This window comes from Pseudopipra pipra, chromosome 1 (genome assembly GCF_036250125.1).
Source record: "Pseudopipra pipra isolate bDixPip1 chromosome 1, bDixPip1.hap1, whole genome shotgun sequence".
NCBI classification, from domain to species: Eukaryota; Metazoa; Chordata; class Aves; order Passeriformes; family Pipridae; genus Pseudopipra; species Pseudopipra pipra.
The window spans coordinates 140,572,029-140,644,117 of record NC_087549.1 but is presented as its reverse complement, the minus strand read 5'-3'; the positions used below and the strand labels follow the sequence as shown (position 1 = coordinate 140,644,117).

General features: G+C 38.1%; 1 protein-coding gene across 18 annotated transcripts; it reads left to right on the top strand.

Moving 5' to 3' along the window:
- The first annotated feature begins 23,393 nt into the window (after nucleotides 1-23,393).
- ZNF438 (zinc finger protein 438) lies at nucleotides 23,394-71,877 on the top strand. 18 transcript variants are annotated; one of them, XM_064636669.1, is made up of 10 exons: nucleotides 23,394-23,476; nucleotides 25,753-25,835; nucleotides 26,327-26,384; nucleotides 27,182-27,232; nucleotides 32,891-32,988; nucleotides 34,694-34,892; nucleotides 53,418-53,474; nucleotides 62,830-62,934; nucleotides 67,186-69,034; nucleotides 70,610-71,877. In XM_064636669.1, exons 7-10 carry the CDS (start codon nucleotides 53,447-53,449, stop codon nucleotides 71,220-71,222), a joined length of 2,595 nt encoding a protein of 864 aa, XP_064492739.1. In that variant the 5' UTR covers nucleotides 23,394-23,476; nucleotides 25,753-25,835; nucleotides 26,327-26,384; nucleotides 27,182-27,232; nucleotides 32,891-32,988; nucleotides 34,694-34,892; nucleotides 53,418-53,446; the 3' UTR covers nucleotides 71,223-71,877. The 18 variants fall into 18 exon arrangements, with proteins under 18 accessions (XP_064492739.1, XP_064492777.1, XP_064492769.1 ...); XM_064636707.1 differs by lacking the exons at nucleotides 32,891-32,988; nucleotides 34,694-34,892 and adding an exon at nucleotides 57,452-57,609 and having other exon boundaries at nucleotides 27,196-27,232; XM_064636699.1 differs by lacking the exons at nucleotides 32,891-32,988; nucleotides 34,694-34,892 and adding an exon at nucleotides 57,452-57,609.
- Nucleotides 71,878-72,089: the final 212 nt, after the last annotated feature.

Below are 72,089 nucleotides of genomic sequence, written 5' to 3'. Positions count from 1 at the left end.
TGAGGTATGAAAACAACAGCCACGGAAACACAGTGACCTGAATAAAACGAGTCCTAGGGAGAGGTGAAGTAGATGTATTACCGCATTGCAATGGATGATAAAGGAGGTGATTAGAAATTAACTGTCAAATTCAATTTTTTATACTCTCCTGGTCTGACAAACACTTGAAACGTAACAATACATATTTACATGAAAAAAATCTCAGTCTGTGGCATTCTCAGATTTTCCATTTGAAAGTATAAAGGATGGAAAGTGAAATTTTTTTTATGCTATAAATACTGTTTGCTTTCTGTGTATCTCCAAGTCAGAACAATAGAAAAATGTAACCAGCATGATTAAATGGAGAAAAGAAGATCCTTTGCATTTTTCTCCACATGGACTCAGTCTACTGAGCTCTTGAGTAACTTAATGTAAAAGTTTATTATTTTATGTTCGCATTGTTCATTTCCAAGGTGTGACCTGAATAAAATCTTTGGGGGAAAAAAACACAAAGCAAAAGGTCTTATTGACTGAATGTTGGTACACAGTATTTTATGGAATAAAAATTAAATGTATGTATTGTTTATTATGGTATTGAAATAACAAATTTCCTCAGTCTTTCACAGTAGTTCCAGAAATTAAGCATCTCTTTCATGGTTCCTGCCAGCTATGCCCCAGTAGAGTAATTTTCTTTAGTATCACACACCACATAAATATCACAGTTTTATCTGATGGCAATGAATCTCAGAGGCAAACAGTTGTTTTTCCAGCCCTTTCATATTATATTCATAAAGGCATGAGGGCAGCTTGAATCATTAAACATTAAACTGAAAGGCAGCATTTGGAAGAGACCTGAATGGGGACCTCCCTGCTGGATTAAATGTAATGTTCTCCTTGCAGAAAATGGCTCACTCAGCTGCACGCAGGAGGTTAGCTCAACTGCTCTCTTAGTTCCCAGAGAGGAGAAACTGTGGTTTGTGCAATTTTGCTTTATGTAAGAAGCAGATTCCCAGCCACTGTTCAGTTGCAGTTGCATTAGGCAAAGTCTTTGTACCTCTTCTGCCCTTTGTGGCTCTCTAGACATGGGAGCGTTGTCTTTCTGCATGCAAATCTCTGTGGTTTTGAAGATATTTTTCTTCTGTGACCTGCCTATTGGACTGGTAGAGGCTCAGATTACAGTGGTGTTCAATGGACATTAAGCACATGCTGATACTTTTTCAGGCGGGAATGACCTCTTGAATTTGGAGCTGTAAAATGCAGCTACTGTGTTTACTCAGTTGAGGGACAAATCATGCTCCCTAGGTCTCATATTCTCAGGTTGGTTGTAAACGTTTTTGTTTAGTTTATATTATATTTTGGGACTCAGATTTCACACCCCCATGGGGTCTCTGCCTGTTTGAGACTCTCTCAAAAATATGACTTGACTCAGTCCTAGTTCTGCATCAGTCATCCCTCCAAATCTAATGTCAGCTTGAGCATAATGTCTGATAATGGAGAAAACTCAGCTGCACTGAAGCAGTTACTATACAAGATAGCCATTTTTATTCTAATATCTTCAAATGAGGCTATTTCAGGAATTAAGAATAATTCTCTTGGAGCAATGAAGTTTATATAGCCAACATAAACAAACCTATTACTGCTTCATGCCAGGAGAGGAGAGAGGGGAGATATTTCTTTTGCTACCAACATAGGCTCTTTTGCTTGAATAGTATTTTTGGCAGATGCTACCATATTTAACTTCCCACAATGGCACTGTTTATTTAAGGCCAATATAAAACATCCCTGGCCCTTCTCTTAGATTTTTCAGTCCCTTGGTTGACTTTCACGTATCCTTTTAAGCACATTTTTTGTGGTGCTGTTGGAATCACTGCTCGGTGCCTTTAAATTAAATACTTCCAAAGAACAAGAACTCCATCTTAGCAGGGTGAGGAAATAAGCTGTACATGCCACAACATTTCTCATGGATTTCACTACTTTCTGTACACCCTGTTCTCATCACTAGTTCAGAGGAACAAATAACTGCCAGATCAGAGGTCTACCTAGCCAAGTACCTTTTCACCAACAGAGATCAGTTCTGATTATGTACAGAATAGTGCAAAAAATTGTAGTGGTGCTCTGCCTAATATACACTTGAGCTTCTGGCAATCATTTTGTCCAAGGATGCACTGTTTTGTTTTATCAGACTGACCTAGGAGCAATTTACTTCTGGTTTTTGCACTCTTATTTTTCATGCTATAGAAAATATATTTGCAGCTATAAATCTTTCCGAGATTTGCATTTGATTCTAAATCAGGTATCTGTAGCTGTAAAAATAAGTTTCAAATCCTTATAGAAAGTTTACTAGGTTCTTCGAGATAGTGGCTTATGATCAGCCAAACAACCTCCAGTTTCTACAGAATGTGGTTACTTTTAACCCCTGATTTCAGGCTGAAGTCTCCTTCACATGAGTGCAGTGACACTTTGTACCTATTATATCTAAGTTACTGGTCTCTGGCTTTGCATGTGCTGGACCAGAACTATGCTCCAGCCAAAGCTACTGCCTAATAATATCCATCGGCTAACCAAGCTGCCACAGGTCCTGGTAAGCCACCATGGGCTGCCTGCCACAAGTCACTGTGGCCACAGGCATAGGATGCCTCTGTCCAGGAGCAACCTGGGGGTTTGGAGTTGGACAGCTTGAGCAGTCAACACTTCCCAGCCTGGCAGGGACAGCTGGGGAATGCAGTCTTCAACTTTCTTCCCTATTGAAGCAAATGTAGTAGAAATGGCCTTATAATGGCCTACCCTTATCCTAATGTTTCTCCCAGATGTGTTATTTCTGCTAAACAGTATTTACTGTTGGCATTTTGGTAAACCTCTGACTGCTCAGAGCTTTTGGTCATGCTCTTCTACTGTCTTCCCCAGGTAAGAATATTACCTAATACTTTATTACCCTCGCCACCACCACTGTTTTTTTTCCTGTGTTTTACTGTGAAATACTGTACATGCCAAACACAACCCCAATAGCCATCTGCAGAAACAGTGTCTCCCAGAGGAGGTGCAGTAGGTGCACAAACGTGCTCTGTTTTCCTAAGGACACCTGCCAGAATCCTGCTGATGCATCAGGCATAGGAAAATATTTGGCAAAAGCCATGTCTCCAAAGATTTCTCTCCTTGTAGGTAGTGGAAAATATTCCTTTCTTAACATACTTATTTCATTTTTTGGGTTCTCTTTATATAAGCGAATGCTTCTGTTGTTCCCTGCTGTGGTGTCCAATAAGCACAGCCACTCGTGGTTTCTCAGATCCCTCAGAACACTTATCCAGTCTCATTTTATCTCCTGCCTCAAGGTGAGTGGTGTGAACTGTTGTCATGCTGCACTCTCTCTGCTCAGTCCTGTGCTTCTGAGAGTCTCCTTTTTCCTCAGAAGACTTCCCCTAATTATTTTTCAGTTTTTTAAGTCCTCGGGCTTTCCAACAAATGCATCTTCTTAATGGCAGTAAGACATTTTTAACTCATTAATGGGTACTGCCTTCCCAAGTATACTCACAAACTGTGCTGAGGTGGTGGCATGACTGGAATATTAATAAACAAAACATTAGCTTGCTCAGGAAGGTCAGGAAAGATTGGACAAAATGAGATACACTGCTCTGCATTCAAGGGTACATAGGTGTGTTGAGAATGTGGAGGAAGTTACAATCTCTGAGAAAGTAAAAGGGGAAAAGAACATAAAGGCTTTGATTGCGGGGATTGCAAAATATTAAACAAGGAAGACTTCAGGCTTTTTGTGTCCAAAAAGCAGAATCAGCCAAAGAACAGGATATTACATTAATGAGGGATTTTAACAGTCCAGGTATTCCCTGGTGAAAGAATGCAACAGGACGCCAATGTCCAGTGAGTTCCTGGAATTACTGGCAATTCTTGTTTAAAAAAGTGGAGTAAGGAGTTAGAAAGAAGACTTTTGCAGATGTGATGCTAAGCAGTAAAGAATGATGTGAGAGTGTGAAAGATTACATATGTAAGAGTAACCTTGGAGTCACAGGGTATATGATCCTTGGGAAGGAAATGAAGAAGAGTAAAAAAAGATGATGGACTAGAAGTGTGGAGGTTTCAATAAACTATTTGAAAACAGGTAGCTAAGTGAACATAGGAATAAAAACCAGCTGTAAACTCATCAAAGGAATGTTTCTAAGGACAGTAGTATATATTATTCCACATCAGAGAAACTATAGACACTGTAAAAAGAGACCAAACTGGTTAAACTATTGGTAATAGATGACCAAAGAAAGTAAAATGAAACCAAGTTAGATTGTTTAGGGCACTGAAAAAAATTAGCCTGATTATGAAAGATCAAAATTTGTGTTTTGTCTTTTCTCATTCTGTTTTTTCCTGATCCAAAATTAGATGCAAAGAGCAAGAGACATGACGTCAACAAGTTCAGTAGTAATGAAGGTGATCCAGAAAAAGTGATTAAAAATGGAGGAAAGCTATAAAGCCAAGAAAGCCGAAGTAGATAATTTTGTATCAGTTTTTACTCAAATTATAAGCTCTAACCAGGTGTCTAGCTCAATTAAGACTAACTATCTTAGGGCTTAGAACAGAGAATAGATTAAGGAATTCTTAGATGAGGTAAGGTGCTTTCAGACCAGTTGCACCTGCTTGCTAAGCTCCATTTGTGGACGGCATAAAACCTTGTTTAGAAAACTTTATCCAGAAAAAAAATATCTCAGGAGTTCTCTGTTGCAGTACAGGTATATTTCTGGAAGACTTCCACAGGAATCTGTTCTGGAGCATTTTCTACTTGATGTCCTTCTTGAGGACCTGAATGATGCAATATATTTAATAATTTTCCAGATGAAATGAAGCTGGAGTGATGGCAGATGGAATGCACAATGGAATTGCAATTTAAAATTATCCTGAAGAATTACTGAAGAAATGACCAGCAAAAACCAGAATGAAAACAAATAGGGACAAATTTAAAAAGCTGCACTTGTTCAAGAGTGATCACCTGAACAAATAAGGGTTGTGCAGGCACCTGACTACCTGTTAGCTTTTCAAAGAAATCTGGAATTGTAGTGGGCCATGGGCTGAGCAGGACTCCACACAGTCAGGCTGTTTTAAAAAGGCAAACTCCCAATAGCAGACTATGTAAACATGAGGCACAGAAAGGTTTTCACCTGCTCTAGTGAGCACCATACCCAGTTTTAACCAATGCCCTTCAAAAAGCATAGGAACTAAATCAGAACAATCCAACAAAACCAACAGGAATGATTAATGATAGGAAAGAAAACCTGGGGAGGAGAGCCTGGGAGAATCACATTTGCACAGCCTAAACAACACAGTGAAAAAATAGAGGGAAAAGGAGCTACAATGGAACATGATGACTATTCTCAAATAGATAAAAAATTGCATAAAAAATAACAGTGGTCTGTGTTTTGAGTGTTTTTTGCTTGTTTGTTTTTCTTTTTTTTGTTTGTTTGGGTGTTTGGATTTTTTTTTTTCTAAACCACCACAGGACTAGCTTATAACAAAAATTTTGATTTCAGCATTAGTTAAAACTTTCTAATGGGAAAGTAGTAGATAGATTATACTGTTCGTGAGTAGGGACATCACAGAGTTTACATCAATGGAGGTTTTTAGAAAAGATAGACAACCTTCAAAATTCACATATAAATAGTTCCCATTAGTGGATAAAGCAGTGGGCTACATGACCTCTTGACTATCTTTCCAGCCATAAACCTAGTTTTTATGGAACTGTGCTCCATTTATCAATCAACTTTGCCATTTGTTTACATGCTGTGTTTGTGTGTTTGTATGCTCATACATACATAGAGGCCTAAATCTTACTTCTTTGTCCCTTTCTTTCTGTGAATTTTTAGTGTTAAAATTCATGATGGTTCTGTTTTGGCTAGTATACCTCTATCCTCCTTAAAATTTGGAACTGTCCCACTTGCTTTCCCTGATTTTTGATCACATTTTCCAGTGATCCTACAAAAAAGTCTTCTGAACTGGAAGTTCTGTTAATTGCTCTTTTTGCTCCTGCTGGGCACATTTTCCTGCCACTTGGAAACTCTTACACAGTGATGCTGTCCTTTACTCTTTCATCTTATGCCATGGACCAGCATTATTTGAAGATGATGGGTGTTCGATCTTCAAAATATAATGATGAGAATGATTAGAAGAGGGAAGGAGGAGCACACAGATTGAATACATATTCTTGTTACAGGAGCAGATTTTGTTAATCTTTGAGATTTTCACTGGAGTATGCTGCAAGGTAAGAAGGAGCATCAGGGGGACCTGATGACTGAGGCCAGCTCCCTGTCTTTTCTTTAGCCACACTGTTCTTAGTAGTTCATTCTTAGAGATTTTTTACTTGTGCTCAATTTCCCTAGCAGCAGAGTTCATATGTACTTGATTACTTACACAGGAGACAATTTAACCATGAAAACCTCATATGTGAGGGATTAGCTGAGGGCAAAGTAGGGCTCTTAAACTCTTAATGTAAGTATGGTCATGACAGCACAGTTTGATTAAATTGTAACATTTCACTTAGCAAAGTATAGATTTAATTCTAATAATTTTAAAGGTGCCAAAGAGTAAGGGGTACTCATTTCACTCAGCACATACTGTCTGCACATCTGTCTCCCTGAGGAGAACAATGAACAAACCCTGCACAGAAAAAATAAACAATTACCTTTTCTGTACATCATTTATCTTCTGGTACTTGGAATTGTTGTGGACACATCTGCGTGATTTCTACAAATCCTATTACACCTCATATAGAGAAATGAGGTTAGTGATACAAAGTTTTATTTGAGAGGCAAGACATGCTGTTGCTCTGTATTAGAGATAAAATATAAGTGTTAGAAATTCTCTTTTATTTCCCGAAGATATAAAAACTAACTTACTTGTAATGCAAATGCTCTGCAGGATACTACTGCCATATTTTTCCCATTGCGACAGTTTTGTCTCTGACCATGGTTTCATGCTTAATTTTTATGTTTACCATCAGTCATGCAATTGCAATTGACATATGATTTGATTTTTCTGCTACATAAACCAATTTTACCTCAGTGTAGTTCCAGTAACTGGGGCTACTCACGCCATAAGAAAAGGACCAAGCCCTTTTTGTTTTCTTTAGTTTCTTTTTCCTTATTCTCTTGGGCCAGATTCTTAGCTGATTTAATTTTAGTCTCATCTTCAGTACAGCTCTACTGACTTACTGTATTGGCAAAATTTGCACTTCATTTTTACAGTTAACTTTGAAATAAGTCAGTTAAAATTTCTGCCTTTCTGTTCTTCTTTCCTCTGGGCTGAACATTTTGAGGCCCAACTTGCAAGATAGCTCCCTAAAAATAATCACATTGAAGTCAATGGTTTCTCTTAAGAAATCTTGTTTATACATTTTATGTGATGTGACAAATTACTGCTGCACTGTATTAAGAGTTTATACTGAGGGTGACTAAGGTGTATGGTATGAACTGCTTTATCCAGCAGCTGAAAATTTGTTCTCTTCTGCCTCACTTCTGCCTCACAGAGAAGGGGAAAAGCAAAGTGGATTCCTGGCTGGTTCTGACTTCAATAACAGAGTAAACAGCCCCCCAGGTGTGTGTGGAGACCAGAAAGTGTGTAACCGTCACCCTCTTACAATGGCTCACAATTTAAAAGCCAGCCAGCAGCAGGAACAGGAAGAGAAAAGGTCACAAGAGGACAGCATCCATGGCCAGCATCAGGTTTCAGAGCAGGGACCATAAGGGAGAAAATGAAAAACATTTGGACTTAATTAAGGCCCTAATCTGGAAAAATGAGGAACAGTTGAACGCTGCAGAGTTGGGGCATTATACAAACTTCTTTTCTTGATCACAAAGTAACCTCGCAGTAGCTTCTGCTACTGAGAAAAAGGAAGGAAGAGGTTGGTAGGAACTGGGGCTCTGAGGTCTACCCTAGAGCACTGTTTTTTTAAAACACAGTAGCATCAATAAAGGCAAAGGAGGGAGTACAAAAGGAAAGCAGTCTGGGACAAAATGACATACATTGCTTAGAGCTTTGCTCCTTAACGGATAGTGCTTTCACATCTTTGAAAATATGTATTTCTCCTAGAAGTAGCTTTTCAGTTGTCATCTTAAATTTTCTACTAGAGAATTCTCTGTGCGCTTATATAAATAGCAGGTAAATCTTGAGTTATATAAAATAACATTGTAGATAATATGCACATATATTTGCGTGTATTTATCTCAAAAAAAAAAAGGTGACAAGGACAGCTGCACAATATGAGACGAAAGACGACAGGATGCTGGAGTTCTTTCCACCCTTTGCAAGGTCTATCTGCACTACAACTAAGATTAACCAAAGGGAGAGGTATCTGACTTAGTTCCAGTTCTCTGTGTTTTATCACTGGTTTGGACACAACTGTGCTGAAGACCAAAATCAGGGGACTTTCTTACACTCAGTGGCCTGCCCATACTTCAACATGAAAAGCACATTAGAAAACCTGTGTTTCTGGGCATCCCAGACAGGCAGATGCTGAAAATGCTTGACCTCAAAGTCTGTCCTTCCAACTGCTGCAAATTGGCATAGCTATTCACCCGGGCAACGCAGCGTTGCTCAGATTGGCACTGGTATAAATTTACCCATCTATATGCACACGTCTCAGGGTATTGAATGAGCAGGGATTCCAGTTAGATGAGGGTCAAAAATGATGTTGTATGTCTAAATGAATAATTCCTTTTTTTCTTTATGGCCAAAACAAAGACTAAGAAGAGTATATTTTGTTCAAGTGTAGAGACTAAGGCAGGTTTGCCACCAGAGTTGGTAAGCATGTCTCATGCAAAACTTTCTATGGAAAGATAGTTTTCTATCCCAGGATTCAGAAGAAGGGATGCTCATGAGTAGGAAACGAGGCACAGTAATTATTTTTTTTTAAATCAGCTGTTTTATGCCTATAATTAATTAAATTTACATTTAATGGAGACAATGAATTTTCAGTATAATCAAATAAAAAGTTGGATATTAGACTATTTTCCCCATTCTAGTTTCCACATGAAATTTCTTTTTACCAGTTTGAGCACCCCTAGGGCCACATCCTTATCTACAGAAAATTTACTCCATTAAGAACAGAGTAGTGTTGACTTATGTCATATGGGAGTATGGCCCAGAGTCCACTAATGTCTTCAGTTGAGTGTGGGGCCCTGATTCTCCCACACATTGTTTCATATGCAGCTGTCTGTGCAAACCAGTTTTAAACTGTGTGTAGAAAGCTGCTCAAGTACCTGATAGTAGCCTGCATCTATTTTGCATGATAAGTATAATACATAAAGACAAGGTAGTGCAGAATCAAAGCAAACTCTTGTTCCTTCCCTTTAACATACAGGAAAAGAATGGAGCACTGATATCTACTGAGGTAAAGAATTATGTAACAACTTGATGTTATTATTTGAGAAAAATTAAATAGAGCTTATTTTTTGATAGAAATATGTACTATTTGGTAAGGAGACTTAGAAGTTTGTGGATTTTACATGAAAGTACTTTTAAAACTATATTTTGTGGCAATTATTTCTAAAAATAGCTGTGGCATGCAGTAAATAGTACAGTTGTTGCTTTGAAAAAAATCTGTGTCTGCAGTGGTCTGAAAATAAAATCCCACATCAAAGAGTACAGTACCAGTTAGCCCTGATCCACAGACAAAGGATATTTACGCAAGGCTGTGTTTCTAAGCAATGCTTTTCCATTTAGTTCTTTTGGAATTGCAAATATTTTTCTCTTCTCTTGTTTTCCCATCACTGGTGAAATGTGTTCCCTTTCAGCCTTAGCAGAGTACTGGACAGGTGTACTGACAGCCCCAAACTTGCAGTTGAAGGGATGCTCGCATGGTTCACTAAGCTGGTAGAGCTTATTCTGGTATCATTTAGGCCAAAATTATGCTGATGGAACACCCCTGGGTGAAATCCAGGTCTTTTTGAACTCAGAGCAAAGACTGACTCCAAGGACAGCCAAATGAAATCACCTTACAGAGAAAGCACTGGAAATACCTTTGTTATTTATACATTTGACCTAAGCCAAGTGATCTAATTGTTGATGAATTTCAGCAAAGTATGCCCCAGCTGCTGCCATTAAAGTCAACCAAGTTAATCTTGTTTTACATATATGGGATTGGAATCAGATTTTGTCTTAAGATTTTTTTTCATTCAAGTGGAAGAAGTGTAACTAAATGTTTTTATTTACAGATGAATAAGGAGAAAGAAAGACTACAGTGACGTTCTCTGAAGTGTCCAGTCTACTAGGGAGCAGCTTCTGTTGCCACTGCCTCTGCCAGCCTGTATATTTACATGCCATCTTTATACTTTATTTCCAAAATCCTCACCAAGGAACTTCCTGCCTTTTCTTGTGTTACCTTTCTCACAGAGAATATCACCAAGCAGGTTTCCTACTCCTTTTTAGCTCTTGAAAGGGTTGGCAGTAATGTTTTTAAGTAGCATCTCTGCCAGCTACATAGGAATACCTTTTTTTTTTTTTTTAACCTCTATTGCTGTCTGAGGCAAATTTAGGCATAGAGGCAAGGCAGCAATCATTAATGCCCTTTCATCCATGTGCACGGACTACTGCAGAGGTCCATCCTGCCCTTCCCAAGTGGTATATTTAGTTCCATCTAGGAGTCACTGAACACAAACACTGAGAAGGCAAATGAAGCAGAAAAGGTGCTCCCAAAAATCAGTGGACACAAATACCTCTCCTCTGCTTTCTGAAGATATGCCAGTTCCTCCTGTGTATACACCTGGTAGAGCAGCACTGCTCAAAGAAACATCTCAATCTTCCATGGCAACAAGCCCAGAAGCTGATCTGCCAGCCCCAACCTGGTTAACTACTAGCAGGCAGTAAGTGGGGGCAGCCAGCTTCCCAAAGAGCAAGAGCAACCTATATCTTCTGCACTGGGGACAACTTTCACACTGCTGCTCCAGTGCTGCAATTCTTAGGCGACTTTGAGGATACAGATTTCTAGGAAGTGTCCTTTGCTTTTCTGACAATCTGCTAGGAGGCCCAGATATCTGAGTTTTGCTTCACCACCTATCCCAGGAGCCCTGCTAGCTGGCTGAGTCTACAAGCATGTCTCATATTGTGTGCAGTGATTCCAGAAAAACAGCTTTTTGGTCTTCAACCTTTCTTCTCTTTCTCTGTTAAGAATATTCCCATGTCCCCAGAAGCCCTATGAAACTGCATTGCCAAATAAATCTGCCTGCCCACCTGCCAATGTGTGTATACTCTGACAGACACGCTCAGGGCACTCAGCAGCAACCCTACGCTGCCTGTCAGCAGGTCAAAAGTGGTGCTGGCAAAATCAGTAGAGGCCAGCACAAGAATCATGGGAGTTGTTACTTTCAAGTCCAGTTTCCGAATTCCTCGAAGCTTCTGGTAGGCATCCTATAATTCACCATTAAAAAAAACCAATTCTGGAATAGCTTCATGGCATATTCAAGAATTTACTAATATATAGATGTAGAGCTGTAGAGACTATATGATTAACAAGAAGAGCACCTTGCCTGTGGAAAGAAAAGGTGGTATGGATACATTTCTGTTTAACTGCTTTAATTATTGCAATTTCAACGAGTGAATAAACTAATCCAATGGAATAACCCCAAGCAGCCACATCCATGAATTTCTCACTGATGTCCTACAAGGCACATCCCTACCTTTTGCATCTTTCCTCTCTATTGCTTTGTAAAAAAGACTTCTAATTCTATAAACTTTACTATTCAGCCTATTCCAATTAAGAGTACCTCCAAAAAACTTCATTTTATTCTCTCTTCTGTAGAAGAAAAAGCTTTTGTGTTGAAAATGAAAGCAACCCTTCTCCCATATTCTGTTCCTGTACTCTGCATATTCTGGTATCCTGAATGTTACCAATGCAAATTCAGAGACATGATCTCTCTGCATGGGGAAAGATGTAGTTATTTATACATAACTTAGAACATGCTTTGGTATCTGTTCCTAGCTAAATATATTAAAAAAAGACAACTACCAACTCAACAACATCTCCTGAAAAATTAACATTCTCAATTCAGTGACATTTTTCATTATGCACCTTCATTTGGCCTAGGAGGCTATGCATGAAAGCATCCCATCTGGAATCATTAGTGACAGCTACTAAACTTCAGCTTTTGCCTCCTGATCCTAGAGTTGGTTTGTTGGGTTTTTTTAAAAATTTTATTGCAACATAATTCTGATGATGTTTTCAAGCCTAAAGGATATAAATCACAAAAATATTAAACAGAGATTCATACACATCAGAGCCTCTGGTTTCTTCTCAGATTTACCTGTATCATCTCTACAGGACTACAGTAAAAGGCTTGTTATCAATTAATTAGTGATGCTTTAAATGACCTTTTTGTGTGGCATTTGGGATACCTGGTAATAGCAAAACATATGCTTTCTCCTTCCAAGTGTAAATCAAACTTTGACAACTTCACACTCAGCCTGTCTTTCAGATATGTAACTATAAACCTATTTCATTTTATCTCTAGATATGATGCTCCGACTCCCAGTTTTAGGTAACTTAAATTATGTAATATGCACACTCATGAATTAAAATATAGTTGTTGCTTTTTATAAAGAAAATAAACAGCATGGTATACATTACCATTGCTACCACAGAGGGCCTTACTGAATTATTCCTTTGACTATAGTATGAAACATCTAACTTAAATATTAGTAACTGAAGTATGAACAAATGGACTAATAAAATGTTTTCCTGACCAAAGTTTCATCTATTTCGGTATCCAGTATCTCCTAGCAGATATGCAGGGAACAGTATTACAAGAAAAGCATATTTCAGGACTTCTTCAGAATACTCTCCTGCCTTCCACAATTTGTGACCCTGGGACTACCTTTTTTTAAAAACTTTTATTCCTTATATCAATATGATATTTTTAATAAATATAATAATAAAGTATGTACTACGAATATTAATTTTTTATGTTGTATACTTGCATAAGACTAACACCTTTCTTTAGCTTTACTTCACAAGCTGGAAAATACTTGCTAGATTTCTTGTGCCAAACAAAAGAGGTCTCCTCACTTTTTATACGGACAGGCCCTGCTGCTCTGGAACCTGGTGTGGGGGAAAGAAGTCATAGAAGACTTCATGTTCCAAAAAGCCTTTGGCATGGAAAACATCCCTGTAGCTTTCAAACTGAATGGATCCTTCTTAGACCTTGGGTACATCTATCCCATAATGACCAGGGTCTGTGTAACTCCTCTGCTGTCCTCTGTACCAGAGATATCACGAGGTTTCTGACATCAGGCATCTCCTTTTTTCTCTCTTACATCTGCTAAGTAATTCAACGAATATACTAAATCCACCTTCATTCGTGTTATCATTACTATGTGGACTATAATTAGTAAAAATTTCCTAGGATATCCTGCATCCTTTCTGTGACACATTTTACCCTTAACCCAGGAGACAAATTACCAAAATGGTTCCATTTCTTTCTGTTCAGGACACAGATGTTTTGGCACAGGATTTGCACTGAAGAATCACAGCTCAGTATTACTGGTCTTTTCCTTCCTCTCACTGCTACACTGCTTATGGCCAAGAGCTGGATTGACACAGGCCTTATAACCTTTTTTCCTTAACCTGGCTGCCTGCAGAAATGAGATATTTGCAACACTGCTTTTCATCTGGTTTGGTCTGTTGTTTTTTTTTCCCCTGTCTGCCAGTGCCCTGGTAGTAACAGAGGAATCCACTGAGAAACTTAATCTACACCTGAAAGAAGAGACCCAAAGAAAATGATGTTCTTACTGGTTTTGTAGCCATAAGAAGGTAGGGGAGAACAGTGAGATAAAATCATGCCATTGTGGGGGATTATTGGGCATAAACTGTGCCATATTTTAGGTGGCAGTAGCTGGCTGATGAGCTGGATTTGCTAATTTAAAGTACAGTTATAGCTTTTCCTTGGTGGGCCTTATTCACTAACACATTTTCAATATATCTATGTACAAATAATACATATGAAAAATAAAATAAAAGTAAATGTATCGACTATGTAAAATACTCAGATAACAAGCTATGAAAATTTTTAGGCTTCTTTACCACTGATTAAAAACCATAATAATTTTAAATTATTTTATTTATATAATATGTCTGATACAAATCCTGAAAATAGCAAGTATAAAGAATAATAATAAATATTTAATGCTTTTAAACATACTGATTTTCTGGGGGCTTTAGAGGACAGACTTTTATTTAATTGTATTTCTGGGCTGTTGCCAGGCTGTCACTATTCCCTAGAGCTGAATCTCTGGACATCAGAGGTTCTCCCCTGGAGCTGCGTCTATAGACATTAAAGATTCAGAGTCGTTACATACCTTAAGCTAGAAGAGACAGGGGACTAGGTCTTAATTACAGCTTATGCCCATTTAAGATTCTTTAAGCTTAATGCAGAAGCCTTGATGCAAATGAAAATCAGGTCCTCAGTTACTTCAAAAGTACTCACAAAAAAGGTTAAAATTCTGTTTAACTTCCTCTTCTTATCAAAGTCTTGGAAAAAGAGAGCCTTTTCACAACCACTGAGCACTGCGTGTTAAATCTGAAGTCTGCTGTTTAAAGAGAGTGATTGATTTTTCCACATTAAGGGCAAAATAGCAGGAGATCTGTGCCTCACTAACTCTTACACACATACCTGCTAGCAACAGAGAAGCTCACTATTCAAATCAAAATGGGATTTCTGGGTTTCAACTGCAGGAATTGCAGGGCTCAATTCCTTTGGCCTTGTCTTAAATTAAGAGCCAGAAATTATTTCCCCATGAGACTTCAAGTTAGATCTTTGCCAAGGCCATGGGTCACTTGATTGCATCCAGAAGTTTACTCTAAACTTAGCTGGTGATGTGTCGATGTGATGAGGTTTCAGCACATGATACTTCATAGTGACCAAAGGTGGTTCCCATGATTTTTTAAATTCATTTGGGGAATAGGAGTACATAAAATCTGACTGTAATTTTCAGGTTTTTATTCCATGTTATATTTTTCCAGAAACGCAAGTGTTTACAAGGACCTTTAATTTCTCACATCCATCTGTACACTGTAGAGTTATTCATGGAAATGAAAAATAAAACTGCCATGTAGATGCACTGCTGTGAAAAAAAAATACTACTAATTAAATGTGGAGTAAGTGACTATGATAAAACCTCTTGGTAATATGCCTGGCCACTGTGGGACAAGAGGTCATGCTTCACGTGCCAAGAATGACAGCAAGATGCTAGAGGGGTTTGAGAACCAGTCGGAGAGTCAGTTCTCTAGTTCAGTGACCTCACTTCAGTGGGAACTGTATAAACACAGAAGTCAACCAAATAAATTTAGATATATTTATAACTCTCTTGTGTCGTGAACTACACTAAAGACAAGGGATGTAGGAATTACAGATTGCCAGTAATGGTAAAAGAAAACAACAACAAACACAACTTTAAATATATATTATATAGAGCAGACAAGAAAAAACCCACAAACTTTCCAGAGAAGACTGCCAATAGGTCAGTGACACTCAGCTTTTCCACACTAGGATCCTTTTCCTATAAGGTTTGCTTCTAACAGGAAACTCCATCTTATTTAGGAGTGTGGGCAGAACAAACTAGCTGAGGTCCTCTGAGAAACCTTGCAATAACATTAAGGCTTCCTTACCTCAGTGCCTAACTGGAAAAGGAGAATATAGTTTTCTTGCTCACTGGGTGTCACACAGATAAAGTATTCAAATTATTTCTTTGAAATGAAAGGAAAAATAGCAAGTAAGAACTGCTGTTAGAGGTATTAAAGAACTATTTTAAATTTCTTGAGATTGAAATGATGAAAATTCCTTGCAGTCCAGTCTCCCACACATCCCATACATTTTGCAGAGACCTACTGGATGACATAAAAGCAGTCCAGATCACAATTGGCATTAAAACCAATGGTCTATCTTGTGATTCAAGAGCAATCTGCTCACCCTCAACTCTGCAGCTCTGCTAGATAATGATGCATGAATGCCACCTTTGCACTCCCTGAACGTCCTGTGCAAACAGCATCCTGGGACAATCATCTGCAAGTGAAGACTCAATGAGCAAGTCTGCATAAAGAAACTGAAACACAAAGAAGCATTTCCTTGTATTACAGCACAGATATATTGCAAAGTACACACACACACAAAGGTTTTTATGAGAACATGTAATAAACCATCTAGAAAGCCAACAAGTGTATCCGTGCTATAGATCATCAGGTGTGACAAGAAGGGCAGTCTGTGCAGGGTTCCTGCTCTAGTCACTGCCTCGAGAGGTCTCTCTGTGAGCTGTAGTCTTCATTCAAAGATTTATTTTTATGAACCATCTTTTCATTGTCAGCATAGCACCTTCATGAACTAATCCAAAGTTCTAAGTAAAAATAATTACATCCTTGTCTCTGAAACACAGCATCCTCTTGCTACACAGCATTTCTAGAAACAGATACATAGTGGTCAATTATAATCTCCTGGATTGCAGTTACAAAGGGCATTCTATGCTTTCTTAGAAAGAAGAGGCAATATTTGATTTTTTTCAGTCTTCTAGTGTTTGTCCCTCTTTTCAGGCTTCATTGACAGCGCTACAGGAAGGTTCATAGCAAATACCTTTTATGCCCTAGGATGCATACAGCTGGGCTGGCTGATGGACTTACAACTCTGCGCATTTTTCAAATGTTTCCTTTACTGCTTTTTAGGAACAGCTATTTTTATAAACTTTTTGTTACTTCTAAGTTGTCCAACCTTCGTGGACGTTTCTTTCCAATGAATATGAAACTATCTTCATTACTTCCAAATCACTCATTTATGTCCTTCCCATTTAATCTTGTGCTTATGTTCAGTTTCTCTTCCCCCTCTTTATTCTGTTTGCAAAAGCTTATTTTCCCTATCTTTTAAAGTATAATAGTTTTTTTTCCTATCCTCTCATTTTAAAAAGATTTTATTTATGCACTTATATTTCCATTTTCAAAAATTCAGCTTTTTTTAATGCTTCCCAATGCTATAGGTCTTTGTAGAGGCTTTTTAGTCCACGTAAGTAGTAAAACATATTTTGTGCTGCTGAAAGAAGGGAGTTTGCTCTTCTTGCTTGCAAGCCTGCAGGTTCTCAGTCGTGTGTTTCCTTGGCTTCTCATTAAGAAAAATAAAAAAAGAGACAAGAACTATGTGTTCTTGGCTTGTCATAGTACTTTATTACCTTGAAGGACAGAGATCAACTTGTTGGGCATAAAATGAAAACTTCAGAACAAGCAGCTTGTGGGTTTTTTAAAATAATTTTTATTTGGCATCACCAATCAAGGCTTTCATGTTGCTGAAATCTATTGCTGTCTTTGAAAAATCAGTCATCCTAAGCTGGTACAAAATCAGTTCAAAGAGCGATTTTTCTTACTTTATGATTTCTTAGAAGCTTTTGAAAGTGTCACCTCAAAAGAAGGATAATAAAAAATGCTCCCAGTCTCTTCTATGATGCAATAATAAAGGACATAAATTCTGGCCTTCCACATATCACAGCACAGAAGCTATGTTGAAAGAATATTAGGAGGTTGAGAAATTACATCCTGAGAACTTAGGCAATACCAACCAGCATTATTTTGGCTTTTGTGCTCTTGATGAACATACAGTTCCTAGTTACATGTGTTTACCTTTAAAAAAAACCCCAACTAAACCAGAACAAGAGATTCACAAAATGAGCAATTACTGTGTATTTGCTTTATTTATGGCCAGGTGTGTGATCCACCATACAGAGGGCAGTTGTTTTGACTGCTGGGCTGACCACCAGCAGTGATGCACCTTCTGTGCAAATGAAGCTATACACTTTTGACCTTTAATCTGCAAATATACATTATTGTAAGGGGAAATATTAAAATTAAGCATCTTGGATCCATTCCAGGATTTAGAATAGGATGTGTTCTTTTGTGCAAGATTATTCTGCTTGCTGTCCCTAAATTTGATTCTCCCTCTTTCGACCTACTCCTGCAAGTCTGTCTTGTCCCACTTATGGATCTCTGCCCAATCTCAGTCTTCTTGTCCAGTCTGCTTCAAGATAAGACCAAAATTATCACCTGAAAACCTCCATTCGGCCATCCCCTAACACTGGAGGTACCTGAGCTCTGAAGAGCTGAGATTCATGTATTTGAGGTAGTTGCCATAGGCTCCTCTTACAAACAGAGGAGAAGAAACAGGAACTTTCAGGGCACCATTGATCCATTTGAGACTTTGGGAGATAAACTGCTGCCCAGACTTCTCTGGCGCAGTCTTAGTATGCATTCATTCCCAATCTTATGCAAAGATGTTTCTTACTAGCATACTAACTGCCCTTCCAATTGCCAACAGTATTTGTTTCAGATTTTCTTATCAGTTTTCTGAGCTGTATTTTTTAGATCTGCTCTGTTCCTTGGATTTTTTCCCCATATTTATTTTATTTGCTTGTTCTGCTTATTTGATCTGGATCTTGGCTTCTTCATTATCTTAATTGGCATTTCTCCTTTCTTTTCCCCCAAGAGCAATGTTTCAGCATTTAAAGGTTTGACAGGTTAATCATAACGAAAAGGAATGTACTTAAATCTCATTATATTTTTCAACTTCAAAGAGTTTTGCTCATATTTATTAATGTATCTTCACAATATTTAAGTCGGAATTACCACTGCTGTTTCAAAGGTAGGTGAACTGAGGTGCAGACATTAAAGCTGAAACATCTTATATATTCAACAGGTACAAACAATCAGCAGGAGGCCTAATCTGTAGGAAGCAGGAGAAGTCTGGTACTAAGAGGTTTTTCAAAGCTTGTGTTTGGTGTTGCCCACGTTCCCCAGCCTCTTTGAATCAGTGCTCTAGTGCAGTGAATTTAAATACCTTCATCATCTTTAAAAAGCAATGGTATTTCTCAAAGGCTGCTGAAGTACTTCAGATTTAAGTGTTTAAACCAACACTAACCTAAATTAATCTCTGCCTGGTCTAAAGCAAACTAGTACTATGCAGTATTACTGCATGTAGGTGAATTTTCTCTAAATGTGACGTAAAATTCCTCCATGTACACCAAAGTGCCAGAGAGAATAGCAGCCTAGCAATAATTGTTCTAAAACTTCACAGATTATGGGAAAGTGGGAAGTATTACACTTGGCTGTTGATGTTGTTCCCCCCACAAAGGCTCCAGTTCACAGTACCACAGAAGACAGAGGTTCACCCCTTTATTACCATGTATTGCCTTTTCCACTTGTGCTGACATATGGCAAAAGCCCTGCTGTGCAAACCCCTCTATTGATTTAATTCCGAAAATATACCACACTGCTAAACAAAGAAACAAAAATAATGTGGGTTTTGCAATTCTGGCTTTTTTTTTAGCCAGTTTATTACCCTAAAATACTAAGTAATGCATATTAATACTGTACATCATAAAGTTCCTAATAATGTAGGTATACTCTTCAGTTTGTTCTGACTCTTCTAAATCATTACCAATGTAATCTTTAAAACAGTAGCTCTTCATCCACTGTAGGCTGTAAAAAGAGAAAGTAATATCTTCATCAGATATCACAGCTTTCATTTTTTTCCTATGGTATTAATTGTTCATTGGTTACTAAGTTCTGTTTACTTTCAATTCTAAGCACAAACTTATTCTATTACTTTGCTTTTAAGTAAAACAACTTCACAGAAATCTGTAAACAGAATTCAGATCACTGATACACTGTTCTGAAAAATATTCCAGAAACAGTACTTCAGTATATCATAACTTTGGATACTGAGGGGCTACTCCACAAAAAATATTTTCTTCAACAAGTCACGATGGATTTTTTCCCAGTATGGTTTTAAAACTTGCTATTCCAGACTGACATTAATTACCACTGGTACAAAGTTTCTACAGTTTATCATGATGTGAGGCTTGAGGAAAATTAATACACTCCCTATTAGAAATGACTGATCTTTTTTGCGAATACCAAAACCAGCTTAGTGGAAACTTATATAAATCCATTGTAGTATTTTAAATTATTTTAAAATGAAAACTAATATATGGTAAAGGCACAAACACATTTACACATCAGAATGGGTATTTTTTGTCTCTCCAAGTGGTATGTAATATATCAAGAATCATCGCATGCTAATTAAGCCACATTTGTGGTTCACAAAGGCAGTACACATACAGAATATAGTTTTGCTTAAGCAACAGTTAAGACTTGTATGACTTCAAAAGGAATTATAATTGTTTAAGATCATTTGGAGAACTCACCTTCAAATTCACTGTATTTTGTAAGTTCTGTAATTGCAAACCACTTAAACTTTAGTAGGTACAAAAAAGTGAAGAATAAGTATGTTTATTTTTAAACTTCAGTTCATGTTGAAATTGTCAATGACTTTTAAATGAAGTATTCTGAAACACTGGAGCAGTTATTTCAGATACAGAGCTTCCAAGTGGAACACATGACTGAGGGAAAGTATCGTATCATAATGTACCCTGGTTCTGAAATGACTTTGAGCCAGTCTGCCTGTTTTATCACCACAAATTTCATTTGCCAAGATGTCGTTACTGTACTCACAAAATTGTTTATGTTCAGAATCACTAATTCTAATTCACATTTATTTTCATGAAACCTGTTTTCAAAAAGAGCCTCCTGTTACCCACTTTTTCCAGAAAAGGGATATGACACAAAGCTGTGCCAAGTGCAGGTTCACAGGAGATGCAGGTGTCCTGACAGAGCACACACAAAAAGAGGTTGGGAAGATGGAGACAGTCCTGCATCACAGGATGAAAATGGAGAAGGAGGTGGCCCCAACGCCCAATAATCCTTGAAGTGATGAAGACACAAGTCCTTTTCTTCCCCACAAGGATCATCTCTGTGATAGAAGAAATAGTCAGGAGAACATTCCTGAACAACATTCAGGGAAAAAAAACTGAATCTTTTTCCCTTTCTCTTTTCTCATCTACATATTCTACACTTCCCGTCTTTCTTCTGCACCTTGTCACCCCTCTCCTGCCCAAATCACTTCTCCCTTCATTCTTCCCTTAAATCCCGTATTATCCTATTTCTGTCACACTTGCATTTTGCTTTTTATAGAATTACATTTAGATTGGAAAAGACCCTCAAGATCATTGAGTCCAACTACTAACCCAGGACTGCCAAGTCCACCGCTAAACCATGTCCCTAAGTGCTGTGTCTACACATCTTTTAAATACCTCCAGGGATGATGACTCCATCACTGCCCTGGGCAGCCTGTTCCAGTTCTTGACAACCCTGTCAGTGAACAAATTTTTTCCTAATATCCAATCTAAACCTCCGCTGATGCAACCATCCTGTTGCTCATTACTTGGCAAAAGAGATGGATGCACACCTGGGCACTCTGCTGGCTCATGTTCAGCTGCTGTCAACCAACACCTCCAGGTCCTCTTCCTCCAGGGTGCTTTCCAGCTGCTCATCCCCGAACCTGGAGCACTGCATGGGGTTGTCATGACCCAAGTGCAGGGCCAGGCACTTTGCCTTGTTGAACCTCATATCATTGCCCTCAGCCCATTGATTCAGCCTGTCCAGATGCTTTTGCAGTCTTTCCAGCCTCCAGCAGATCAACACTCCCATCCAACTTGGTATGTCTAAGGCTGACTGAAGATGCCCTTGATCTCCTCATTCACATAATTGATAAAGATTAGTATTAAACAGAACTGGCCCCAGTTCTGAGCCCTGGGGAACAGCACCAGTGACCGGTCAAGAGCTGGATGCAACTCCACTCACGAACACTCCCTGGGCCTTGCCATCTGGAGAGTTTTCTACTCAGTGAAAAGCACACCTGGCCAAACCTTGAGCAGCCAGTTTCTCCAGAATGATGTGTCAAAGGCCTTACTGAAGTCCAGGTAGACACATCCACAGCTTTTCCTTCATCCATTAAGTGGGTCACTGAGGGGGGTGATCACTGCCCTGGTCCTGTTGGCCACACTATTTCTGACACAGGCCACGATGCCACTGGCCTTCTTGGCCACCTGGGCACTCTGCTGGCTCACATGCACTTGTCTCTCACCCAATCATAGAATCATACAATCAGTCTGTGGGTTGGAAGGGATCTCTGAGATCATCAAGTCCAACCCTTGATCCACTACTGCTGTGGTTACCAGACCACGGCACTAAGTGCCACATCCAGTCTCATCTTAAAAACCTCCAGGGACAGAGAAACCACCACTTCCCTGGGTAGCCCATTCCAATGCCTCATTACCCTCTCTGTAAAGAATTTCTTCCTAATATCTAATCTAAACCTCCCCTGGCACAGCTTAAGACCATGCCCTCTTGTCTTACTGATAGTTGCCTGGGAGAAGAGACCAACCCCCACCTGGCTACAACCTCCTTTCAGGGAGTTGTAGAGAGTGATGAGGTCTCCCCTGAGCCCAGGCTAAACAACTCCACCTCCCTCACCCTCTCCTCACAGGACTTGTGCTCGAGTCCCTTCATCAATCTTGTTGCTTTTTGCTGGACCTGCTCCAGCACCTCAATGTCCTTCCTGAGCTGGGGGGCCCAGAACTGGACACAGTACTCGAGGTGTGGCCTCATCAACACTGAGTACAGGGGAAGAATCACTTCCCTGGACCTGTTGGCCACACTGTTCCTGATCCAGGCCAGGATGCCATTGGCCTTCTTGGCCACCTGGGCACACTGCTGGCTCCTGTTCAGCTTCCTGTCAATCCAAACTCCCAGGTCTCTTTCTGCCTGGCTGCTCTCCAGCCACTCTGTCCCCCAGCCTGTAGCGCTGCAGGGGGTTGTTGTGGCCAAAGTGCACAACTCAGCACTCAGCCTTGTTGAACCTCATCCCGTTGGAATCAGCCCAACTCTTCAGCCTGTCCAGGTCCCTCTGCAGAGCCCTCCTGCCTTCCAGCTGATCAACACTCCCCCCCAGCTTGGTGTCATCTGCAAATTTGCTGATGATGGACTCAATCCCCTCATCTAAATCATCAATAAAGATATTAAACAGGACTGGGCCCAACACTGATCCCTGGGGGACACCACTGGTGACCGGATGCCAACTGGATGCAGCCCCGTTCACCACCACTCTCTGGGCCCGGCCCTCCAGCCAGTTCCTGACCCAGCACAGGGTGCCCCTGTCCAAGCCGTGAGCTGCCAGCTTTTTCAGGAGAATGCTGTGGGAGACGGTGTCAAAGGCTTTGCTGAAGTCCAGTGCTTTCAAGGCCCTTAGGTTCACTTTCCGGAACAATTCCTGTACTTCCCAGAGACTCCTTCTCTAACCTGCCCCCTGGAAACTCCCCTCCCAGCGCCCCCAACCACACACGACAACGCTCAGTTTTGGAGTCGGTTGGCAGCGCGGCTGCCCCCGCACGAGCGACCGGCTGGGAGGGGAAGGGAAGGGCTCCCTCAGCACAGCGGTGCCCGCGGAGGCACCGCGGCCCCTGAGCCCCGAGGCAGCAGCGCCCAAGGCCAAGCGCGGCACAACCCCCGCCCGGCGGCCCCGCGCCTGCGCCCTCCCGCGGGGGTGACGCGGCGGCCGCGCCGCGGAGGCGGGACCGGGCACGAAGGCGCGGTGTAAGTTCCTTCCCCCCGCGGCGGAGGGGCCACGGCCCGGGCTGGGGGCGGGCGGCGCCGGGGCGCGGCTGCCCCCGCTCTGTGCCCCGCCCGGGGCCCCTGGGGCCGGGGAGCAGGAGGCGGCGGGGCAGAGGCTCCGGGCGGGGCGGGCGCCTTTCCTCCGGCGAGCACGAGGGGTCTGTCGTCCACGAGGCCCTGCCCTCGCCCCGTCACGGCAGAGCGGGTCCGGCAGCTCAGCCGGGGCTCCGGGCGGCGGGAAGAGCTCGTCGGTGTGCCCCGGGCCGCCGAGATGCGTGCGGGGCCCGCCCAGTTCCCGTCCCCGGAGCGCTGCAGCGGCGGTGCGGGGCCTGCGGCGCTCGGACCGGGCGGCTGTGGGAGCTCAGGGCCAGCGCGGGCACACGAGCCCTGCCCGAGGGGTGTCACAGCCCTGCCCCGGGGGTGTCACAGCCCTGCCCCGCGGGGGTGTCACAGCCCAGCTTTCGGGGTTGTCACAGCCCAGCTTTCGGGGGTGTCACAGCCCAGCTTTCGGGGGTGTCACAGCCCTGCCCCGCCGGGGTGTCACAGCCCTGCCCCGCGGGGGTGTCACAGCCCTGCCCCGGGGGTGTCACAGCCCTGCCCCGGGGGTGTCAGAGGCCAGCTTCGGGAATTGTTACAGCCCTGCCCTGGGGGCGTGTCACAGCACTGCCCCGGGTAGTGCCAGCCCGGCTCTAGGGGTTGTCACCCCTGCGATAGGGTATGAGTGCAATTACCATTCTGATCTTACAATTAAGAGCTGCAGAAGGGCTGTATATTACAGGTTCCTACAAGTCTCGAAAGTTACTTGTCCAGCTCACGATTTTTTTTAGCGGTGGCCATTAAGCGAGGGGTGGCCGTAGCTTCCTCCAGGTTCTGTGGCAGCGTTTGGCTCCTGTGCAGCCCCAGCGTGAGTCAGAGCTGAGTGCCGAGCTCTCGACTCCGAGACCTGAGCGATGTTTCATAACCTTGCTGCTGCTTCCATAAAAGTACAAATACGATGTGCAGTCCTCTCAGGCTCCTCACGGTTTGGGAGGAACTGAGAGCCGAAGGGCTTTTGTCCTGTAGTTGCAGAAATGGATGCAGTAAATGAGTGTAGTGTTTGTGTGTAACTGGGGCTGAGGCCTGCCAGCTTATGAATCCATTAGAATTTCTTATATTGCTAATGACATAAGGAACATATCACAGGTTCCAAATGCTCTGATGTGTCTGGCATAGATAGCATAAGGAGGGAAGCACTTGAAAGCAGCATAAGAGAGTTTTGGAAAGACCATGGTAATGTCTGCAGTGTGGCAGATATGAAATAATATGTAAGACTGGGTTGTTTAAATTTCTTTTGCCCCGCAGTCATGCTTTATTAAAAGGTTTACCTAGTTCTACATCTGAATTAAAATTGACATGATAAATCCTGTGCTCAATTCCTTTCTTCTTCTCCAAGTTAACTCTTATCTTGTTGAAACTTTTTAATGTGTATTGAAGTACCAGTCAACAGTCTAGCACTTAAATGCTGTGTAGTTAAACTAATTAGTCTTGAATTTGCTTGTATTTATTTGAACCTGTAATATACCATTAAAAGTGATCTTTCCTGTTATTCATTAATAAGAAGGAAAGAGGAGGATAACATAGGATAAGTGCACAGTTCCCTTGGATCACAGTAGTTTGTGTGCAGTTTTTTCTTCCCACAGAACTATTCAGCAACCAAAATACTAAGCTGTTTTTTTGTTTTGTTTTGGGTTTATTTTTATAACCTTATCGTAGATAGTTATTTTTAGTACTAGTTTAAGTTGATCTTTTTAGAAGCTGTTTTTATACAAAGCAAAATATATGTATTTCGGGGATGAGTGCATATTTTTTTCTGCTTCAGTAGCAAGAAGAATTGGATTCTTTCCAACTTACAGTTTGTCAAAAGTCAGAAAGGAAAAGGAAGGAAAAAAAGCTTATGACAATTATACGTTTAAAATATTTTTTGTAATGATCTAATGTTCTTAGCATTTAATTAAAAATATTCTTGGGTACTGATAACTGGAGGGTCAGAAGAAAACCAGCACTATTGTAGGATTCAAATGTTTTTAGCTTTTGTAATTAAAATGTTTTTCAAAGCAGTTCATGAAGGAAAACTGGTTTCCTATGTTTCCTACATCTCATCTGTGAAAATATCAGAATTAGCAATGACAGTGGCAGCATATGGTGAGGTATTTCTGACTTTCTCACATGAAACCTTAGATACATGTAATGACTGTCATACATATGTTTTTGATGTACAGGTTCAAGGATTATGTTGTATTAGATGGAAAAAAGTGTTCTTCATTGGTGACTTGAGCTGTTTCGAAGAATTGTATGTGCAGAGGTAATACATGATTTATGGAAGTGGTTTAATGTTTTAAATGTCTATGAAACTGGTGATGGTTTTGTGTATTTATTTGGACCTAATGAGGCGATGTTGTCAGGTCAAAGTGAAATGGCCAAATGTTGAATGTAGAGCTTTGATCTGAAGTTGACAGAAAATATTACTGCAGTTAGAATTATAGAAACTTAAGAGTTTTAAAAATACATGGTAAAATCAGAAATCTGCAAACTTTATTGGTTATTTTAGCAATGTTTATTCAAATATTTATTATTGCAATTTCTGATATGAAGTACTGTTAATATATGGTACGCCTCAGAGGATTTGCTGTTTTGTTGAAAGTAAATATGTTTTAGTAGAATTCTTGTTTATATACCACTTTCTGAAACGTTTGTCTGTTTTATTTAATATGATTTTCTGTCCTTTGCTAAACACATTTTCTGAGATATTGGAACTTTCTGTTGTTGTTTTCATTTTTTATTTCCTTGAAATAGGAATTAAGATGGATGAAATGTTTCATTGGCTGTAGGAGCAGCAGGATGCATAACATGGGTATGTTGAAAGAATACAGTTAATATCCTTGCAGAGTATTTTAATTTTTGATCCTGTGTGTATCTGAACAAAAAAAATGATTTTTGTCATTGTGCTTGAATTGCTGTTTGTTTGTTCATTTTAAGTTCTTTAGCATCACTGAGGGTGTACTCCATTGGGTTTGTACTCCAATGAAACTTGTTTTCACAGTTTCCATCTTAGTGGTTCAGCAGCAGGAAAAGATGTTTTGATCCTCATCCTCATCTGCAGTGAAGTTAAGACATTGTCCTTATTTGCTTGGACTTAGTGCTTCATGTTGTCATTATAATTTGCTTACAGGGATCCAGAACATGTGTTTATTTAAAAAGATTTTTTTTAAACAAAATTTAAAACATGAACATATATTTTTACAAGACTAACATTGGCAAATAAGAGAATAGTGATGCTCGAGTAATAGTTGAGCCCTTTCTCATGAAGTATATTTGCATGTTCTTGTTATCAAAGTTGAATGAATTTCAGTCTTCTTCACAATGTAACCATTAAAAATAAGATATAATATAGATTTAAATATTTTTTTTAATTTTGAAAATAAAAAGCTGTGGGTTTTTTATTTTGTTCTTTCTTTTGCTGGTGTAACAAAGAGATTCTTACTGTCAGCTTAAAATGGCATTTGAAGAATGCTGTTGTCATTCTACTTGCTCTGTATTACTGTTGGTGTTGTCACCTTTCATGAAAACAAAGAACAGCTGGGTAGAAACCATGCTATTCTTCATGTGCTATTTTCTAATTAAATGTGTCTTTGACTTTCTGTATTATAGTGCTATATTTGCAGGTATGGATTGGTCCTTTATAAGCTGATGAAACACAGTGTAAGTAATATTCAAGCATTACTTTTTTTAAAGGACTGATTTCATGGGTATTTATAGCGTAATTAAATGTTGTAGGAAATGTTATCATGGTTTGTGTAGCAATATGTTGTAATCTGATAATTCTTTCTAATTAATATCAAGAATGTAATCAAAACACCATAAACCCAACTGTGGTAGAACTGTACCGTGTGTTGAACACTTATATGAAAGTGCATAAATTAAGGAGAGACTATCTTTGTCACTTGAGTCTTTTACCATTTTAGGAAAAAATAATTTCCTCACCTGAACAGCAAACTATTCCCTTTATTGTTGGTTTTTCTTGTATCTTTTTGAAGGCCATGCAGTACTGAAAGCCTTGCCTGAAGGGAGGCTGGCTGGTGTCCTGATACCAGAGCAGGCTTAGTAGTGAGCAGTCAGTGCATCTTGAATTGTAGCATAAATGGAAAGGAGGGAATGTAATAAGTAGCTCAGTGCATCTTTCAGAATTGTAATGCTTGTGGTCACTTTATTTGTGGATAAGTTTTTGGAGGTTTTTGTGTTTTGTTGGTTTTTTTTTTGTTTTTTTACAGAATGCTGAGATTTTTTTTCATGGCATCATATAAAGATTATAGTGACTTTTAGAGGCTGATATAAGATATGAATTCATGTGTATGTGTTGTGTTGTTTGTCTGTGGCATAGCTCTTTATTGTTTTTCAGAAAATCTAAGCCCAATATTGTTGGTTTAGAGAAAGTATCATGGTTAATGCCAAGAAGTCATGTGATGAGATGCTTTAAAGCAGCACTGTCTCAGCCTTGCTGAAGAGCCTCTGTCACAGCAAGTCACTGGGGAGGTGGGAGTGTTCTTTGGCTCACTTGGGTATTTGCCAGGAGGAGCAGGTGCAAAAGGGATGGAAAAAACAGCTTGGAAAATTTGTTTGATAGGTGAGGGAGTTGTGGGGGAAATAAACTACTTCTGTCAGACTTACTAGGAGAATTCTTGCTGTTTGGTTGAGTTTGGGTCACGGATCAGTCAGAGCAATGTTTCCATACTCAGTCTTCCACATAAAGCATTATGGTACCAGTAAATGAACATTGAAATGTCTGTAGGAAGTATTTAATGGTTTTATGTGACTCAAAAGCAGAAACCAAACAAAAAAACTGCTTAAGGGTGTGTTTTCTTACTTTTTGGTGCATTATTCAGCTGTTGTAAGGGACAATTGCAAGGGACTCTATCTGTTCTTCTGAGGATTTTTCCCTAGGGCCAACTCTCTGAAAATGTTGCATGGTGACAAATTACAGCTTAGACTGATGTAATTTCTGTTGTACTTGTGCTTCTTTGCTACTTCCCTTCTCTTATATATATGTTTATGGTTATTTTGGATGAACCAGAGAAAATAAGGATGTTCCTGTTACTCATTTTTGTAGTTTCGAGCACACTTCAGTCTTCTGTTGAATGATGTCGAGCTTAATTTTGGTGGGTTTTTTGGCCATCCTTGACTGCTTGGCCTCCCCTAAGTGAGGCTATAGTCTGCCAATTACATGCATTAAATCTGCATGTAATCTCAGATTTATATCAGTCTGCCCTTTCAAAGAAGCTGCTGGTGAAGAAATAAGGTAGATCCATGATTTCAGGAAGCAAGGCTGTAAAGTTGAAATATCCAGCATCAACTGCTAATTATATACACTGTCCTAAAGGTAGAACTATATGAACACCCAAGATACTGTAAGAGAATGACAAATGATCAGTCTGTGGAAACCTGTTGTGTATGTAAGCGTGACCTGGGTATGATGAATCAAGAACTTAAGAAGTTACCGGCCTACTAGTAAAATGTCCTAAATTAATAATATGGATGTTCAGTGGGTTGTGTTGCTTTTGTCATCAACAGATTTTGAGGCTTTACTGAAGAAGGAACTTAAATTGGTATTGGATTTAGAAAGAAGGAACTGTTCTGTATTACAGGACTCAAATGGAGACCACCCAAATGCCTTCAGCTGTTTGTTGTTATTTTCACAAGTAGTTTGTTCTTTTAGCAGAGTGTTTAAGAACAGAGAGTTGAATCAATCACTATACTATGTTTTTCCCTAAATAGCAATATTAAGTAAACTTTACTGTTCAGCATCAAGAAAAAAAAGTCATAAACTTTAGATTCTCTTGTTTTTTTTAGTAACGATAGGCTGTAGTGATTTCAAATCTTTAAATGCACCACGTTCTTGGAAACCTTTTTCTGTTTTTGCCTGGATATGTATGTCCTAAGGGCCAATATATTATCTGTTATATTTTATGGTATTTCAGTAAGTTAATTCAGAGATGTTTATGTTTTCTGTAGTTCTGGTAGAGTAAGCAGGATGTAGAATGTTCTTGTCTTCCATATATTATGAGTTATCTTTTTTTTACAGTCTTAATTTTTTAAAGGACAAGTCTGCTGTATTACTTTACAAACTCACTCTTGTGCCAGATATATTTGGTGCCTCATTGAATGCCTAAAGCTGAAAAGTCCTAGTTAGTTACCTTTGCTTAGTGTGTGTTTATGTTCTCCTGTAAACCAGTGATTTTGTTTTTGGGAAGGTATCCTGATTGGTATATGACAATGATTTGCAGACTTTAATGGGTGAGATACAAGGAAGAAAAGCAAAGACTACCTGGCCCCAAATGATGTCTTGACATGTTGCTTTTATAAAGAGAAATTGGGAAAAAAAATTGTTTACTCTTTGAAAGGCAGTGAATATGGAGAAGTATAACACAAATACACAGAATGATGAATGGTTTGAAAGAAGTAATTCAGAAGCTTTTGTTTTGTTGGTTCATGCTATAAGAGTAAGGGGACATTCTGTGAAATTAGGGTGCAAACTGAGAAAGAAACTTGAGAAAGGATATATTTCTTAATAAATTGATAAGACAGTGAGCTCTGCAGTCTAGGGGTAATTTTAATTTAGGAAAATTGTAATAGAAATTGGATAAGCTAGAGTGCAAGAATATTTACACAGGCTCAGGTTACCTTTTCTCCTGAAAGAATATAATCCCTCATCTTTTCTTAGTTGCAAGATTATTTCCATCATGATTTTTAATAAAGCTCATCTAAAAACTATGTATTGATGGTGGGAGTAAAGCAATTAAGTCTATCCCTAGTTTGTTTATGGGAGAAAAGGTTATGGTATCTCACTAATTTGTTTGCTCTCATTCCCTGAATTAGGTTATATCTAGATGAGATACCCACTAGGAGCTATGTCTAGTTCCCTTGGTAGTATCCACTGATTTACTTTGTTTTTGTGGTAGATGGGGACATTGAAGAAGAGGTTTTGGGGATTAACATCAGGATCCTTGTTAACTTGGAAAGAACTTATGTAGGGCAGTTGCTTTTGTGACTTGCCACTAGTGAGACGCTGTTCTGTTCAGCTTTGATTTTTCTGTTGCCTGGGCTCATGCATTAAGTAGGTGTTCCTGCAGTAATTTAATCCAAGTCAGTACACAAGTTTGTTCTGTACCTAGAGTGATGGAATATTTAGGGAGGGTGAGATGAGCTAACGCTGGCCTTCTGTGTCACCCAGCCAACTCCCAGCAAGTATGTAAAAAGTCATAAAAATAGCAGTGGGGGTATCTTAATTAAATGAGCATGCTTGTCGCTCTGCCAGTCTTTTCTCTTGGCATGGTTCAGGTCCTAGAAACTGTTTGCTTTCAGTCTCTATCAAACTCAATTATAAAACTCTGTGATAAAAGCATCAAAAGCGGTGTTCAGCAGGAAAAGACTGCAGAATTGGCTTTTGCTCATTCCCACTGAAATGCCCTTTTCTCTCTGTATAATAGAGGCTGCAGTTTTTACTTTTGGTGTGTTTAGCAGCAGATTGACTTAAATTTGTTGTATTTGGCTCTAGAGCAGCAAAGAGCAGATGTCAGGGAGGTGCCGTGACAGGAATAAAAAAGTTCAGAAAGCTTGTGGGAATTTGAGGGTGAGGGGGAAGTCTTCCTCCTATTTTTTCCATGCTAGAATCCATATTATAACATTTAGAGCTGGCATTCAGTTCAAAACTTGCTGTGCTGTAAGGGTTGCTGCATTGACGCAGACATTCTTTCCCACAGCTCAAATTATGGAAACAGAGTTTATTTATAAAATAAAATATGCCTGTGAAATTATAATTGATACCTTAATTATGGAGAACTTGCCTGAAAGATGGTAACTTAGCGATCTGTGGGACATTTTCCTGGCTTAGAATAGCCACGAGTTACACTGAAACGTTTTCTCTGTATGAATCTTAGAAATGGAATTCCCCTGTCAGGGCAGACAAACTTCAGTAACTGAGAGGTACTCTGTCAGGGATGATAAGCCTAAAATAATGGTCAACTTTTAAACATTATTTAGGCTTGGCACATCTGAAAAGTAAGCTTTGCTGCTTGGGGATTGTCACTATTTGAAAAATATGCATTTAAAAGCCACCACTACATTATGCCAATCTTTACATAAGCAGGTGGGTGCCAGATGTATGTGGGATCTTGGAAAGTTTGTTGCTTTGGATTATTTCTTTTCACTTCTGTAATGAGCAGAATGCTCCAAAAGTCAGTGGAGGCTTTTTTAAAAAAAAAGTCTTCTTTGCTTTGATTAAAGGGCCATTTCTGAAACACCTGGTGTAGTCTGTTAGTTAGTAGAATGATTACTTGTTAGTTTATCTTTCTCACATCTTTTTTTTTCATTCATCATCTACTTGCACTACGAGAGTATATATTGCCACAGTATAGTTTATAGAAACATAAATATGATGTAATTTACATCATATTTACATTTATGTAATTTTGATTGCAGGTTGCTGTATTTGAAAATTGTGCCAGTTCTCTGTTGTCTTACAGGTAGAAAGATGTACTTAATATTTTCTGGAGGAATTTTTTTTTCCTATGATGAAAAGGTTTTACTTACAATAATTACAAGTACAATAATCTGCACTAATAAATCTGCTTTTCCTTGAGAAGATTGTCATTTATCTTGTATTAGTGTTTTAGTAAACCATGTTGATTCCTTCTTTGGGTCTTGTATTTTAGTGGTGAATCTACACTTTTGTCCAACTCCAGTAGTAGCTTTTATCATTTTCTGGGGAGATGGGATTTGAAATAGAAGGAATGTATGCTATTGTGCACTTCCTAAGAATGTAAAGTCTGGCTTTTTTTAAAAGAAGCAATTAGTATAATGGTGTGAATTGACAAAAGCATCATATGTGTAAGGTATGTAATGTACATGCTCTGTTCTCCTCTTACAAAGTAGGAGTGGAGTGTACTATTCAGATGTGAGAACAAATCTTCCATCTCTTGTGCTAATGAACAGTGTAAAGGCACTGCTGAAAGAAAACAGGACAAACTGTCTTCCCTGTTGGCTGTAGCATGTTGAGTTCTTGGTTAGGTAGCTAATTTCAGTGACTTTAAAGTGACAGGACTGGAAATAATTGTGGCCAGAGGTGCTCCCAAGAGGATTGAGTGAAACCTTTTTGATTTCCTAAATGTAAAGGAAGCCAGGTTTGATCAATAGTTGCTGGGAGGGTTATTCAAACGATGAGTTAGTCCAATCCAGTGCAGGATTTTCTACCTCTGACCAGTTTAGGGCATCTTCTTCTGCTTAAGGTGAGATGCTGAAACTGTGAGAGTTTGATGTGTTTGATTAGCATCATTTGTGTTTTATCATATACTTAATTTCTTGTAGGTATTTTTCACCTGGGTGTCAAATTAATTTGTTTACTGTGGTGTTGGAAAGACTTCCTGACCACATAAAAAAGTATTAGAAAAATGGTTATGAATTTTGTAATTAAAGACTATATTCTAGATCATTTAAGTAATTTGTGAGATTTCTTTTACATGGTAAGGTTTTTCTTAAAAGAAGCTAACTGTAGAGTCCATTTAAACTAGATAAAAGTAATACTAGTTTTATTTTTTTGTCGTGACTTCATGCAAGTATTAAACCTCTTCATGTACTAGCATGCTCTGAAGATATCTGTGTATTGTGAGGAGAGCTGGTGGAAGATATTATTAAGATATAATTGATCTAATGCACTGTAAAAGTTTTGAAACTTTTTTGAAGGTATATTGGAAAGGAGAAAATGTTTAGTGTATATCCTTGCAGTGAGGAAGACACTGGGTGGGAACATTAACACACATGCTAAGTTGACTGACTATAAATGTCCTCAAAAGAGGAAGTTTTAAATTTCTGTTGAATTCTAGTCATATACAAATAACTGTACTTAGAAGCTTACTAATTTTCTAAGCTAGTGTCTTTGGAATTTACTTTTTCATTATAAAAATGAAAAGGCTAGAATATGACATTTTTTACTTTCAATTTTTTAAAGTTAGTGTATTTCTTTCTGGAAATAAGGTGAATGCTAGTAACCTCTCAATTAAGAAACCTTACTCGTAGTGGTATGCTAGAATCATGGAATATCCCGAGTTGAAAGGAACCCACAGGGATCATTGAGTTCAAATCCTACTAATTTTCACATGTAAAGTCTAAAGAGGTTTTGCAAAGAGCAGATGTGGTCAGGTGGGAAGTGTTGTTGATTTGCAAAGGAATCCTGTGTTAGCTGTGCACACTGTTGTGAGCCACAGTGCTGCTTCAGGGTCCAGCAGATGAATCAGTTACTAATTCATGTATTGAATGGAATGCTCAGTTTCTGACGTGTTACCTACACTTGGGAGGTACAGGAAACACTTCCTGGTTACTGTTCCCACCAATTCATCTGCATGGGCATAGTCCTTGTAGCCATCTCTTGGCTTCTACCGATCTCTTGGCTTCTAACAAACTTGAGTTAGTTCACCTTGCTGAAAAAAGGCTGTGGTTTTAAGCACATTGAACTGAAAAAGCCATAGCAGTATCACTGGAGTATTTATGCTTTACATGTACAAGTCCTTTGAAGACAGAATATCTTGCAGCAATATTGAAATATTTTCCTAACCAATCAACAAACATTGTTATATGCTGTGGGTGGATTTGCATTGCATTTATAGCCATCAAAAATTTAGTGGCTTATCTACTATTGTGGGTTTTTTTGGCTGACATCTTGTATGGATATTGTACTGCTGAATCTTTAATCTGCTGTGGAGACAGACAAATTTAGGAGAAGTGACTTTAATCTCTGAAGAACGTGTATTGACTGGGAGAGTTAGTTCAGTTTGTTTTTGCAAGTCACCAACCCTTAGAAGTGGGATTAAGTTTAGTGCAGGAGAAAATGGAACCTTCTCATTGTCTCCAGAACAAGGTCATGGTGCATGTCTCTTTTCAGCCTCCATCTCAGTAAAATAATAGAAACTATAATTGCTTAGTTTCAGTTTTATCTCCTGAAGAATAGGAGTTACAGTTACTTGTGCAGGCCATAATAAAAGCAATGCCTTTTTGGCCTTCTTGGTTGTTACTTCTTTACCACACCATAACTGCCCTGTTTGCATGCCCATGCTTGAAATTCTCATGTCCTGATTTTGTATTTTCTTTTTTCCTCCCTCAATTTTATTTATTTAGAGATTCCAGTGAGCAGGTAGCTGAGTAGACTTCAGTCATGCAGGAGCTGGTTGTGCATGCGGCTTTAATGATGGCAAAGGCTCACCCACCTTAGATGTGAAGGCAAGGAAAAGGAAACAAAACAGAATCCAACAGAAGAGTTGAGAAAAGGAAGACTTTGCTAGTAAAGGAAGGTTTAGGGGAGCACCTGAGTGACAAGGTGAAAGAAAAGAAGCTTAAGCGCTAGTATGGTCTGCTGGTTTTGGCAATGCAATATGTGATGATGCTGTTCTGATTTGTAATTTTAAGAACAACTAAAGAAGCATGATGCTTAAATAAGATAATTTACTGATTTTTAATTGTAAAAGTATCTTTTTATCTCGTTTTTCGGTAGATCAGACATACACCAACTTTTTAGAGGAGCTTATTTTTGTTTAATGAGAGTATATTCATGGTATTTTTCATCAATAAATTAATAAAAACACTAGTGCTTGATTTCTTTATTGCTCATCTCTTGTCTTATTGGGGTTATGTACAGCATTATGTCTTGGTAGATATAAAGGAATGCAGTTTTCCTTAGTGAGGAGCTTAAAAAAAGTCTCATGTATTACTAAAATGGTTCCCAGTTCTGTGTGAAGAGCATGTGTATATGATCACTGTTCACTTTGCAAAATGACACTTGAAGGCTTTGGAACTAAATTGAAGTCCAGTCAGATTACTCAAATTCCTCCATGTCCCTAGAGAACAGAAATTGCTTCACCAACAAATACATAGGGTAGCTTGAGCCCATTCTGCTGAGCTATGAGGTTTATTTCAGAATTTGGGAGATTCATTTTCATGGAATAGGTAACTGAGAGAGTTAGCATTCTTGCTTGAATAATGCACTATATATTTTGGAAGGATGTTTCCCGTGACTAAATAAGAACAAGATGTTTGACCATCTTCTAGAGAGGAGACTGTTTGGTCAGCATAAAGTTAAAAAGTCTGGAAGAGACAACTAACCATGCTTGTGTGGTGTTTGCAACTTTTTCATGTTTCTTCTGGGCTTTAATTATACTGCATATACATGGCAAGAAGAAAGACCAGGGGTTTTGTTCTTTTTGTGGAGGTGTAGCTTTATCACATCGTTGGGAATTTATAGCCTAGTAATATATAGTGTTTTTTCCATTCCTGCGTTTTGCAATTGGTTTGTACAGCCTCATAGTTTAGCAGCTGAGAGCTCACTTTTTCGTGATTTTTTTTGGCATGAAAGGGTTACTGTTCACATTTCCTGTGTAATTCCTTCTGATCTTGCTGGGCTGTAATTACTTTCTTGATGTTAAACATTCCCAGGCTCCTATAACCTTCTAGCTTGCTTGCACTGGCCAAGTTTGTCCCAGGTGATCATGTGGGCGAACCTCCTGTTTTTAAGGATAAAAATCTCTCCTTCCTGTGTAAGATAGGCTATATACTCATTCCTTTGCTGTGCAATCCCAAGAGAAATCTTTTAAAAAATAATAATAAGGTAACACATCACTCTTTTAGAGTCAGATTTAGCAGCCAAAATAGATGACAAATCAAGTGTGTGGGTTTAGAATTTGCTGAATCTTGGTTGAATGACTATAAGTTCACATGAAAGATTATTTTTTCTTAATACATTTGGAAAATAGGTTAAGATATAAAAAAGACAGATTTTGACTGTAGCTTCTTATTTTTGACCATATAATTGGCAAATCTTTTTAAGCTTGTTTGAATGTGGAACTACTTAGCTGAGCCTTCAGGATTCTTTTTTCTTTTAAATATCTAAAAAAAAAAAAGAGAAAGACAGGATCTTACTCAAGTCTGTCTTTCCCACGTAGTTCAATTATCCTGTATTTCTTCTGATTTTCAGTTTCAGGATATAAACAATAAACCCAAGGTATTATTTTGTTTTTAAATAGAAGTGACTGTATACTACTGAAAAATGTTGACTTCAGAGGTGTGGGAACTGAAGTGTTCTGTTCTGCAAGGGCACTGAAAGGTCCTGTGTGTCACCACTCAGCTGCTCTTCAGCTTTCATGTGGAGGAGACACCTGTAAGAATGCGAGTGAAGTTTGTTTTCCATGACCTTTATGCCGTTTTCTCGCAGTGCCAAGAAAGATGCAAGATTGTGGTGGCAGGGTTTTTTTAGGGTGTGAGGAGTTGTAATGTGCTGATACGTTGACATTGGTGGGTGTATTTTTGGTACTACCTATGTCAGAAGAAGTAGTTGCAGAGGTTCTGTGTACTGTTAATTCAAGAAGCAGCCCAAATTTTGATTTGGGCTTCATTCAAGAGCGGTCTCATTATCCTTTTACAGATAATTGTTTTGGTCATAATCTTAGTCTTATTACCTTGTGACTTTAATTGGCTGCTTTGTGAAATTCTCAGGCTGCAAGTAATTCTATTTTGTTCAGCTGTATTACTGAACTTGCAACACTGATACTCAGAAAAAGTCTTCCCAGTAACTGATTGACTGAAGTGTTGTGAATGCATAACTTTTGAGCTCAGGAGGCTTATACACTTATACCTGGAAGAAAACAGATTGTAGGTAATAAACTGTAGCAGTTTGAGCCCTTTTCTTAGTTTAATTGTCATGCATACTGATGCCTGTGCTTTACTGTAAAATAGAAGTTAGAGCAGTTGGTGTGGCTGTTGTTAACTGTGCTGCTATGCTAGTGAAGGATAGGAAGAATATATTTTAATGAAAATGTCTTTTTAATCTTTTCAGGAAGTATTCTCAAATTTGATGGCTTAGTTATAATAGGAATGCAGTCAGTATGCTGCCCAGTTCTTAATTGCATACTCCATCATGTAATTGGGAACATGGCTGTCAGATATGCCTATTTTTGGTTTTGAATCCAGATGTTCTTACTGGAATATTATTCAACACACAAAAGTCCAGTCCTGGCATAAAGTATCATGTGAAAAAAACACGTGAAGCACCAAGTGAGTATAACTGGACAGAAGAAGATACTGCTGATAATTTGAATAATCATTTTATTGTGGCCTGCATGTGATCGAGTATCTGAGATTTTGTAGGAAACTTCATATGAAGAGAGTTTACCTGAGCACATCCACTTGGGTATGTGTTGAATGTATTGCAAGCATGATAGGCTTCCTGTGCAACAAATTGCAGCAGGGTGGTGCTTTCGTTAAAGCTTTTTTTTAAAACCACTTACTTTTGACTTTTTATTAATGAAACACTGATGAATTTAGACTTAGTTGAGAGGAAAACTGTATTGAAGCCTGTTTTCCATCTAATAGGATTTATAGATCATCTTGCCTTTTTCTTTATCTGATTAATTTTGCTTCTGCTCAAATGAAGACAGAGAAGAATTACATGTTATATTGTAATTAAAGGTAACCTGTTTTGAATTTACTTTATAAAGTGCTTAGAATGTAACTGACCAGACTTTCCATTATAAATTTCACCTTTGCAGTGGGAAGTACTCTGAATGGTAATGAACTTTCTTCTGTGAAAAATCTGTGGTTTCAGGGTCTATGCGAATTACCTGTTGCTTTTTGTGTAGAAATCATGTTACAGGATGTAAGCTGGTTCTGTTGATCTTGTGTGTGTGCGGGTTGGTCTTCCAATGGCTTAACTTAGAACTCTTTTGGACTTAGATGTCTCTATTATACTAAAGGCAAGGCGATGCATGTAGCTGTGAAGCAGGGAAGAATTGGACCTAACCTTAATGCAGAGAAAGAAACTGTTCACTTTTAACAAGCTGCTACAGAAATAAGGAATAATTTGAATTAGGTGAGCTTTTAAGCTTTCAGATAATGTAGTCAACTGTATTTTTATATTCAGAGTTCTCTTTTAGAGAAGACGTGTAAATTACTGTTGTGACAAAATGCACAAATATGTCTAGGTTTGATACTAATTAGTTCATTTCACTTATCTAAGGAAAGATTAAGTGCCTCAGTTTAAAACTGGCTATAAGAAGTACTATGTAAACAAATTTAACACACATCCGGTGTAATAGCACATTTTGTAGAACTACAGGCACTTTGTTCTTAAATGCGGTGGTTTCTCACTTTCAGTGTTCACTAGCTGTTTGGTCACAGAGTGCCTCTTGACTAGATTTTTAAGTACAGTTTTTATCTCCATGAACCCATGGCTTTTTTTGAGTTACTTGAACTGTATATAGCAGAGTCTTAAGTACTGCTAAAATGTTGATTAGCACTCTGATAGAATTATGTTGTTTACCACAAAAAGAGTCACAGAATCACAGAATATCCTGAGTTGGAAGGGACACACAAGGATCATTGAAGTCCAAATACTGGTCCTGCACAGGGCAACCCCAAGAATCACACCATGAACCTGAGAGCATTGTCCAAACACTTCTTGAGCTCTGTCAGGCTTGGTGCTGTGACCCCTTCCCCGGGGAGCCTGTTCCAGTGCCCAACCACCCTCTGGGTGAAGAACCTTTTTCTGATATCCAACCTAAACCTCCCCTGGCACAGCTTCAGGCCATTCCCTCAGGTCCTGTCACTGATGACCACATAGAAGAGATCAGTGCCTTCCCTCCGCTTCCCCTTGTGAGGAAGCTCTAGATTTCAATGAGGTCTCCCTTTGGTCTTCTCCAGGCTGAAAAGAGAAATAGAACAGTTCAGACTGTATAGTTGCTACTTGAGACAAAAATTCCTCTTCTGCTACACTGCCCACTCAGAATCTCTTGGTTTGAGCCGTGCTTGTAAGGATAAATAATAGGTATTCTGGGTAAAACTACCATCTTTTGTTTAAAAACTGAAATGGGCATGATTTCTGTAGCTTAAAATTAGATAATAGTCAACTGACAGAAGTAACCGTGTGTTAAAGGCTTGGCACTGGAACCAGTAATTTCAGATTAGGTGAGAATCCCTACCACTTTAATAAGTTAGTTAGTGAGCTGTTGTCTTGGACCTGGTGATCTGCACAAACTCATTTGAGTTCTGAATCATACCCATTGAGAAAAAGAATTTTGTTGTTTTTTTCTGAGATAACTGAAACTGGTGTATGTGTTTGTATTAGTAAGTGGATTTCAGGTGGCACTGTTTTGTTGTAGAATAAGAAACACAATGATTGGGGTAATTTTCCCAAGTACACCTAATGCTTAACAGTTCTATTTTTTTGTTTCTAGATGGTTAACATATTTTTGAAAGTATCTCTTTTTGAAGTTCACTGAGCATGCATCCAGCTTGTATTTATTCACTGGACTTTTACTAAATAAAATAGAGGGTGATTTTTTTAAGGGAGAAAAACTGAACACCCCTGCTCTCTGCAGTTTATTGGTGTTTACAGTAGTGCAAGCAAGGTCTGAGGTGTCTGTTACTTCTGATCATTTAAAGAAAGCATGCATCTTCAGTGATGGGAATAGCTTGTTTGCAGCTCTTACTGGCTAGTTAAAACGTTTTCTGTGATCCACAGATAAATACAGGAACAAAAGATACTGATAGCCTTTGCTAATGTTGAATTTCACTGCCCAGTTTACCACTTTCAGAGACTACTATTTAGCAAATGAAGAAAAGATTAAATGTAGTGATAGAGGCATTGGCATTTTTTTTCTGTGCCAAGAGAAAATGAAGTATCATGACATTTTTAACATTTGAGATGCAGTATCCCCCAGAATTTTTGGAAGTTCTGTCTATATTTTTAGGGCTCTTTAACTGTATGGTTTTAGATGAACAGTCATGAAAGCAGAGAACCTTATAAGGTATTTAACAGTTTGAAACATGTTAGGAAACAGAATACGCGGTATCCTTGTTATACCTGTGTTTCTGCTGTGTAAAAAGAGTTCTATTCTTGTCATCTGATCTGATTCCTGAAGCAGTTCTGTGCTGTCTATGTGATCTGTTAAGTGTATATATGTTGCCTAAATTTGTTACTTGTTGGAGGTTTCTTTTAAAAATCCTGTCTGAAACTTTGCATTGCAAAACCTTAAAGCTTAATTCTTCCATCTGTATAAAATGAATTTGGTTTCCAGTCTGTGGATTTTCATGACCTTTAAATGCTATAGGTGTTGCAGCTATTGCAGTGGGCAGCTTTGCAAATACTTTCAAATTGTATATGTATGTAACCAGAAATATTGAAAAAATGAGTAACCTATTTATCTTTAAAGATAACTGGCATCAATGGAAAAGCTTTTTTTTTTTTTTTCAGATTAATCAAAGGACTGTGGGTTGGAAGGGAACTCTCTGTCATCAGCATTTCATGTTTCTTTTTTAAGGTTAATTCAGTTCCGACTTGTATCATGGTCATTGACATTTACATGCTATAGGTCATGAGGCCTGCATGCAGCAAGTGAATTCACACAGATCAGAAATACCTTAGAAGGAAAGTGCAGAATGTCTTTGGCAGTTATCACCATTATTTTTTCTCTCCACTCCTCTCTGCCAGTGCTCTATAAAGAAGTGGTAGAGCTGGATGAATGAATGTTTGATACAAAAGATGATGCAGGTTGTTGGCATGCACCCAGCACACATCTCAAAACAGCAAAGTTTACAGCACAGATCTTATGTTATTTCACTATTAGTGAAAGGTGAATGGACTTTACAGAGAGAAAGTGAATATGGTAGAAATAATATGAAGGGTTTTCTGCTTTGCTGCAAGGGAAGCATTGATTTTTATTTTTACAGAAATGCATTTGGTAATGTTCTTTCCATATTAAAAGTCTTATCTAAATCTTTCAGGGTACTGTGTTCTTTGTCCAGGCTTATATATTTCTGCTATTTAGCACTAGTTTTTGAGGTAAAGCAAAATGATAAATTTAAAAAGCCCAAATCACAGCTGTGTAATGAAAATGATAGCAGACTCAAATAACTTATATGTTAAAACATGTTTAATGAGTGTTTTCTAGAGGACCTCTGTGAAAACTAGCTTCTCATCAAAACTTCATAGACTTTTTGTGGTCCTGTATTTTAAACATTCTGTACTGCCTCCTTGAACAGTTCTCACCATTCAGAAGACGAGTATTACTGTGCCAGGGTTTTTTATCTGAAAAAAATATATTAGAGGCTTTTTGTAAATGTAATTCAGATCCTAGAAACATGAGTAGTTTCTTAAAGCTCCTTTTGTATTCAATAAAGGAAAATTATGGGAATTCAGCCTGTTGCAGGTATTGGAAGCTTGTGCTGATAAATCAATTGGCCACTGATCAATTTCTGAAGCTTCTAAAATACTTCTTCATATATATATATACACACAAATATATACACACACACATATGTGTGTATATATATATACGTATGTATACATATACATACCTACTTACGTACATGACAGTTTTTATCAAATAAAAGCCACATTATTCTGCTGAGTTCTGTACAGGTTTTTCTTTCTGATGCATGTAGAATAAATAGTGCAGATGTGTTAGGAACTGCGAACTAACTTCTTGTGTTGAGAGCCAAGAACAAGTTCTGCATGCATGTATCTCCAATCTTTAAAAGAAGAGCAAACTTAAAAAGCAAAGAGCATATGAATGTGACTAACTTGATAACTGCTTGCTCGTTTAGTTACTCCCAGAGCAATTCTTCTCTTAGGAAACATGATTTGTTTGGTTAAAACAAGGTAAGAAGGGGAGTGAAGTTAGCAATACAGTTTTAAAGAATGAGGAGCTGATGATGGCAAGCACTATATGGCTTGGAGACAGGTGGTTAAGGAGGTAAAGTTATTAATAAAAATCTGTGGGCAGTAGAGTACAATGGAGCTCTTTAAATATAGAGGGTGTTCTTGAAGGATACAAAAGCTCAGTAATGATAGAAGTCCAATAACAGGCAAGGATGATAAATTTCTGCTGTGCAGAAAAAGGCATAAATATTCAATAAATATTATGTTCTGTATTCAGAAAGAGGCTGGATGATGCTTTTACATCTCACCACCTCCATCATTAGTGATGGGAAAAATGTATTATCACTGTACCAGCAACTATTAATGTTAAATGTTTTTAAATCTGCTGCACTGACACCTACAGATACTAAAAAAGAAAAAAAGCTTAGAAGCCATATGAATTATTCATTTTGAGTTTTAACAAATCGTGGAACAGTGGAGAAATTCTGGAAGGCTGGAGGAGAAGGGGAACTAATGTGCCCAAATTTAGAAAGTCTAATATGTGCACCTTGAAAAGTCCAGTAGTATTACGCCGCCAGTGAAGATTTAAAGGAGAATTGCATAATTAATGCTGATCAGGATGGGCAAGCCAGACCCTACCTTGTACAGCTGCATGGGGTTACTCCTTTCTGTGAACTGAGATTAGACTGACTGGCCTGTAGTTTCCCAAATTCTCTTTCTTGCCTTTCTTGAGGATGGGTGTGCTATGTGCCAATTTCCAGTCTTTGGTAATCTCCCTTGATGCCATGACTTTAAAAAGATTATAGAGTGCATCCTTGTAGTGACACTGACCAGCTCTCTGAGCCATCAGGGATACATCCTTCTGATCCTATGGATTTGTATAACTGCATCTTTATCTACTGTTGGTAATATTATATTTTATGATTCTATTTTAGTACCTCAACCTTTTCCATGGCTTCTTTCCCCTTCTTTGCTAAGCATTTGGCCCACTTTTTCCTTAGCCTTTCTTTCGTTGCCAGTGTACTTGCAGAACTCTTGTCACCTTTCCCGTCCCTTGTTATTTACAACTCCAGGTGACCTTTGCCTTTCTTATTTCTCTCTGTGCATGCTTGAGCAGTGTCTTAAATAATTAAAATTCTGCTGAAATCTAGAGACACTGAACACGACTAGCAAAGTTTGGATTTGGCCCTAGTGTAGGACATAGTGCCCCTATTCAAAAAATAGATGTTTGGTTATTTCAGCACTTTAACGTTAGGATTTGAAGGCTTGATGTGACTCAAGCAGTGTAGGTGTCTTGTCCCACAGCATGGTTTTTATGGGCAATTAATGAAAAGGTGTGTCAAACCTAAAAAACTTATTTGCTCTAAAAGCTTGGTCATGCTTAATTGTTTTTCTCTTGAAGTACTAATTCAGTTTGGTCTTGCTTAGTTTGAGATTTAACTGAATGCATTAGGAATACAAATATCCGTAGGAACAGAAGACAAAGCTGGAGGCCCATAGAGAAAGAAGAATGTTCCCAGGGTTAGCATAGTCTGCACACCACAGCTGGTTGCTGGACAGTGTCCAGGAATAATTTTGACATGTTTATTTCACATTTTTTTTCTCTGTGAACATGTTTTGAGGACACTTCATTAAATATGTCTGATAGTCTTTGAAGCTCTGTGCCTTTAACGTTTTTCAAACAACAAACAGGGTGATGGATACAAAAATGAAAATTATACTGGCAAGGACTATTTGCACAATAAGAACAACATAAGCTAAGTGAGTGAAGGCAATGGACTAGGACAGATTAGACTTTGATTTATTCCTTTTTTGTATGTTTAACTGTGTGAAGGTTTTTATAATAAGTACGTGTTTCATCAGTAACATTGTGCTGAAAGACAGTAATAAATCCCCGAAAAAAGGAATCATTTAAGTAAATCATAGAATATGAACATACACCTTGTCTTGTAAATGTCCTGTATATTGCATGGTGAATGGTGTACCAGTTTGAACAACTGCTGAGATTTTGTGTGCTTCTTGATGGTAATCCATCATCACCAAAACTAGATAAGCCTATGGAATACTTTTGCCTACTAAATTTTACTATTAGTATTAAAAAATGTGTTTATATCAGATTGACTAGAAAATATACTCTGTTATGTCCTGATTGTTCTTAAAATAAGCGATATTTTGGTCACTTCCACCGACCAGTTGCTTTGTCTGTTGGGTCAGACCTCCGGGAGCTCCCAGCCGGGGAATTGGGGCATTCCATGCAGGAGAATCCATTGAAGTGGTGACAGCCCTTTCCCAGAAAATGAGAGGGATATGACCGAGCAAAGAATGCCAATCTACAGCTGAACTTCTTTGCCGGGGTCTGTATGAAATAGGCTGGACACAGACTGGACACAGCAGCAGCAGGGAGGGCAGATGCTGCCTCTGCTGGGTGTGCTCAGCGCACAACTGGGCTGTCACTTCTCTTGCTGCAGCTCTCTCAAGGGCTCTACAGCTGTAGTTCACTTCTTCAGCTGTGGGAGTTGAACTGCCCTTAGCTGTGCAAGATAATTTTGACTGTGTCAGTTGTGTGTCAGGAATTCTTTCTATCTACAAGTATAAAATTTATGCAGTATTCTTTAACACCTAAGGCAACTACTATGAGAGAACTTATATAAAATGTGACCTTTTAATTTTTGTGCTAAATTTGGAACTCTGAGTTTTATGAGGGTGCTTCAGTGAGATTATGTTCTAATTTGTAAACTTACTGTTTGATGATTCTTCCAGTGCAGAATAGTTTATTATATGCTTAGGAGACAGTAAAGGTGGAAGTCAATATAAGATTAACTTCAATATAACATTGAAGTTGCTTATGCCAGTCATTAGATTTTTATGGTTTTTTTAGGTATGACCTGTTAAATACGTATTCCTTTCTAGTGAGTAGGATCATGTTTGGGAAACATAGGATATAATTTGTAGTTGGGCAATGTTTTTAATGTTCAACATCATTAAAAAAAATCCAACTATTTACTTCTATGGTTTTAAAAGTGTATGTGTTCTTGAAGTGTACTGGGCACTAAACTATCCAGAAAAAAGATGTCCTTAGCCATGAAACAGTCTGGGCTAGCAGCATTAGAGGCAAAGTTTCCAGGCAGAATCCATGCAGCACCAAACCAGTCAGAGCAGTTCTTAGTACAACATCTGATTAGTTACCTGGTATATTTTTTACTACATGGATCTCTGCGAGGACCAGCTGTGCCTCACAACGGTTACACATGCTTAAATGATTTCTACTTCTTCATTTAGAGGTTATTTTGAGTTCAAATGCAGAAAATAGACTTTTTCCTTCAATATAAGTAACTAAATATTTCAGTGTACAATTCACATTAAGAGCTTTTTTGGTAGAGAGAAGTTAGGCCTTAGAATTTAGTATGCTTTGAATACTTAGGCATGTGGCAGTGTTTGGAGTTTTTTGGCACCAATACCATTCTTCTGTTCTTTGTTTCTTTAACTTCTGTCTTTGAAGCTTGTGTGTGTGTGTTACAGATGAGTCCTTTTGAGGGGAACTTTTAAGAGAAGGTTGTTACTTGGTAGGCAATTTGGATTTTAACATCTTGGAAATAAATACCATGTTGGCCTAGCTCATGTGTTGCTTCATCAGGCATAGTCATAGTGATAGTAAGATTGTTTTATTTTTTTTAAATTTTTATTTTTCAGTTCTTGAATGCTTTGTTTTCTTGGATTTGGAGGCCTATAGAGAAAAGTATATTGAATAAGATACATCGAAGTTACAAAATATACACTGCATTTTATAAATTATGGAGGATATTTGCACAAACTTTATAAATGTCACAGTGTAACTTTCTTGATGACCTTTTAAAAAACTCTGTAATGAAAATTTTATAGAAACAGCTGTAGATGATGCTCACTTTACTTATTTGGTATCATGGCAAAATTTGGCACTATGCTCAAGTTTGAAGGTATAAAATCATAAATAATTCCATTATTTTAGTCAGAATTGCAAAAACAATTCACCTTGCAAAGCTTGGAGTCTTTTTTTGCTTTTTGTCAGCTGTTGATTACCTTTCTTCCAAGTAGAACATTAATGACATACCCAGACTATATGAAAATGATGAAACCCTGTACAACCTGTACAAACCCTGTACAATCCTTCCTGAATGGCACAGGAAGTTTTATCAGAGGGATTCGGGTTAGGGTCGAATAACCTGAAATATTTTAGTCAAAATAGAAGAAGCGATTGATTGTTTGTTGTTTAGTCTTTCCAGAATTTAAGGGCCAGCTGTGATTCTGTAAAGAATTCAGTGTCATGTTTCAAACTTAAATGAGTCAAATTGTACAGGTGTCTTAATCATTAAATTATTAATGGCTGTGTTATCTGACACATTCAAATACATTTTGAGTACGTGTGATTAAGTTCTGAGGTATCACGTATCTCCAAAATGTGTTAGGACTACCAAATTAAGAAAACAAAACTTAGTCTACTTTCAGCATTGCAGTCCTGACTGGTTATTTCTGTAGTCTAAATTACTAATTAACAGAATCCTAAGATTTTCACTGGAAGTTGTTGTTACATTACATGTAATAGCTTATTCCTCAGATGTCAAAGTTTAGGAAGATGAAAAAGCCCAAGTAATATACAAGTAATGTGTTTTGGTTTTTTTTAGTCTTTCCTTTAGTCATCTTCAGTTATTTGGTTGGTGCCTTTGTACATTAACCTCATCCTACTCTTTGACATAACCTGTTTTTCTGTAGCGTAAGAACAGGTAAATAAAAGGTATATATGGCAATTAATTACAAAATGTCTTTGTTCTCTGCAAGTCTTTGAAATCCTCTTTAATCCTTCAGCATAACATGAAACATGGGGGCTTTAGCTAATCTGAAGGATTAGCTAATCTGTAGGAGCATTGCAACAGGGATTGGAGCAATCTGTCCTATATATGTAGACCTAGTTTTTCTGTGATTTTCAGGGTATCCTGAAAATATAATCAAATATAATTTGATTTCTGAAAGGCAATTGTTAAGGTTTTCAAGACCCATCTGGACAAAGCTGTAAGCCCAGCGTTGACCCTGTTTTGAGCAGGGAAGTTGGACAGGATGACCTTGGGCGGTCCCTGCCAACCTGAGTGATTGTGTGAGTAGCTGTGTACACAATTGTAGATGTTTGTCCACTTCTATGAAGTTTTATTTTAACTCCACTGAAATTGCTGTTTAGTATTTGTGATATTGTTTATCTGAATGATATCTGTTTGTCTTCTGAAAGAAAGCTAATGTACTGCAGCAGATACATAGTGGAAGATAGATTATGTAATCTGTTCTTACTAGACTAAAGCAGCAATTAATTATGAACAAAAGTCAAAAAGTCTCCCAATTTAATCAGGCATTGCAAACTGAAAACCATAATGGTATACTGCAATTCCACTAAAATGACATAACATATTCCTTACAGAAGTGTAAGGTACATAGATTGTGTCTTGTGAAACTGCATTGTTGAGAATCCTGGCAGAGCTTCAAACCAATTTGGACCCAAGAAATAAATTGATGCTTGATTAAGGACCAGGACCGCATGGCAGGGCGAGGAACAGGAGTAGAAGGAATTGCACAGTTTGAATTTTAAAGTAAATTCTAGATTAGTCATTACCAAATAAGAATGCTAGACGTTTTTGTTTCTAGGGTTTTTTTTAAAAAACACTAAGTTAATTTGAAATTGTAAGAACTATGGACAGCATAGATTTCATGTAGTATGTAATAAAAATGAAATTAGTTTGTGTTTTCCAGAACTATTGTTTCTAGCTGCCCTCAGAATCACGAACAAAATGTAGCAATTTATATTGATTCATCATTTCACAGTTACTTTCACAACAGTAATATACAAGACTATATTTTAAATCAGAAGCTTTGACCTTTTAATGCAGAGTAATGGCAAAGATGTCTAATACAGATGTGGAACTTATGCAGGTCTCCAGTTTGTGACATTTAAAGCACCACTACTGAGAAGATATTTACTAAGGAAAACATAAAATGATAATATTTCCTTTTAAATTGGAAATTTGGAAAAAATATGGTATTTTTTGGCATTCACTGCATTGTCTTATATTAGGCATAATAGTGGTTGTGCTGTTCCTTTCTCTTTTGTAGTTTTTCAGAAAGAAGTTGTTTTCTTAAGTGGAAAATAGTTGGAGTTATTTATAGTTGTAAAAACTGTTCAACTGCAATTTGTTTAATACACATACATTTCATAGAATGAAGAATCAATATTGCTCCTTCTTTAGCCTTCTCTTCTCCCAGCATCCTTTTGAGAAATTTCACTCCTATACATTTTTTCACAGGTTCTTGACTTTGCTCTCTTGGAGATAAAGTTGTAAAATAGGAATTACTGAGACTGTATACTGGGCTGGATGCAATAGTAGAAAATGTGTGGAAAAGCCTCATTTCTTGCAGTGTATGTGCTAGTTTTTATTCATACAATTGAAAAACCTTAGAAGTTGATTTTGAAAGACTAATCTCAAGGAAAGCAATCATTTTTCATTTGCTTGCTATTTTAAGCTGAACGTTGAAGTTGCCCTATGTTGTTTCATAAATAAGCTTTTATTCTCAGCAACATGTTACCGAAAGTAGCATAGAACCTGTCGTGTAGGCACAGTTCCACTCTGACAGATGGGCATGGGGTAGGCATGCCAGCCAACCCTTCCCCACTTCACCCAACAGAGTATGAAGGGAAGCATTTTTGTCCAGGATTGCCACTGTGGCATTCAGTCCATGCAAGGCTTGAACTTCAGGAAATGCACTCGGACTGGTCCATCTCACAGGATGACCGAAAGTTTAAAAATAGCCTGAGTTTTAGGGTCTGCTGGGTTTGTGCTGTTCTGTTTCTTTTTGTGGTTCTGCTGAAGTCATCTAATGGGCTCAGCCAAAAGAATTCTACCATGGACACACGTTTCCCCCTGGTTAATTATCTAAGTATGGAATCATAAGCACTCTATAATTTCACTTGTAAGAAAGCCGTTCTTTGTGACTACATCCATATCTCTTTGGGTGTAGAACAGGAAGAAAGGATCTACTGATACAGGATGAAATCCTGGTGTAAAAATACAATGTAAAATAGAAAAGTTTGAATAAATCAGACATTTGAGACTGAAGATGAGGATACTGAAATGCAGAATATTTTTGCAGGTTTTTGGAAGTGCAGATAAGCTATTGCTTGGTTATTTGGGCTTGGGATTTTGGAGGGGTTTTCATTTTTTAAACAAATTGGCTTAATGCCTTGTGCTTGATTTTATAAAGTAGCCAAGCACTGCAGGCTTTTGGCAAATATACTTGCTTGAACAAATGCTTTTGTGTGTTACACTAGTCAGTCTTTGTGTCTGTCATTTTTATCTTCCTCAGTATTTTCACGTAGCTTCAGTGTGTTAATCTTTTATTTCAAGTCTAACTTGGCCTTTATATACCAATGGATTTTGCTAACTTTCCTGGAAGCTGTGTTGATTCAATACTTTCATGCTTCTAGGGAAACCTGGTTTCAGTTGAAAAGTTTCTAAATTAAGGGAAATAATATTTGCATGGCACTCATTTACAAGGTGGCACAGTATGTGAAAGAACAGGTGTGAAAAATGAAGTGAATAAATTTGCTTTTGAAACACAAATGGGCATTTCACAGGCTTCTGTCAGGAGAATGTCTTTTCTTAACTGTTCTAAGTATTTAATTTTTCCTTTTAGCTGAGTGTTTTCCTTCAGAAATTAAATTACATAATATTTGACTAACAGTTCTTTGCATGCTTAGTTTTAAATTAAAATTCATAATTAAGCTTAGTATGAAATTATAAGATTTGATTTAATGCTTTCTTCCGGTACCTGAACTAATGTTCACTGCGTTAGAAGGCGCAGTCGTCATTGAGAAGCTTTGTTCTTTTAACAAAAGGTACCAAAAATAAATTCGGTTAGGGTCATAGTGGTTTAGTTTAATACTGTTATGATAATAAGTCCTATAATTACTTTCAGATAGTTCTTCTTCCCCAGAGGACGAGGTTTTTAGTTTTGATGTCTGCTTAAAGCATGAGAATGACAGTAAAATTAATGTCATAACCTTTACAGCCTATTTATCACTTTCTGTGTAATATCCTAAAGGATTTTGTGTAACACCTAAGATAAATGTCTTAGTATGGACAAGCATCAAATTAGGTTAATTGGGTTCAACTGATATTCAGATTCAGTGTGTCTATCAGGACACCTGTTTCATATAAAAGACCTGTGAGTATCGTCCTGTGAAAATTGCTTTTAAATTATTACATGTATATGCTCTGCTTTCTTTGGTTGTTAGAGACCAAGTTACAGTGTAGGATTTTTTTCCAGTTTATTTGCTATTTTTGCCTCTTCTGATTGAAAATTAATTTATCCTTTCATTCTGTGGTAACATAAGGAATAGTATAGGCATGATGGAGCTTATTTTATGTCATTAAGATAGATTTTACTTTCTAATTCTGTTCAACTCCACTTCACTTGAAATTCTTGTAATAGATTTCTTTTCATCTCTGAGTAGTCAGCAGCAGATTTCTAGAGAACTGTTTTGAGTTCTGGAGTACTGTGGCTTGAATGATTTTACTTACTGTCCTATGCTAGGGTTACAAAGTAATTAAAACAAATTTTAAGATTATATAGAATTTTAAAAGTTTTGTCATTGGGATAGGCTCTCAGGTGGAGAAGAATTTATGAGAATATAAGATAGAAATAATCGATGTCATCTCCAGTATTTGGAAAGAGCCAGTATTGGACTCAAATATAACCAGGGAAAACTGTAAGAACGTTTGCCTCCTCAGTATTCAGTAAAAGCAGTTGGATATCCTGAATTATTAGTTGGTGACCTAAAATTTGTTCTGAGTGTAAGACTGTGAAACAGGTGGGGCCCTCTTACATAATATAATCCTCCCATACGCAGGGAAGGACCATGAAAACCTAAAAAGTGTGACTTCAGAATAATAATTTTGAGAATCTTCATTTGAACATCATTTCTTACATTGTTTTTACAAGAATATGTGTTTCTTTAACCACTTCAGTACATTTTGAATTGCTGGAAATACTAAAGCCGAAGGAAAACTTTGACTGACTTTGATTCTCTTAAGAGATGTTATTGATCAATACAGTCTTAAAAAAGGATGTGTTACAGTGTAGGTGACACAGAAGTTGTAACCCAACACTAGTTTCTAGAAGTGTTTTGCCATTCCAAAATTACATCAAAGTGATCTGTTCCATTCTTGTATGTTAAGGGAGTTGTCTGTATGTTCCCATGGTGTTAAGCTACATTTGGATGAGCTGACGTGTTTGTGTGCTGGGTCTGACAGCTCAGGGTTAAGTACCACGGACAGAGGCGCTTTGGGGGAGCCTGGGACCTGCTGGTACTCATCAGCAAAGCTCTGCCAGGAGGTGCTGGTTGATGTACCAGAGCTGCTTATTACATATGGCTCAGCAGAGTAGGCACAGGTGCCAAAGAGCTTCACTGAGAGGTCTCCTCACAGCAGCCACACTTAATGTTCTTTTATTCTTTGGTGTTGAACTCCTGAAGATGGAATTGGCTTTGCCTCTTTTTTACTTCACTGCTACCTACAGAACCATCTCCTTCCCAGAACCTCACCATGGCTGTTCGAGAGTCAACTGCAGAAATATATTCAAGACTTATTTTGTTTGGGAAGTGCATCGGAATTTGTCCTAACTATTTCTGTATTTAATCAAGACCAATTTTTGGTATTTTGTGTGGGTCTTGGGTGCATGTTTGGCATGTTCTTTACATAAGATTCTCTTGGCTATTAAATTGACTGGGAAAGTAAGCAATCTCCACATCTGTTTGGCTGGATTTGTTTGTGGGAATGTTGTAGATGTGCACTGGTATGAAAACCTGGATCTGGGTAAACCCCCAAGAAGTCGTTATGTTAGTCAATAGACATATCTTTTACCTTTCCAAAGCCTCCAACTGCATCAGGAGAACAAGAGCTTTATACCCTTTGTGACTTCTTACATGTTAGTGGTGGTCAGTTGAACCCCAAACTATTATGCAGCCATTCCAAAAGCTAGCCTATTTTATGAAAAAGAAAATCTAAGTGGATAATAACACAGTTTTATATTGTCACTATATTCTACTATGTCTTTCTCACCTGACTGTTGAATCACACTTCATCAAAGCTTGAAGAACACGACTGGACAGGAGAGAAATAGCTAATTCTTAAGTTGGCCATGGGTGGCCATTTGATGTAATGCCATTTTGTCAAATGTAGTGCATCAGATCTTGTTCTAAGTACCAACATCAGATTCATGCAGGATGGCAGTGTAATATTTGGTTCACAAGAACAAATTACTATCTTCACTGTAGTATCCACAGAACATTCTGCTGATCAGTCAGTTCTGTGAGATCCATGCAGTCACATAGAATCACAGAATGGTTTGGGTTGGAAGGGACCTTAAGGGCCATCTAGTTCCAAACCTCCTGCCGTGGTCAGGGACACCTTCCACTAGACCAGGCTGCTCAAAGCTGTGTCCAGCTTGGCTTTAAATGCTTCCAGGGATGGGGCATTCACAGCTTCCCTGGGAAACCTGTTCCAGTGCCTCACCACCCTTATAGTAAAAAATTTCTTCCTAATATCTAATCTAAACCTACCGTCTTTCACTTTAAAGCTGTTACCCCTTGTCCTATCTGTATGTGCCCTTGTAAAAAGTCCCTCTCCAGCTTTCCTGCAGGCTGCCTTTAGGTACTGGAAGGTGCTTTAAGGTCTCTCTGGAGCCTTATTTTCTTCAGATCCCCAGCTCTCTCAGCCTGTCTTCATAGGAGAGGTGTTCTGGCCCTGTGATCAACGTAGTGGTTCTCCTCTGGGAGCCTCTCCAACAGGTGTTTAAAGGAAAATGAGCATACATTGTCTGTGATTCTTAAGAATGCATTGTCCCATTGGAATTCATTACATTCCCTCTTTCTTGGCTTTAACAGGGGGTTTTAATTACAAGAAGCCTAAGTTAGTAGTGCACAGTATTGAAATATGGAGAGTGCATATAAGAGCCCAAAGAAATGCTTGGTTTAAAACTCTGGTGGTGATTTTGCATGAGGTATGGACATACTGATATCCATTCTGAAATACAAGTCTGGAAACTGTTGCCATCGTCCTATTAATTTTTTGGTTAGTTTCTGAAAAATTATCAGAACCTCTAAGTATCTGTATTTCTTTCCAGGAACATTGCCATAACCATTAAAGGATATAATGCAGAATCCGTTAACAATTTCTGCAGGTAGAGTATGCTTTCTATACTTCTTTTGGAAATTAGATGCTTGTGATTCAAAATGTGGAAGAAATTTCATCCTTAGTAATTGCTGTATAACTCTTGTCTACTATTCTACTGTAGTATGGTTTTAAAAAAAAAAAGCTGTTATACTGCAGCGTTTATCACTTTAAACAATTGCAATATCTAGAATTGTTTTCTTCTTTAGGGCATTGCTAATTACTGTTACCACCTGTAGGTGAAACTTGAAAAGCATAAATCTGCTTCTTGTTTGATTCAGCAGAATTGTGTTCAAGTTTTATTACATTTTTTTAAATTCTCATATATTTGAAAATCATTGCTATATTTGATCCCCATATAATATGGGGTCAACTCTATCTCCAAATTGTGCTACAAGACTAGGGGAAACAAGAAAATAAACATTAACTTAGACTTTTTTTTTTATTTTGAATGCCTTTTCTCCAGCACTCCTATCCTTACTAACATTTTTTGTGTTTAACTCTTTGTTCCATGTTTTGTCTCTTCAAAAGTCGACTTTTGTTTTATATAGTTTTCAGTAGGGTTAGTGTCTTGATTTTTTTCCTTCCATTATTAGTAAGGATTTTGGTGCTGAACTGTGTATTCCCAAGCCTCTAAATGTGTAGCTGTAACTTCAGTTTCCTTTCCCTTTTGATCTGTCACAATGCTGACATTTAAATATGATTTTTAACATGAGTGTCATTTTTAATGATGCTTCTTAAATGTGAGTGAATGTTTGATGGATACAACATCTGCTCTAATGGATCTTTCAGAACCATTGCTGGTTGTCAGTTAAGTTTCCATTGTTAGTACTTATGTTAATTAAGAAAAGCACTATATATTACTTAACTTGAAGCCTCGAGCTTTTAGTGTCATGTAAGTTTATACTTTACCTGTTTTGTGAAGACTGAGTATTTTTACGATGCTGTAATAATTCTGAGGAAGTGGTTCCTGAAGCATGTCATGCAAATTGATGGTAGTTGATGAGTTCTGTGTCTAATGGGACTATTCTTTCAAGGGAGATAGTACTTACTGTTGGGTAAAGCTGTCCACCCCTCAGTGTGCTCTACATCTGTATGCTTGTGACTGAAGTACTTCATTTGAACACTTAAAAGCCTTAATTTAATTTTTCCTTTAAGTAACAGGAATTTGACCCTGGTTACAGTCTTATGTTAAAGCCATTTCTGAATAATAGGAGGAGAATATAGACTGTGAAGCTGTTTGCAAACTTGAAACTGATTAATCATTTGCTTTGAGGTTTTTTCGAAGGCTTTTTTTTCCCCCTAAACCAAAATCCATTCCAGTCAGTATTATCCAGTGTTATCAACTTGGACCTGGAGTGAATGGTAGACTTTGGAAGTGAGGGTTCATTTTAGAAGTCATAACTAGATCATGACCCAGAACTATATCAGTGTGAAACGATGATGTTCTACAAATATATTAGTATCTATATTTTTTTTACTCTTTTGCTTTCATACTTTTTTGTCTTTGCATCAAACACCACTTGTTTCTTAAATTTGGCACTTTGAAAATATGGAGGCTATTAGCAATTTATAATGGTTTATGTACATGTCTCACATTGGTGTGTTCCTTACAAATAAAAGGTTTGAAAATAAATGATATTCACAGTAGAACCTATCCATCAGTTACATGCATTATAGCATTTTTGTCAGTGTTTCCATACTTCAGAAGTGCTTGTTATTTTTCATTTAAGTATGGAAGTAATGGTTAGTGCAAGTTCTTTGAGTGACAGCATAAACCCTTCACTGCTGCGATTTGTCATGTAAGAGCAGGAGTTCTGTAATTGGATCTGTACTCCTTCAGGACATCTGTATTTTTCTCAATTTAAAATATTTTATAAGAAAGGTGATTATCTCTTAAATAACAAGCAATCATAACTCCATGTTCAAATAGATGCACTTTTCCAAATAATGATAAATATCTAACTTCTCAGATTTTATTTTTTCCTAGGAATTATGAAATTATCATTGAAACATCATATTCTGTCATTCACACTCATGTTAAATATTTACCAGAGCAAGTGATGGGGTTTTTTTACAATGCTCAATAATGACATAAAATACCAGTGTGCCTCAGTGAACTGAAAAACCTTTGGCCTTGTCAGATTTATGAAATGTTTTTTTAAATGACTCTGACATGAAATAATTGTGTATCTTATACAAATATTTTGCGAAATATAAGGCTATCCTGATTTACCTAGGAATTTATTTCATACTTTTTGTCTTTTTTAAGTATACATTGGAGAAGGATATCACCAGCTGAAGTAATAGTTTTTCTCCTTGAGTATGTTTAATTTTTTTTTCAATCCATAGGCTTTTTTTTAAAGTTAATGTATAGTTCAGTCATTTTGTATCCATGTTAGTATGGTCATTTGGTGCTGGGAGATCTCAAACTTCAATTAGCCATGTAAATGTGTTTCTTAGCATCAGCTCTCACGTTGCTGGAACCCCTGCTGCCTTTATATCATTAACATAAATGCAGGTGCAAATAGCATTTATGTACTTTGATAGAAAGCAGTTGGAGACATTTCACTGTGGGACACGACACTTTCAGATTGTGTACATCTGTTCAAATAATGTATCCAAGCCAGTGACATGAATGCAAGGATAAAAACATCTGCCCCTGAGACCAGTTGCCATACAGCAGATGCTTACATCTTTATTTATGCAGATGGTTTGTGTGATGAGCTGAGCAGTGATGAAAGCAAGAAAGTTTCACAAAGATTCCGGGGTATTCCTTGGGATGGGAACATATATTGGTAACAGTGCTTTGCTTTCATATGTCTGCCAAAAGAAGAACATCTATTATAAATACTCGTGCTTCTAGTAACATGGACATACCATTTAGGACATCAACTAGATTAACACAAAATCACTAAAGGATTTTTTTTTTTAATCTCCTGCACAATAATTGTACTGCAGTTATAGGAGATACTGAATAGTCTAATAGGAGTAATTACTTTTAAACAGGCAGGCTCAACTGCTTTGCTTCAGGATGTTCTCAAGTTATAGAAAACATTGAATTGACTGAAAAGTTTGCAGAGGTAGAATGCTTTGAAATACTAACCGAACTCATCACAGAGTTGTTCGGAGGTTGCGTGCGGTGCTGTACAAGATTCCGTGACTTCGTGAATTTTTCAGGACGAGCCATATTTAGCGTTACAAAAACCATTAGGGAAATAGTTTAGCCTGTCTGTTGCTTGAAAAGTACCGTAGGGTAGTCGACGCGAGTTGCAGATCCAAACTGAGCCGGCGCTTGGGGCACAGGAGGTGCCCGGCAGTGGCTTCCCGGCGGCAGCAGGACTCGCCTGGCGCGGCGGTGGCCGGAGGCTGCGGCCATGGGCGCCCAACTCCCCCTGCTGGACTCGGCACCGAGGGGCTCCTTTGTCTGCCAGCACCCGCCGGACACACGTGAATTTAATTAGAAATGGACTGATATTTCGGCACACATCAAGCTAAGCATATAATCTTTGGCCTACATTCCTGTTTCCATTCCCTCGTGTGCTGCCACCGTTGCCAGTGTTTGCTGATACAATATCACCTCTCAGCAGTATATTCGGTAGTTCCTTTACAGCACATCTACTACTTTGTTTAGAGAACCAGTGCTGCCTTTAAACAGCAAAGTGACTAGCAAGCTTAGCAATGCCAGTAAGCTTTGCAAATAATTGTAATTATGCACAGGGGGAGGAAAACCAGTCAGATACTGTAATTTAAATTGTTTTCTACTACATGCTACTGTCAGTAAGACCTAGCTATGTTTGGGTTCAGCAGCAAGTGATAATTTTATGTGTTCTGAAAACTAATGTCTGCCTAGCCAGGAGATGTATTTGAGAAGATGTTTTTATTTTCCTGTGCTATACAGGACCATGTCTGTATTTGAAAAAATATACGTACCTATTTGAAGTACTGTAGAGATTCTCTAATCTTTATTTTTGTTTTAATCTTTAGTGGAATTAACTACAGGTGGCAATGTTTTGCATACCTCAGCCAGAGCTGGAGAGTCTTTTTCTGAAGACATCTGGGTCATGAAGAAAGAAAAGGGGGCACAACTAGAGCAAACAGAAACCTTGGACAGAGATTCCCCATTCAAAACTTACACCACTTAGGTAATTTTCAAGAGAAATGAGCTATTTACAAAATCCCTCAGGAAATACCAACTATCCTTGAAGTTCAACAATTGTTCTGGCCCTTTCTTTGGGGAGTGATAAACTGTGTGTAGTTCATAACAGAAGACTCAAAACAGGCCAGGCCAGGCCAAGCCAGACAGTCTTCTGATTCTCTGCTCATCTTGAATGAGAGAGGACTTTCTGAGGTTCGTACTATGGGTTTTTAATGCCTCAGGTAAAATATATTTGCTCTATTGAGCCAAAGTGGCAAATTAATTGTTTTCTCTTGCATACAGTCTTTCTTTAGAAAGAAGTGCTCTGATTTTCCCCAAAAACCAAAAAGTGGTACTCTATGGAAGGAATAACACTTCTGCTCTTCTGTTGTGCTCTCTAATTGCACATCAGTATTTGCAAAAAAAATAATTTGGGGAGTAAGAAGCATAATTTTCTTACTGCAATAAGACATATGTGTTTTCTGTCCTAAGGAGGGTAGAGATGTAGGTAGGTTCTCTTCTTTGAAAGGAGAGCAAAAATCTAATCAGAAAATATTTTATGATTTATTCATAAAATGTTTCTACTTGACCTTTTTGTGCTGCATAATTTCTGAAGAATTCTGCCGTCATTTTTTTAGCAGACTTGGTCATTATTGTTTCCTGCACTTAAGAAAAAATAAGTCTATTAATTACCACTTACATTAGGCATATCGAGATACCGTCCAGGTTGATTTGATCAACACACCCTTTAGAAGTGACTTTACACTGACATTGACTTTACAGTGGATGAATTACTGTTTAGGTCCATATCTTTCCTGAAGCTCACTAAAAGAAATTTCAACTGGCAACTCTCCCAGGAAATAATTTTTAAAAATCCAATTACAAGTGTTTATCCCCACCTTCTAAAGTACCTAATTTATATTTGCAACGCTATTGGAGGGTTATGAATTACGAGTTTATGACCAGTGCTTCTATCACCTCCTTTCAGCTGTTTTCTGAACAATTAGTTCCCCCAAGTGGCTGCATCACTGCAGCCTTGCTTTGCAAGTCTTAGGGGATTGTGTCCTCTATGGAACAGAATGACTGGACAAAACCAAAACCAAAAAAGATAACCACCAGATTTGCATTCTTCTCCGTTGCATTCTCTCAGGGCAGCATGGTTTCTAGATAATGCCCACTTGAAAGTTGACGTATTTGGTTGCTGAAACTAGCAGAGGCATATAGAAGCTGAAACACAGTCTTTGATGATGTGTCAAACAATGTCTCTTAGACAGAAGTTCCAGGCTTAAATAGAAATTAAATTTAATAGCGATTTGTGTGGTCGCAGAGGCCAGACACCATCTTGAGCCCATAGATTTATCTACATAAACCTCATTCCTAAATTCTCTTAGTGCCATAGTGGGAAAAGTCTGTGTGTGATTTCAGCTGTAAAGGTGGAAAAAGTTATTAGTAATTACAGATGCTTTATGTCTAGCTCTCTTTATGTCAGTTTTCTTGATATGAAAATATTTTGATCTGCTTAAGACCTATTAATTTTGTTGACCTTAATAAGAAATGAGTAGCTTATAACTTGAAAAACTGTCCCTTCAAAAAAATTGGAAAGGTTTTAAAGTTCACAAACACTGCATGAGAGGTGTTAAGAGAGCATGTAGATCTGCTAATAAATGTATTCTAAATCCATAGCAAAAGTGTCTAGAAATGTCTTATGTATATATGTTCTGTCTCTTAGGAAGGACTTTAAAGACTTTCTTCCTTTATACAGTAGCACAAAAAAGGCTTTTTTAATAGGAGGTTGCGTTAAGCCTTGCATTGCCCACATTTTATATAGGATGTTATTTTTGAATATTGATTTACCTGTGTGGCTAATACATCTGATGTTACAACTCAAAAAGGTTACCTCAAAGCTGTTGGCCACTTGTTAGTCCCTATAGAAGTAGTATTTCATACATATTTTAAAAGTTACTTGCATCGGGACAGTGCAGAGATCTATGAAATCTAAATCTATTAGAAATCAAAAATTACCTCCTTGTGTATTATTGTTGCTAATGCTGATAATGTAGTGACTAATTGCATTGATATCTCGATGTATTAACTTTCGTTTAACAAGTCTCCTTTTGTATGGGTATTGTTTTATGTTGCACTTTTCTCTGAGGGCAGAGATACTGAAACCAAGATGCTGGTGAGATTGATTGGCAGATCATAGTAAAAATTGCTTTCTTGTATCTAGTCTGAATCTGCCTTCTTTTAGTTTAAAACCACTGTGCTTTGTCCTGTTTCTACAGGCACAGTAAGAAAGTCTGTCACTGTCTTGTCTTAAGCCCCCTTCAAGTACTAAAAAGCCGCAATAAGGTCTTCTTGGAGCTTCCTCCAGGCTAAACAACCCCATCTCTCTCAGCCTTTCCTCATAGAAGAGGTGTTCCATCCTTCTAATGATTTTTGTGACCCTCTTCTGAGCCTGCTCCAACAGGTCCATGTGTTTCATGTGCCGAGGACCCCAGAGCAGGATACATGTGGGGTCTCACAAGAGCAGAGTAGAGGGAAAGAATCCCCCTCGACCTCCTCCCCACGCTGCTTTTGATGTGGCCCAGGACACGATGGGCTTTCTGGACTGTGAGTGCTCATTACCAGCTCATACTCAGTTTTGCATCCACAAGTACCCCCAAGTTCTCGGCAGAGCTGCTTTGAATCACTTTATCCCCCAGCCTGTATTGATACCAGGGACTGTCCTGATCATGTGCAGGAACTCATGAGATTCCTGTGGGCCACCTTATTGATCTTGTCTGGGTCCCTCAGGCATCCCCTCCTTCAGGCGTGTCAACTGCACTGCTCAGCTTGGTTTTGCCTGCAGACTTGCTGAGGGTGCACTCAATCCAATCCCATTGTCTCTGTCATTGATGAAGATACTAAACAGTACCGGTCCCAGTACAGACCCCTAAGGGACACCACTTATCCCTGATCTCCATAGGGACATTGAGCTGTTCATCACTACCCTCTGGCTGCAACCGGCCAGCCCCTTCCTTACCCATTCCGTAGACCATCTATCAAATCTGTACTTCTCTAAATCAGAGAACAGGATGTTGAGGAGGAACATATCAAAGGCCTCACAGAAGTCTAGATAGATGACAGCACAATAATGAAGCAACTGCTATGTATACTTTCAAACAACAAAGTCGTGTAATCTTTTTTTTCATAAGTTGTGTTAGATCTGTGCAAACTTTGGCTTATGTCATTATATGATCAATAGTGCATTAAGGATGTTTCTAGCAAAACCAGAAGACTGAATTAGGCAGGAAACTGAAGAACGTCCCTAAATGATCCTTGTGGGTCCCTTCCAACTTGGTGTGATTCTGTGAAATATGAACTATGTACCCATGGTCGTGGATTACTGTATGACTTATCTCTGCAAGGTGACAGTTTATGCCAAAAATAGTTTTAGCTTATTCCCACACTAAAAAAATGTCACTAGAAATTTCAATGTTGAACATCTGCTTCAATGGAGTCCAGTTAATGTGAAAAAAATTTTTTTATTGTGTACCTTTTGTTATTGTAATGTGTTCTTCTGCTAAGAGGAGTCTTTTGGAGACCATTTAAGGAATCCAGGAAGCATCCCACTGCTCACAGAGTTTCTTGAAATGCACTATAATCCTAATCCCTCAAGATAATAAACTTGCACAGACCGTAAAATAGAGAAGACCTTTCTAAATTATAAAATACTTAGTGCACAACTAGCAAATCGCATTTATGCTCAAATCAGAATTAATTATCTATAGCTTCAAAGAGGTCTAATATTCCCATCTAGAATTTTAACACTGATCTTGTTCCTCCTGTAGGTTACAAGAATAAATTTTCTAAGTGTATTTGCACATTCTATAGCTTAGTGTTTGTGTGAATGATGTACTGTGATTTTCCAATCTCACATTGGAGTACTGTTATATTGTTTATTTTTCTAAACTAGTTTAAATTGCACAAAAGCGCTCTTATGCAAACATAATTATATTACTCTTTGAAAAATCAAGTACTAAAAAGGTAAGAAATGTGATTCTCCCTTTGGCTTGAATGCTTTTCCTTTCCAAATCACGTGTAATAGTAATGTTGGTTACCTGTCTTAAGTCTGTGTGTAATTCTGGACACTTTTCAGGTCTCATTTCTAGTCCTCTTGTCCTTTTTCTGCTTGCCCTGTGTATATCCGTGTTTCTCTTCCACACTGTCAGTTCTGCAGTTCAGAGATAAGGAGAGGCCATTTCCTTGTTCCAGCTTGGGTGTTTGGACCTAAAGCTATAGCTCAGAGAAAATCCAGCCCATCTTGAAGCAGAGGCACATTCAATAGAATGTAATCATTGGAAAAATTAGCTGCTTAAAGTATCTATTGAACACATGCCCAGAGATTACAACTTTGCCAAATGTTGGCAGCTTTTCACAGACCAGAGAGACATTGCTGTGTCACATATCAAGGTCTTTACCTAATGCACAGATGTGTTACTAGATTCTTTTTTTTAATTTATTTTTTTTAAATGCAGACATACCTGGCAATGGCTGGCATTTCCTGTTGAAATTAATTTTAGAAAATTATCTGATGCAAATACCCAGAACAGAGCATTCCACCCAAGTAGTTATTATTAGAAAAGGTAGAAACAACTGCAAATTAATTGCTGTAATGTATGGAGTTGGACTTTCATGGTTTATAGGCTTTATTACCAATCTTATTTTGTATAGGTGTGTGGCGAAACTAGTTTTGAACATAGAAGGCCAAATTCTGTTTTCTAGAATATCTGCAGTTCCATTGATTTATATGGAATTATGGCAATTAGCATAGAAATTATTTATGGCAATGTAAATTAGCATAGAATTTAAGCCCTGTATTTAAAACCCTCACTAAAGCTACTGAACCTTCACTTTTCTGAGCTTTTTATTTTGCTGCTGTTGACTGTCTGCCATGACACTGAAACTAAACCATCCCATCTGTTTGCCACGTTAACCAGCTTTACTCAATTATTAAGCTATCACCTTGTATTTGGCATGTAATATATTGGATTTTAGAACATATTTTGAGGAGAGAAAAATGGCAAAGAGCAAGAAGCAGTAGCTTTTCTAATGCATTAACTGGAAGTTAATGTTTTATATTGTCATTTTATATTGTCTTTTTCTGGGGTTTGTTGGTTTTGGGGGTTGTTTGGTTCTTTTTTTTTGTCCTGGAATCTATTTATAACTGACTGAAGCACTTTTGCAGGTGGTGGTTTTTTGCATGCTAATCCTGCAGAGAAACATTGTGTCCAACAAAGTATGCTGGGTCAGCAAAAGCAAGAAACTTGTGCTGGAAAGACAGTATCCACAGGTATTTAGTGTGTATGGAGATTTGGCAAAATGAATGATTAACTGTCATTGGCAGAAAAAGATCTAGTGTTGTCTGTTAGAAAGTTGTGAATTTTTTTCTTTCCCATAGAACAGATTCTTCCTTTCAAAGTCAGCAAAAGACTCAGCAATATAAATGTGCATTTAATAAAATATTTCAATAACCTTCTTTATCTATATTTTGTCTTTTCCTTTAAAACAAGGTGATCTTTTTTTGTGTTATTTGCCTTTCACTTGTCGATTCATACACACATTAAATGCATACCTGCACAACTGAGGTGGACCTACAAGGATTATTAAAAAAAAATTAACACTGTTACCCAGTGTTTTGTGGCATTTTGGTGGTTATGTTTAAAATAGACCAGATAGTGGTGAAAATTAAATTTCTTCTGGTGCTTTCTAGAGTGTCTGAGTTCAGCAATGTTACGTGCTTTACAGAGAAAACAAACTGAAGAAAGGATAGAAGTAAGGCAGATCAGACTGGAGTAGACTAGACTTGGATTACTTAGGAAGGAAGGGGAACCATTGAGGAAGAGCAGCCCTATGGAAGACTCCCTTTCCTCTGGCAGACTCTTCCCAGCATGGCTATATCAGAGAATTGGATGTGTCATTGATTTTTCTATTGGTGTGTCACTGTCCACTCCTATACAAGTTTAAGGTTATTTAGAAGGGATGAAAGGTTATGACATGCTGCAAGTTTCTGAGTGATTTGATACTTGCAGGTCCTATCATAGTAACCATTAATTTTTTAACAGAGACTTTTAAAGTAAATGGGTTGAATTGCATTTGATTTAGCCTTGTGCTTAATTATTTAAAAGTGTGTACCTGTTGCCCCAAATCCACACCCATCTGAAAGACTGAGGACACAGCAATTAAAAATAAACTTCGTGTCCTTCAGATATTAATGCTAATCTTTTCATTCTAGAGAAAGTATAAAAATCATTGCCTTTCAGTGAAGGACCTGTAGACTGACTTGAAGAAAGAATGTTGTCTAAAACCAAAGGCCATCTTCACAAATGCTGTTGCAGAGCCTCCCTTAACTGAAACTTCCCCTTCTTAGGTGCATGACGCCATGGGATTGCATAGGCACAAAGGCCTTTCCTCAGGTCACAGCTGTCAAGTCAAAGTGAGTCCTTTGAATCAGAGACAGAAAAACTTTGGGAGAAGTGGAATGTCCCTGAAAAATGCATATGAAGTTTCCAAGCAGCCTTTCCACTAGCCAGACAGCCAGAGCATATCCAAGTCCTCCAGTGTGGTGAAGACATGAATTACTGTAGGGCTGTCTTTGTGCAAAGGAAATTGTTGAAACTTTTCACCAGCTGTAAATGGCAAGCATAATTTTGGTCGCTGACGATACTTGCACGCTCTGGGTGGGGTCAGTAGAACCTTCAGTCTGTGAATTAACTGGCTGCTTTGTCATGATCTAAGATGTTAAATAGTCTTCCACCAGTTCTTCCAATTAGCTTTCCCAGTCTGCTCGCAAAATCTTAAACAAGTCTGAAGGATATCCTACAGCTAGTCTGCATCTAGCCCTTCCCTATATTTAGGCACTGACTAAGCAGCTTAACTACAGTAGCTGTGTTGGATGAGAGGGAAATGAACTCAAAGAGTTGAGTATCCTTTCCTTACTCAAAGCACTGTGATGAATATTCTGCACTAAACCGTCTAATGTAAACTTTGGGGGGAAAAAAAAAAAAGTTATATTGAAGGCTGATACCAAACAGCTTGCCTGGAAGATGTCTTGTGATAAAATTACACCAGTTGGAAAAAAGGTGTATAAAACCCCCTTCTCAAACAGTTACATTGATGCTTAGTATTGTGTTAGCTGCATAAGAAGGATATTGATCTAAACAGACCTTGTTTTAAAGAGTATTTTGTGGTTGATATTCATGAAGGTCTTGGCTTCTAGAGCATTAGTTTCTTGTGGAATACTGAGAAAATATGTGGAGATACTCTCTTTATAGAAAAGTGATTCTACTGATTAATTTTACAGTAAGCAAGTCAATGCATTTCAGAAACATGTGGTTCTTTTTAAAGCTAGTGCCGTGCATTATTTCTACGAATATTTCCTCCTAACCTCAAATTAACCTTTTATTTTGTGGTGCTTTGACTGCCTTTGGGCACCTTTGTAGAAGTGGCATGTCCAGAACAAAACATCTGCCTTTTCCTGTTACCATTGGTTGGGGAGCAGATGCCCTGTAACGTCGAGTAGCACAGGTGTGCTGGCTTTCCTAAAAATTTTATGTAAATCAATGAATGAAATTTTGAAATACAAAGAGAGAGGAACAAGCCAAATGGGAGAGAGAATGGAAACAGCTTCATGTTGAATATAGTGGCAAGCTGAATAGCTGCTGGTTTGGAGAAAGTCTTTATTATAAGCGTATGGCAAGTGTAATCTGGAAAAATAAGAGCTGACTCTGTCCCTAAAAGGAAAGGACATTTGTTCTGTCATCTGCTGTATTTAAGCTATACTATTTGACCTGTAACTACCATTGAAGTTCAGGGCTAGTTTGGTTAGTGATTGCAATACTTTACATCATTTTATTGTTCTTCTCAGAGGTTCTTAAAAGTGTTTACTCAAAAGCAGCAACAAGAAGATACCCTGCAGGAATCAAATAATCATCTGAATAGTAATAGCAATCTTAGCAGCTGAAGATGTAAAGTTTTCTATATACTTAGTGACTGTAGATTGTAAAAAAAAAAAAAAAAAGAGAATAAAAAGAGCTGTGGGGAAACAATTTTAACTGTGCCATGTTTCATTTTTTTCCAGGGTTCACAAACTCTGTAGACCTGGACTTATCCCTATGTACAGGGATCTCTATATTTGTGTAGGATTTCCATAGGTACAGTAACCCAGTCTGCACAGAATGTCTAGAAATATAGAATATCTCTACAGACATTGAGCAGAAAGTTTTGGTGGTGCCCAGTAGTTTCACTTAATTGGAGGATAAAGAAGGTACATAATGGACTTGGGGTTTGATGCTGTAGATGGCAATAAAAGGATCAAAGGCTTATGCCCTGCGTAGTTATTGCTCTGTGAATCTGCTGTGGATCAAAGAGTTTTGATAAGCATCAGACCTACTGTGTATGAACTATACAGTTTATATTTGATTGTTCAGTGAATCCTCTGTGTCCTGAAGGCAGTGGATTTACTGCACATGTGCATACCATGAGCATGCATGTATATCTGTCCAGGAGTTCTGGTCATGAAACAGGATATGTCTGTAACTTTCAGTGCATGTTGCAAAGTGTGTGACGTCTGAGAAGAGCATCCAGGGTTAAGATGATAAACTTTCTGGAGTTGCCAGTGTTTTTTAGTAATTCACAGTTACCTTTTTAAGTCCAGAACCATATATAAATGCATTTTTAATATAAGTCTTTAAAATGGTAGGGAATAGAAATTTTCCTATGGAATTACCTTACTGCAATATTACAAGGTTCCAGCATTTACTTTTATGTATTCTATTCTAATGTGATTCCTCCCTCAAAGTGATTTTTGCCTTCCCAAGGTGCCTTACTGCTTGGGATCTTTGTCGCTGAATTTTCAATGGTCAAGATTGTTGGGATCTTTCAAGAAAATGTTTGAATAACTTACTACAGTAGTTCTATTAAGCATTAATGGCACATAAGCAATATTTGTGATTGGATATTTAACAATAGTACATCTTCTTTCAAGTCTTCTTTGATTTTATTATATATTATTTACGTGGTTTATAGCAGTTATTTTTTAAGACTTCATCAAGCAAACTGTGGTCTTTATCTGATAAAACCCACAAATTCTAAACATTACAGAAATTTTGAAAGGTAGCATGATTCTGTTTGAGAGATATGAACAGAGTAGGTGCTCAGAAAAGTTCTGTGTCCTGTCCCTGTTCTTTCAACTGAGTATTGCCAGCATGCTAGTCCAGCTTTTCCAGGGCTGAAGAGGCTTATGGGGGTATTTGTTCTGAAATGCCATGTAGCTTCTAATCTAGAATGAAACATCCATTTAAGAGGTTGTTTGGGTTTTTTTGCATATCTGTGTTCAAGCACATTACTTCAGGCAATGCTTTTGTTTTGTCCACGAAACTTTTTCAATAATAAATTTAACATGGTGGCCTTTTAAATGCCAAAATATTTTTAGTAAGTTTGTGTGTAATAGTATCCTTTGTAAGCAGTTTTAGTTTTGAGACAGTAATTTTTAAAAAAGAAATACTATATTTCATATTACAGCTTTGTTGTGTTGTTTTTACAGATAAACACAAACCCCCTTTGGATATAATACAAAGTTTTCAGAAGAAAAGTCAGTTTAGGACCATTGCTCCAAAAATGGTACCAAAAATTTTAACACCTGGAGTGGTTTCTTGTCTTCAGTCTTCTTTGCCTGAGCCAAACACACCGATTTCAGCTGCAGGTTCTAAACCACTGGTGGTACCAGCTCAGAACTACACTGTCATGCAGGTGGCTGGTCAGAAGGGGACATTTTCCCTGCTGGCTGTGCCGTATGTTGCTCCTGCTTTAACACAGCAAGCCCAGCAGTCAAATGTGGCCCCCTCTGAAAACCTAAAGCTGCCTATCCCTAGGTACCAGTCTGTAAGGAATAAATTGCTAGGTGACAAAAAATTGGCGAAAATCTCTGGTTTGGGTGCACATAAGAAGATTCCTACGAAAGCATTGGTCTCATCACAGACTTCCCCTGTGACTACTGTAACTGAAGGCTGTCCTGAAACTCACTCTAGTTCAGATTCAACTGAGCAAGCAACGCTGACAGACTGTGACTCATCTGAAATTGCAGTTGCCACAGTAGTAAATAAAAGCAACTGTGTGGAATCTGGACCTCCTTTAATGAACAAAACTGAAATTGCTAACAATAAGATTTCTGTACCGTCTGTAGTTAAAGATTCTTTATCCAAGCCAGCAAGTACAATTAATCCCCCGAAACTAAGTCTGCGCTCTGTGAAGACAGCATCGGAAACCACAAGAAAGTCAGTCATGACATGTGAGAAACGAAAGGAAAAACCCACAAATTCTGCAAATCCTGTTACTGTCTTGTCACCAGCAGTTCTTGGCAGCACAATACAGATGAATCCATCAGCACCAAAAGGAAAACTTCCTATTTTGCCTTACTCAAGGATGAAAAATTCACTGTTTTGTAAATCTAAGCAGAATATTAATGTTATGGATGTATCTGATCCTTCACTAAGATCTGAATGTGAAAAGACACCAGCTTTGACAAAAACCAAAGCATCTGATAAGCAATTAGCTGTGTCATCTACACAAGTCCCCAAACAAACTGTTCGAGAAAACACCTTCTCTCCGTCCAGTGAAGTGGATGTCGACAGTCTTAAAAAATTGAACAGTGCAACCTCTAAAAAAAGAGGCAGGAAAAGAAGAGCCTCGGATGATTTATTGGCTTTTCAGACCAAGCGAAGGAAATGCATCATTAATAAGTTTAGAGAAGGAAGAGAGAGGGAGAAGGTTGATATTCAGACACCTGAAGACAAAAAAGCAGAAACAGTGAAAAAATACCGTAGTATTAGACCAAAACCGGTGGTAGTTGTGCAGACCTTCACACCACTGACTTCTCCAGCAACAGTAGAGACAACACCTCGTGTCCATTCAGAGCAAGCTGTTCCTTTAAATGGTTCACTTGCCAGCAAATATTTGACTTACAAGCAAAGTGATGCTACATCAGCTAAATCAAGTGATTCAAGTAGAAATGCGTGTTCAGCCACACCTAAGCCACTGCACAGATGTCCTGTTTGTAACCATACCTTCCAGTTCAAACACCATCTCCAGGACCACATGAACTCACACACGAAGAAACGGCCCTACATCTGTCGGATTTGCCGGAAAGCGTATATCCATTCTGGGAGGCTCAGCACACATATGAAGCTTCATCACAATGAAAGCAAACCCAAAAAGCTGGTGTGCTGTGAATTCTGTGCTAAAGTTTTTGGCCATGCAAAAGTGTATTTTGGCCACCTCAGAGAAGTCCACAGGGTTGTTATCAGCACTGAGCCCTCTCCTAGCGAGCAACAGATGCAAGATGCTTTAAAGAAGAGAGACACGAATATAAAAGAGACAGAAGAAGCTACAGAGAGGTGAGCATTTTCACTAATTAAATGCTAGTGGAAACAGGATTTCAAGTTGTCAGTGGAAATTCATAAACATTACCATTAGGAAAATTGTTGCTTCCCCTCCTGCCAAGTGAGATTCCTAATGGTTTAAATATTGTCCTTGAATTTAGTCAATCCATTAGACCATCCAGTATATTTTAGCTGATTTATTGACTATAAATCATTACTGGCACTTGAATATCCAAAGTAATTTTGCATATATTCTTGTAATATTGCCATTAGAGCTGTTTGGATCAGTTGGTTAATACTCTGTTAATCTGCACTGTCTTCTGTCCTACCTTTTTCGGGGGTTTCCCTAAAGGACAAGTGAACCAACTGCAGTAAGCAAGAAGTGATTCATATTTCATTATTAGCTTATAGTTTGTTTTCCCTGTTAAATGTCATTATCCCATTTCCTTCTATGGAGTGTTGTGAGCTAATCCATCTTGTGTGTTGATTACTGCTGCTTTTGCCATCGCTCAGCCAAGTAGAAAAGTTAATATTTACCATATTAGGATGGATAGAACCTTCTTTTGCCACTGCATTGTGATTTTGGGGTGAAATTTCTTGACACAATATAAATGTTGGCTTTTTTGTTTGTTCCACTGTGCATTTACTTTAACCGAAGAACATTCAGGCCTTTAACGTGACTCCTCACTGCAACACTACATTTTAATTTTACTCGTTTTACTTTGTGTAGCTTCACTCTCTGGGGCATCAGTTAGAAATTTTTAATATCTTGAGCCTAAGAAACACCAGCACTTTTCTGTCAGTCTTACTAGTCATCACAAAGTGAATCATTCAGTTTATCTGTTTTACTGGGTAATCTCTCTAATGTGTATAAATACAGTATGATCCTTTTCCTAGATGTTCTGAGAAGATTTCTGAGGAGATCTTGTTTTGATTGGCTTAGGCTACCAGGGACTGTGCATCCTTTATACTGCAGAGCTGTCCTGAGTCAGGGAGAGGGGCTGTATAATTGTGAATTAGGTATTCAGACTTTTCTAAACCATGTTACAGACTTTTAGAAAAAAAAAAAGCAAGAAACTTTGAAGTTTCATTGTTTCCATCTTGGAAAGGGAGGTGGGACATGTGGTTTTACCTTAAATTGACCTTAGAACAGTCACTGTAAACGAAGAAGTTTCTCTTAGTAGTACACTACAGGTAATAGTCATTTTCACTTTTCCAGCACAGCACTAGAAGTATTTGGATTGATCTCACTGAATCAGAACTTTAAAAACAGTTATCAACCTTTTATTAAAAGGCTAATGTTGTTAAAAGGTTATTTCTACCAAGGCTAATTTTGGAGGCAATTCTGAAACTCAGAAGTGCCAAATAATATTTGGTTTCAGTTGCTTCCTAAACAACCTTACTATTATTTTCTTTCTTTTTTTTTTTCCTCTCTTCCAAATGAATTAGATATTGTACAGACAATGCTTATTTTTAATTAAAAGTGTTTTATGACTGTCATCTCTTCTTGGAACTTATGACAGAAATCGCAATCCCTCTTCTGTGCCTGGCTAATACTGAAATAGTTTGCATTTCCTTTCTTTTTAACAGAGGAAATAAGTGCAATCTTGAGGACCTATTTCATAACCCGGGAGGAGTGAAAATACAGGTCAAATGTGGCCGATGCCAGTTTATTGCACAGTCTTTTGGTGAAATGAAGTTCCACTTACTGTGCTGTCATGGAGAAGAGATTCAGGGAAGGGTAAAGGAAGGGGGTTTGCAAGGAAATAAAGGAGCGAAAGGGGAACTGATCAAACATACAACCCACTTCTGGAAACAGCACAACGAGAGAAGACATTTAGCAAAATGCAGTGCCCGTGAGGAGGAGCTTTATACTTTTCAAAAACTGAAAAGACAGATATACTTTCAACATCAAAATAATGTCAATATTTTACCAAAAGGCGAAGTGACTCAAGCAAGAAGTGGAGAAACCACCAAGGAGATGCAAAATATGGGGTTTGGTACAGCAAACAAGAAAATGGAATTTTGGTCTAAAGCAGGCTATAACTGCATTTTATGCAAACAGTTATTTGGAAAAAAAGAGGATCTTTTTAGTCATTGGCAGAGTCATCATAATTGTGAAGACCCTTCCACTTTATGGACAATTTTTAGTTTAGTATCAAAAGAAGGGATTATTGAATTTTCTAATAATGGTGAATGTTGAAGCTCAATTCTGCAATGCTATGAACAACATCAACTACCTTAGCAAATTTTTTAGGTTTTTTCACTGTTTTGCTAAACTAACTCAACAGAAGTATCACTTCAAAGTTTTGTTGGGTGGGTTTGTTGTTTTTTTTGTTTTTTTTTAAAGTTATACTAATCTTTATTTTGGTGAATAGAAAATATATTTATTCATTGTCATTCCAGATGGGTACTTGGAAGCTGATTGTGAAACACTGTACTTAATATTTGTGTTTAAGGAACTTCATAGCAGCAAATACCCAATACTAATGGTTAACATCAAAGAAAAAGATTTTAGAGTTAAATTATACTGTACACACAGAAATAAATCAATTTATATGAAGCAATCTTAATCTTGAATGAAATGACAAAACCCACTGTAAGTGTAATTTCAGTCCCAATCGTGCTTCCAAATTTTGTGGTAAATACATGTTTCCCTGCAGTTCTGTTGGTTACTTGTGCATACATGCAACTGGCATTCAAGAGTTTTATGATCTGTAATTTCAGAACTTTTCATTCTGGTTTCCTTGATTTCAGTGTCTTCAGCCATGTTTATTGCTTGCAGGCCTTTTTGTTGTTAAATTCCGTCCTGGAAATAGCAAAGATTTTGTATTTTATAAATAAAAACTCTACATACATTTATTTGCCGGTAGCTTTTTGGGTTGAAGATGAATTATTTGCTGGCCATGAAGTTGAAGCTCTCCAGGCTGGACTGCTTTATGAAAAAGAACAAGTTTGTTTTAAAAATAGTGATCTGAATTGGTTACTTGTGGCAAGTCTGACATTCTGGAATAGACTGCATGTCTCAGAGTGGACTTTTAGTGTATTCCTTGCACCTCCAGTCACAGCA

Excerpts from the sequence above, each read along its gene's own strand:
- ZNF438 (XM_064636690.1), top strand. The coding sequence starts at position 53,447 with ATGCAGAATCCGTTAACAATTTCTGCAG. Across the intron at positions 53,475-62,829 it reads TCCGTTAACAATTTCTGCAG|GTGGTGGTTTTTTGCATGCT; the intron begins GTAGAGTATGCT and ends GCACTTTTGCAG. Across the intron at positions 62,935-67,185 it reads TGGAAAGACAGTATCCACAG|ATAAACACAAACCCCCTTTG; the intron begins GTATTTAGTGTG and ends TTGTTTTTACAG.